Genomic DNA, 72,089 nt, shown 5'->3' with positions numbered 1-72,089 from the left:
GTTCGGAGGAGACGAATATTTTGTTTTGTACTCCTCCTTAAAACAATTAATCATTGCAGTTTTTGGACAGGATAATTAAAGGAAATATCCTGAACAAGAGAGGAGGAAGACCAAGAAAGAACAAATGGATGACATGAAATGTAGAATGGGTTTTGAGAAGTTACGAGGAAGTGAAGGGAACAGCCGGGAATATGAAAGAATGATCGCAGCGAAAAGGCGTAGACATTAGTTCATGATAATGATGATGCCTTTAACCGTATATATTATAACTAGCAAAACCCGACAGACGTTGTCCTGCCTGTGTACATTTATTTACTTCAGCATATACCACACTAATATCGGTAGTTTTCGATTACTTTTACATTTCATCCTCTCCCCTTCGGCTGGGAGTGGTGTCCTGCCCTCACAAAGCAGAAATAAGTTTTAAGGAACACATCATAATCTTCACATACTGTTGGGTAAGCAACCCGCTGATCGGGCTTGTCTTGCGGTTTGCTTATCTTCCCCTATTTTTATTTTTCACCCCTCAGTGCCGAACTACCAATCAGATTTCGTTCAAACCAATTCATAATCCCTCTCAGATGTAATAAGAACAAATTCTGATAATTTCAGAGAAATCGGTCCAGTAGTTTTTGAGTCTATTAGCTTCAAGCATACCAACATCCAATTTTATATATATATATATATAGAGAGAGAGAGAGAGATTATGATGATAAAAGCCATATTGCCTCTGCTTTAGTATTTATGTTTTTGGGAGATGCCATCGGATGAACTTTGTGTCAGTTTTGTCTGTTTCAACAGCGAAAAGATATACCTGATTACATCAACATAGAGCAAGAACACAAAAGCCAAAATCTTCACATATTGCCGTACGAGGTTGATGAAATCGCGAAAATAAGCTTTTAGATGTTGATAATGGATTGTTCCATAATATGAGAAGTAAGCTATCTATAGTTCTTTTTATCCAGGAATAGAAGTAATATCCTCTTTTAAATAATAATACCGGGCGAGTTGGCCGTGCGCGTAGAGACGCGCGGCTGTGAGCTTGCATCCGGGAGATAGTAGGTTCGAATCCCACTATCAGCAGCCCTGAAGATGGTTTTCCGTGGTTTCCCATTTTCACACCAGGCAAATGCTCGGGCTGTACCTTAATTAAGGCCACAGCCGCTTCCTTCCAACTCCTAGGCCTTTCCTATCCCCTCTTCGCCATAAGACCTATCTGTGTCGGTGCGACGTAAAGCCCCTAGCACACACACAAATACTGAGTGCCTTGTAATATATGTTTATATTAAATACAAAAATATGGACTGCTATATGATTTTCTATCATATTTTCTGTTTGCCTCCAAAATTCTTGTGCTTCTATGATAATTCCCTGAGAATTTTTAGTAATTTTGTAACCATATTTAATCCTATCTTATGACCATTAATAATGCATGCATGATGTGTCTATAAGTAATATATGATAACCTGGATTAATTTAGTCTGTGCATAAGTAAAAATTACTACAATTATTAAGGGTAAACAATTATTAAGGGTAAAGATCAGAAGCAGCCTAAAGGTACTAATCATTCATTTGCTTGCCAAACATATTATTTTGTTGGTCATTATGTAGTCCACAGCTACCTCAAACCTTGCTCCTCGTTAATATCCCTCAAATTATACCCTTAAACATTTCTGAATTTACATCCTTAAACATCAATAATTAAAAACCGAGCTCAAATATTTTCAGTTTCTCTGGGATATAGGTATTTCTCTGATAATCGTTGTCGCGGTCATCGGCTCCGTGCTCTTAGTGTATGTTTACAGTTCGATAACCTGTGTGGTTGTGTTGTCTGTACTAGCGAGTGATTTTGTTGAAATCCATAAAAGCTAGACTTGGAAGGCTGTCGTGGCCATTAGGTATGATCCTAACTCTCGCCTGGAGTTGAAATGGGAAACAGGGAGACGTGATAGCCCAGTGACATCGTCTTTCACTTCCCACCAAGGAGGCCGTGGTTCCAATCACGAACAATGCACATGGAATTTTTGAAATTAAAAGTCACGTCCCTGTAGGAGGTTACATGGCTATGCTCACAAAATCAACAGTCTCGTGAAATGCAAAGTTTGCTTTTGAAGTGGGGAACCAGGGAAGATATAATTGGGTGACCAAAAGTGGCATTTTAACACACTTCTCCTTTCGATTAAGTTACCTAAGAATAACCGATGTCCATTCTAGCCCTTAAACCTGTCTCGTATTATCATAGATGCAGGAACTGATAAAACATTTCCCGTATGTCGACATTAGAAACAAAGGGTATCTTCTTCCAATTGAACGAGCTGAATCCATAAGATCGGGGAGTGAACGGGAGATATTGGAGCAGTTGGTGACTCTGCCGCCAGACGCAGTGGTGATATGCGTAGGAACCATGGTCTGCGTGCAGTAGGCTTTGGTTAGCGAACTTACCGCTGCGCCATCTGTGAAGCACAATGAGCACTACTAAGCTTAACCCAGAAGAGACCGACATCTGAGCGAGTGCGCTGTGTACTAACACGAGCACAAGTACAGTAATAAAACATCGTATTCGTGTTTCATTCATCCTCCTGGGACGTCTTATGAATGGAGGTGCTGGGAGCTTCTAATTAGCGATTCAACCTCCTCACGGAGGCGATACATAGTTCACTTCTCTTCATTACAATTCATCTTCATCAAAGATAAGGAATTTGAAAGAGCGCATCCCAACAGTGATCGTAAGGGCCCTGTAGAGCAACAAGTTACGGTCGCACGAGAAATTAACTTCCTATCACCGAACAGTTACAGCCTGAAAGAGAATTCTGCATTCGGCTGATGGGGGGCTGGTCCCACTGCCGGCTGTCTTGAGAATGGTTTTTCGCGGTTTCCCATGCTCTTCACGGAATGAAAGAGGAAACTTTCTACTTACAATATTAGTCAATAATTCGTTTGATCACCCTACTTCTTTATTTGTTTACTTTCTTTTGTTAATGGTGTAACGTCGCACTTACTCAGATAGGTTTTCGGTGACGATTGGTTAGGAAACGGCTAGGACTAGGAAGGAAGCGGCCGTACCCTCAATTCTTCTTCCCTTCTTAATCTGTTTTCCCTCCAGGGTCGGTTTTTCCCTCGAACTCAGCGAGGGATCCTACCTCTACCGCATCAAGGGCAGTGTCCTAGAGCGTGAGACTTTGGGTCGGGACATACAACTGGGGAGGATGACCAGTACCTCGCCCAGGCGGCCTCACCTGCTGAACAGGGGCCTTGTGTAGGGATGGGAAGATTGGATGGGACAGGCAAGGAAGAGGGAAGGAAGCGGCTGTGGCCTTAAGTTAGGTACCATCCCAGCATTTGCCTGGAGGAGAAGTGGGAAACCACGGAAAACTACTTCCAGGATGGCCGAGGTGGAAATCGAACCCACCTCTACTCAGTTGACCTCCCGAGGCTGAGTGGACCCCGTTCCAGCCCTCGTACCACTTTTTAAATGTCATGGCAGAGCCGGGAATTGAACCCGGACCTCCCGGAGCTCCGGAGGTGGCAGCTAATCACACTAACCACTACACCACAGAGGAGGCCGTACCCTCAATTATGAAAGAAAAATTAAAGCCATTTTCAGGGCTGCTGATACAATGGTTCGGACCCTCTATGTCGTGAATGCAACCGCCCGAGCTACGCAGCCAACATTCACAGTATGCAAGGAAACATCCATCATACTCTTCTTTCTGTCAAATTCTTTACTAATTCATTTACCAATACAGATTGTTCTCCTCAGCTGAAAATTCCGATACTGTAGTGTGCCTTAAGGCTGATGACAACAATGAAATTATATTTTTGATGTATCCGTCGTTGACCTCGTACACCTCTTTCGATTTCGAATTACAGCAGTGATATTTAAGGGTGTTTGAATGCGACAACTTCATGCCGCTGCTTTTTGGCAAGTTATACGATATCCGAGGAAATATATTCCGACACTTCGGTGTCTTTGAAGTTCGTTTTTGTTATACATTGAATTATTATTATTATTATTATTATTATTATTATTATTATTATTATTATTATTATTGCACAACACGGTCCATATTTATTTTTCCTTTTTGCGTTCATTTATATCTACGTTTACGGTTCTCTCGCCTCACAGCATTGTTAATTATCGGTTTTTTACAGTTAAATCCTACAAACTTGATCACCGAAAGCAATCGTCTAACCCTCCATGTCAGTCAGTCAGTCAAATGCATCTCTAAGTTCACCGTAAAAGAGATGACGTAGGAAATAAGTTGGGGAGAAACTAGCCGCTTTAATATGGATCCTCCCTCTCACCATACTAAGCACACTTCAGTACGCGTTGCTGTGATTCTATAAGTTATTACACTTTCTTAAATTGTAATATATAAATTTTTGGCAGTTCTTGGCAGAATTATATTCAAGCCAGTTTACTTTTGTGCTAATAAATTAGTAGGCCCCTAATTACACTGACTGACAGAGCAAATGCAACACCAAGAAGGAGTGGTTCGAAAGGGATGAAAGTTGGGGAAAAAACAGAGACGGCACGGACGAATAATTGATGTTTATTTCAAACCGATATGCAGGTTACACAATGCGCACGGCATCGACTCAGTAGGATGTAGGACCACCGCGAGCGGCGATGCACGCAGAAACACGTCGAGGTACAGAGTCAATAAGAGTGCGGATGGTGTCCTGAGGGATGGTTCTCCATTCTCTGTCAACCATTTGCCACAGTTGGTCGTCCGTACGAGGCTGGGGCAGAGTTTGCAAACGGCGTCCAATGAGATCCCACACGTGTTCGATTGGTGAGAGATCCGGAGAGTACGCTGGCCACGGAAGCATCTGTACACCTCGTAGAGCCTGTTGGGAGATGCGAGCAGTGTGTGGGCGGGCATTATCCTGCTGAAACAGAGCATTGGGCAGCCCCTGAAGGTACGGGAGTGCCACCGGCCGCAGCACATGCTGCACGTAGCGGTGGGCATTTAACGTGCCTTGAACACGCACTAGAGGTGACGTGGAATCATACGCAATAGAGCCCCAAACCATGATGCCGCGTTGTCTAGCGGTAGGGCGCTCCACAGTTACTGCCGGATTTGACCTTTCTCCACGCCGACGCCACACTCGTCTGCGGTGACTATCACTGACAGAACAGAAGCGTGACTCATCGGAGAACACGACGTTCCGCCATTCCCTCATCCAAGTCGCTCTAGCCCGGCACCATGCCAGGCGTGCACGTCTATGCTGTGGAGTCAATGGTGGTCTTCTCAGCGGGCGCCGGGAGTGCAGGCCTCCTTCAACCAATCGACGGGAAATTGTTCTGGTCGATATTGGAACAGCCAGGGTGTCTTGCACATGCTGAAGAATGGCGGTTGACGTGGCGTGCGGGGCTGCCACCGCTTGGCGGCGGATGCGCCGATCCTCGCGTGCTGACGTCACTCGGGCTGCGCCTGGACCCCTCGCACGTGCCACATGTCCCTGCGCCAACCATCTTCGCCACAGGCGCTGCACCGTGGACACATCCCTATGGGTATCGGCTGCGATTTGACGAAGCGACCAACCTGCCCTTCTCAGCCCGATCACCATACCCCTCGTAAAGTCGTCTGTCTGCTGGAAATGCCTCCGTTGACGGCGGCCTAGCATTCTTAGCTATACACGTGTCCTGTGGCACACGACAACACGTTCTACAATGACTGTCGGCTGAGAAATCACGATACGAAGTGGGCCATTCGCCAACGCCGTGTCCCATTTATCGTTCGCTACGTGCGCAGCACAGCGGCGCATTTCACATCATGAGCATACCTCAGTGACGTCAGTCTACCCTGCAATTGGCATAAAGTTCTGACCACTCCTTCTTGGTGTTGCATTTGCTCTGTCAGTCAGTGTATATTGACTTTCTGCCAACACATGTTACCAATTCTTACTGCAGTCAATACATGGTAAGATTTCAAAGATTCCATTTTGCTGTCTTCAGGATGCCAATGTTTCTCTTAGTCACTTTCATGAATGACTATTCTTGTAGTATCATCAGAAGAATTGAATGCAAGTTTCTATATAGGAACTGTATTAGGAAGGAAACAATCATGAAAATTTCATGAAATGCTATTGAGAGGGATACAATTCTGGGGATACAACTAAGAGTACCATACATTCCTAATATTTTTCAGTTTTGCAGCAATATAGTATATTGAATAAAATTAAATATATTAGTCCTAAAGGACTATATGGCTAAAAATATGTTCGTTGACGTGCCACTTAATCTGTGGGTAAGGATATTTACTTTAAGCACCCTGAAAGACTAACCGACAATGCCAGGTTTCAATCTAGTAGCCTTCGGAATACGAGGCGAGAGTTAACTACTCCGCTGACCCATCTGGCCCGATAAGGCATTGTACTCCAGTTCCGTTATCGCAACAAGATATCATACTTTACATCAGTACACGGACCTGAGAGAACGTTATCACTAGCCCTTGCGCATAGTACTACTACTACTACTACTACTACTACTACTACTGTTACTCGTGACAATTAAGCGTAATAATTTACCTGGTCCGCCTCTGTGGTGTAGTGGTTAGTGTGATTAGCTGCCACCCCTGGAGGCCCGGGTTCGATTCCCGGCTCTGCCACGAAAATTTGAAAAGTGGTACGAGGGCTGGAACGGGGTCCACTCAACCTCGGGAGGTCAACTGAGTAGAGGTGGGTTCGATTCCCACCTCAGCCATCTTGGAAGTGGTTTTCCGTGGTTTCCCACTTCTCCTCCAGGCAAATGCCGGGATGGTACCTAACTTAAGGCCACGGCCGCTTCCTTCCCTTTTCCTTGTCTATCCCTTCCAATCATCCCATCCCCCACCAAGGTCCCTGTTCAGCATAGCAGGAGAGGAACCCCCTGGGCGAGGTACTGGTCCTCCTCCACAGTTGTATCCCCGATCCAGAGTCTGAAGCTCCAGGATACTGCCCTTGAGGCGGTAGAGGTGGGATCCCTCGCTGAGTCCGAGGGAAAAACCAACCCTGGAGGGTAAACAGATTAAGAAAGGAAAAAAGAATAATTTACCTGAATGAATGAATTAATTGATTAATCAAAGGAATACATTCCTCTCCCAATCACGAATGACTGTTCATTTTTGTAATAGGCCTACTAATATAAACAATCAGTTATACATAATACAAAATACTTAGTTTATTCCAACCAATGTTTAATACAAAAATAAAATGTATATATTTAATAATTAATCAAATCATACTTCTAATGTATTTCCTAGACTTAAATTCACAAATTTTAGGATTGCCATAATAATATTATTTGCTTTACGTCCGACTAACTACTTTTACGGTTTGGAGACGCCTAGGTGCCGGAATTTAGTCCCTCAGGTGTTCTTTTACGGGCCAGTAAATGAACCGACACGAGGCTGACGTATTTGAGCACCTTCAAATACCACCTGCCAAGTTAAGGTCCGAAGGTCAGCGCCCCAACCGTCTGAACCACTCAGCCCAGTCTCTAGGATTATCTCGTCATGCATGACCTGTCTACCAGCTACATATAACTTGTCTACTGTGCTTTCCTTTTTCTTTCCCTTACAACATTCCTGTGATAATATTACGTAGTTTTTCTGTTCTCCCTGGTTTCTTATATTCTCTGTTTAGTCAACAAGGGTACAAATTTGATTTTCAACTTACGTGTCTCATTTTCATCGGCATATTTCTGAGATAGTGGGTTCGAACCCTACTGTCGGCAGCCCTGAAGATGGTTTTCCGTGGTTTCCAATTTTCACACCAGGCAAATGATGGGGCTGTATCTTAATTAAGGCCACGGTCGCTCCCTTCCCACTCCTAGGCCTTTCCTATCGCATCGTCGCCATAAGACCTATCTGTGTCGATGCGACGTAAAGCAACTTTTTAAAAAAATATGTGATTATTTTTGTTTCTTTACGGTATTCTGGTAGGTGTATCACTTATACATCCCCATCGTATAAAATAGATTGATTCTCCTTATTTTCTTCTCATGGTTTTATTCTTATATACTTCCTCCAACCATCGAATCACCCCTCTCATTTCCCTTTTCGTTAACATTCAGGAAATTATTGCCACAGTTTTACTTACTTTACAGAAAACTAGTAATGTTCTCTTTCTGTTACATTCTGTTTTACTTGTATATCCTTCCAACATTCCTGTAATAATATTACGTAGTTTTTCTGTTCTCCTTGGTTTCTCCTCAAGATAGGTGTAAATTGTATATAGGACTCTCTCTTTGTAAATATATATTTGTGCCACAGACTTTCAGTCTATCATTTAATAACAGCATTAACTGCGTGCATTCAATCAAGCTTCAAGACAAGTTTCATTTTACTTCTTGTAAATACTGTATAAAACTATTGAAGGAATAAACTTTATGTTGTGTTACTGTATACCAAGTTCCTTGTATACAACAAATTTCTAATCAGTAGATTGCGTGCTAAAAACCAGGATTCAGTTTCAAATCTCTCAGTACTGCTCATAATCCGTAGCGAGAGCGTGGGACGCTCTTACTACAGATTTGTCCGTCCAATTGGGAACTTGAAAGCTTTGAGCAGAACATTTGGTGCGATTAGACACGGTTTCGCCGTCTAATTACCTTGTCATCATCGTCATCCCACACTCAGACGCGCAGGTCACCCATGGGTGTCAAACAGAAAGTCCTGCAGCAGGAGAGCCAAACATATCCTCGGACACTCCCGGCACCGAAAGCACTAAAATAACCAATACAATGTACTTTTTTATTTGTTTACTTTACATCGCACCGACACAGATATGTTTTATGGCGACGATGGGATAGGAAAGGGCTAGTAGTGAGTGTTAATTAAGGTACAGCACCGGCATTTGCCTGATGCGTAAATGAGAAACCACGGAGAACCATATTCAGGGTTGCCGATGGTGGTGTTCGAACCCATCATCTTCCGAATGCAAGCTTACAACTAAGTGGCCCGTAACACGCAGTATAAAAGGTGGCACAAGACTGCAAGATTGCTTGCTTGTAATGATGGTGGGACAAAAGGTAGAACAGACTTGGACCAAGAGGAATAAATACAAACAAACGAATAAAATATCAAGAAATGTATATCTTCCCTGTTTTAAAGCAGGCTTACAGTGGTGCCTCAACAGCGATTCACTCTGGGGTGAAACGCAGGTAAAGTCATGACTCAAAGAGCCTAGAGCAGGGCCTCTCAGAGTGCATGCGCCTGGTGCATGCACTGTGCACGGTGCAAAAGATGACTTCGCTTGGTTGACCAGAGTGCAGACCCCTACTCCTCGATTTGGAGCAATAGCGCTGTCTCTCTCTTTCCCCACGCCTGCCTCGCTAGCTCCCCCTGTCTCCCTCTTCCTCACTTACTCCGTAGCGGTCCAAATCCGATCCGAGTTTAGCCGAGCTTAGCCGAGTAGCCCAGAGACGAAGCGTTGGTCCGAGCCGAGCCGAGTGGAACCAATGCACTGTGCACAGGAACTCTGCGCCGCTGTTTGCACGCGTGAGATTTTGGGCGTTTGGGAGGCCCTGGTCTAGAGACTAGAATATTTATAAATGAAATACAGATGGCTTTCAAATTATTGAAAAGTGCACCGGGCAAGGTGTCCTTGAGAGTTACCAATACCTAAATTCACAACAAATAAGTAATAACAGCTATAGTAGTGTTTTACCATGTGGAATGATGTAGACCAGGCATTTCAAGGTCTCGCCCTGACTGACAACTCTGCATGCACGAGAAACAGCTGTTACGAGCGCTAGCCTAAGACATTATCAGATTAGCACAAGCCTGGAAAAAATGAAATGAAATGGGTTTTAGTGCCGGGGGTGTCCGAGGACAAGTTCGCCAGATTCAGGTATTTTTATTTGACACCCGTAGGCGACCTGTGCGTCGTGATGAGGATGAAATGATGATTATGACGACACATACACCCAGCCCCGTGCCAGCAAAATTAACCAATTATGGTTAAAATTTCGACCCTGCCGGAAATTGAACCCGGGCCCCTGCGACCAAAGGCCAGCACGCTAAACGTTTAGCCATGGAGCCGGACACAAGCCTAGAGGTGTGTACATACACGGTACTCCGTGAAATACATGTACCATCTATATATATGTAAAATAAGAGTTTTGTCTGTACATTGCTCAGAATTTGAAAAGAATGGTATTTCTGTATTGGTCATGTCCATAGTAACACGGAAATGCACTTTTACTTTCCCGTAATGTCTGTCTGTCTGTCTGTCTGTCTGTCTGTCTGTCTGTCTGTCTGTCTGTCTATCTGTCTGTCTGTCTGTCTGTCTGTCTGTCTGTCTGTCTGTCTGTCTGTCTGTCTGTCTGTCTGTCTGTCTGTCTGTCTGTCTGTCTATACACGCATCACGAGAAAACGGCTGAAGAGAATTTAATGATAATCAGTATGTTAAATCCGGGAATAACTCGCTACAATCTACAATCTAGGCCATAAATACTCTTTTGCACGCTGAGAGAAACGGTAGTTTAGGGGAAGGCCTAAAATTTAATTCTCAAATATTTATGTTAGTAGTGATCCTATCTTAATGAAAATCGGTATTTAAAGTCCGCGGATAAGTCGCTACAATCTAGCCCGAAAAATAATATTATTAACGCTAAGAGAAATGGTAGTTTAGGGGAAGTCCTAAAATGTAATTCTCAAATATTTATGTTATTGTTTGTCCTATGTTAATGAAAATCGGTATGCAAAGTCGACGAATAACTTGCTACAATCTAGGACATAAATAATTTTATTCACGCTGAGTGAAATGGCAGCTTAGGGGAAGGCCTAAAATGTAATAATCAAATATTTGTGTTAGTAGTGGTCCTATTGACAAATAGTATATAACCAAATTATATATTATTAAATTTACTATCATTTATGTCTTATACATTTTACTGTACCGGCTATGATAACGGAGATATTCATGAAATTGGAATTTTTTTCTAAGTCCATTTCAGCGCCGCCACAAGAAAATGGGTAAACGGAATTTAATGGAAATCGGTATGTAAAGTCGAGGAATAAGAAACCACAGTCTACGGTATAAATTTTATAAGACGCTCTAATATTACGGAGTCGAAAGGAAACTGAATGTGAAGACCTACAATACAGAAAGCTCATAACAATGATAACATTACATTGAACATTGTTTGTTGTGATGTGCGTTGTGTCTCTGTTGCCGCTCATCTCAGATAGATGGGATTACTGCTGTATACCAAGTTTGTTTTTGAATTTGCTTTACGTCGCGCCGACACAGATAGGACTCATGCGACGATGGGATAGGAAAGGGGTAGGAGTGAGAAAGAAGCGGCTCTGACCTTTATTACGTTACAGCTCCAGCATTTTCCTGGTGTGAAAATGGGAGACCACGGAAAACCATGTTCAGAGCTGTCGATAGTGGGGTTCGAACCCACTACCTCCCGGATACAAGCTAACAGCTGTGCGCCCCTAACCACACGGCCAACTCGCCCGATCGTACTGAAAATAACAGCCTGCGTGAATAATGGCGGAAAATAGCTGGGGAGTTACGTAACTTTCTTCTTTAGCACGCCATTCCTCTGGTTCATAAATTTTCTGATACTACTGATACGTAACAAACTGGTTCATCATAACATTCGAGCTATTCAATCCCTACTCTGAGGCACTCATTGGAATGAGCAGTGTGCATATTTAACGGAATAATGACAGAGGAGTATTCACGGCTGTCTGCGGTCTGGTCATTCCAGCACTGGAACTTTGGACTGTTAGATCAGCATCGTAGTACTATTCGCTAAAAGTGAGAAAATGTGCGGTTTTTCATTTGATCGAGTATTTTATATAATAACATTGCTTTTAATTGCAACATTCCTACTGACGACTTCAGGTAGGAAAGCCACAAAGACAGTCTTTCTGAGAATCCCGGAGCGAAGCACGGGTACATCAGCTAGTACATAATTAAGTGTGTTTAAGACGGCGTTTGCATAAAATGTGCCGAATGAGATGCTTTGTAATCATCGTAAAGCGGGAACATAAATAACTAATTTGAAGGTTGTCATAAGCAATGAAGTGCACAATGAAAGACATTTTTAGGGGCTTAACAAACTCTCCTATGAACATTTATGAAGCAGAATAATACCGAATGCTATGCCACTACCACATCGCTTGTGTAACAAAACGTTTTTTATTTATAAACTTAACCAAAAGAAAATAGGCTACGATAGCATCTCTCCAAGCAGCCATGTTAATACAGAAGTTCACAAACATACACTAACGAATTACTGTGTAAATCCTTATGCCACAGCCTATGAAGCTGCATGTTTCTACCATTACCTGTAGACTAAAACACCGAGCTCGATAGCTGCAGTCGCTTAAGTGTGGCCAGTATCCAGTATTCGGAAGATAGTGGGTTCGAACCCCACTGTCGGCAGCCCTGAAGATGGTCTTTGTGGCTTCCCCATTTTCACACCAGGCAAATGCTGGAGCTGTGCCTTAATTAAGGCCACGGCTGCTTCCTTCTCACCCCTAGCCCCTTTCTTATCCCATCGTCGCCCATAAGACCTATCTGTGTCGGTGCGACGTAAAGCAACTTGTAAATAATAATAATAATAATAATAATAATAATAATAATAATAATAATAATAAAGCCAGGTTCACACTAGATGTGCCGGGCCATTCCAATCAAGACTGATCAAAAATCGCTTATATTAAATTAAATGGAATCGTTCTCACTTCATATTCCGAGCCGTGCAAGGGAAGATCAACTGACCATCTCACCGATCTCCATCCGATCTGAGACCGGAACGGCTCGGCTGGGATCATCTATGACCGTCTAGTGGCGACGCGTGAAGGGCCGTGGGCGAATAATCAACATGATGCCGCTCCTCACTTTTACGATAACCATGGACGACGAAAGATTAATTTAGTGCGTGCGTGTCAAGAATCGTATGATTTATCGCACAAAAATACTGCAAGTTCTTCAGCCGGCGTGACGCATTCTCCGAACAAAGTATTAATCTGTTGAATATCTGCTTCAATGAACCCCAACAACCGCATAAAATCATAATGCGATATTGGGGAGTACTGCTGGAATTTTAATTCAGTCCGCCTCTGTGGTGTAGTGGTTAGTGTGATTACCTGCCACCCCCGGAGACCCGGGTTGGATTCCCGGCTCTGTCACAAAATTTGAAAAGTGGTACGTGGGCTGGAATGGGGTCCACTCAGCCTCGAGAGGTCAACTGAGTAGAGGTGGGTTCGATTCCCACCTCAGCCATCCTGGAAGTGGTTTTCCGTGGTTTCCCACTTCTCCTCCAGACAAATGCCGGGATGGTACCGAACTTAAGGCCAAGGCCGCTTCCTCCTCTCTTCCTTGGCTATCTCTTCCAATCTTCCCATCCCCCAATAAGGCCCCTGTTCAGCATAGCAGCTGAGGCCTCCTGGGCGAGGAACTGGTCATTCTCCCCAGTTGTATCCCCGACCCAATGTCTCACGCTCCAGGACACTGCCCTTAAGGCAGTAGAGGTGGGATCCCTCGCTGAGTCCGAGAGAAAAACCAACCCTGGAGCGTAAACAGATTAAGAAAGAAGTCAACTAACTCTCGAAATAAGGTGAAAATTTCTCCTTCTCTTTTTCGCTTTGTCAGCATTTGATGCACCCTGAACTTCCAAGTGGGCCTATTCTCCTCTTCTTCGTCCAAAATCAAGACAATTTTAATTAATGATTCGATTGGAAAAGGCATTTTAATTGGTGGCACTACTCTTTACTAGCGGACCTACTGGGATAGACTGAACAGGAAAAGGGGGATCGAGCGTAGATCGGCTCGAACGGGTCACGTATAGTGTGAATCGGTCTGATGGGTCCACGCCCGGATCGTGACCTGCTCAGAACGGCCCGGCACATCTAGTGTGAACCGGGCGTGCACAGCCCTGAGTCAGTAACGTGGGGAAGTACAAGCGGTTAGCGTCCTCATGCACAGGTATTGTATTTCTAGCACGGGCACTGCGCTTACGGCGGGCAAGCTTTGATACCCGTGATGTCGTCTGTCAGCATACGCCACTGTGGCAACAGGTATGAATACGACAGGATTATTCGATACCGGTCACAACAATGAATGGGGGCTACTTTTAAGGATCTGAGTAATGGCGGAAGAGCATCATCCTGCCCGTTATACTGAATGAAATCACATGAAACCGTGATTTATTTTCCACCATCGGTCGCAAGAAGACCAGATGTGGCAAAGTGTGTTTGCGAGGCAGGAAAAACCGAAGTATTGATTATCGGACAACGTTTAATTAACGCACTGGCGAATTAATAGCCAGACCAGTGGAAGGGCGTCTGACTTGGGTTATATTACATTACACCAGCCACATAAGACTTGTCGTACAATAATAACTGAATTTATTCCGCACCGCCCGAACTCAACATTAATATAATATCCGCATGTGGAGTCTAATGGTGGAGCTCATCCGTTGTCTACAATTTAAATGAAGAGTCAGGCTCACTGATATACTGCTCGACCTCACACACCACGCACGTCTGCCGGTTATTAGAGTCCACCAGCGTTGGAAACCACGTATTTAAAAAGTGAATCGTGGCTGCGACGGAGTCACGGCCGAAAGTTTTGACTTAGAATACGTACCGCAATATACGATATTGTTATAATAAAATATAAGAAGGAAGCCATACTTCCCAGTGTCGGCTTAGTTAATTGTAACTTCAAAGCTTTTCGGACTGTCAGACACACAAGTTCAATATACACTCATGCCCATAAAAACCAGAAGAGCTTCAAAGTCTAGAGATAGGAAGTTCATATGCACAGGACATGTGCGTTAGTATGTTTTGAAGCCCTCAGGTTCAAGGTCCACATCGATATCTCGGCGCACCACGAACGACTGGTAAAATGTGCCTACGGCTCTCGTTGTCGCTATAAAACGAAGGTAAAGGATCACTGTGACTTGAGCAGACCTGCAGGATGCCTCGCAGACGTATGCGAGAACCATACCGTGAAATGAGGGAGTTTGAAAGAGGGCGCATTATTGGCATGAGAGAACGCGATGCATCCATCCGGGAAATTGCTGCCTAGTGTGGTAGGAAGTGTGTCGGCAGTGCAACGGGTGTGTACAGAATGGTTTACAGAAGGCCGTAGAACACGACGAGATGGGTCTGGTCGTACCACCCAGACCACCCCCGAGAAGATCGACACCTCATCCAAATGGTATTGCAGGACAGATCTGCGTCCTCTTCGACTCTGGAAAAGTGGAACAGTGTAACACATCGTACACTACCAGAAGTGACAGTCCGTCACCGTTTATTACGGTCTGGGTTACCGGTGCGCCGTCCACTTCTCCGCCTACCTTTGACTAATGTGCATAAATATCCTAGACTGCACTGGTGCATGGAACGACGTCATTGGAGACAGGAATGGCAGCAGATAGTGTTTTCGGACTAATCCAAGTTTTGTTTCTATGAAAATGATGGCCACAGTTTGATTCCTCGCAGACAGGGGGAGAGTCATCACATTGACTGCATTCGCACAAGACATACAGTGCCAACTCAAGGCATTATGGTAAAAATGAAATGGCGTATGGCTTTTAGTGCCGGGAGTGTCCGAGGACAAGTTCGGCTCGCCAGATGCAGGTCTTTTGATTTGACACCCGTAGGCGACCTTCACGTCATGATGAGAATGAAATGATGATGAAGACGACACATACACCCAGCCCCCGTGTCAACGAAATTAACCAATTTTGGTTAAAATTCCCGACCCCGGCGGGAATCGAACCCGGGACTCCTATGGCCAAAGGCCAGCACACTAACCATTTAGCCATGGAGTCGGATAAGGCATTATGGTGTGGGGTGCTATTGGGTACAACCACAAATCACATTTGGTGCGTGTCCAGGGCACTGTGACCAGTTTGACCTACGTAAATAACATCCTGCGACCCGTAGCCATACCCTTTCTGCACGACACCCCAGACGAAATATTTCAGCAGGACAATGCGCGATCACATGTTGCTGCACGAACACGTGCTTCTTTCTTGTCACAGGATGCCAAACTGTTGTCCTGGCCTGCCTGATCACCGGACTTGTCGCCAACAGAAAATGTATGGGATATGATGAAACGACGGGTGCGGCGCTGTGACCAAATGCCAACCACCAAAGATGAACTGTGGAACCAGATGAATGCAGCATGGATGGCTATACCCCAGGACGCCATTCGCGCCTTATACACGTGGATGCCATCACGCATGGAACAAGTTATCAGTGCCCAAGGAGGACCCAGGCCTACTATGCAACAGGACACATGCTGAACCTAGGTGACTGAAATTCTAATCGTTTTTGCAGAACATACTAATGAACATGTCCTGTGAATATGATCTTCTTCTCTGTAGTTTTTCAAAGTGTTCTGTTTTTTATGAACATGAGTGTATTATATAACACTACAGTATAACGTACCTGTAAAACCCCAACGACGTGCCGTCACGCTATAGTCCAACGCTACAGCAAATGTTATCCACGCAGCATGGGGATTTCAGTGCCTCAGGATGACGGCGATATTCCATCACTCGATAACGTGCTGAGGTCAGACTCATGTGAGTACACTGGTCCTTTCTACTTACAATGAGATATTGAGCAATCCCATCCCACGAGTTGTCCAAAAACATGATTTTATGATTTCTAACAGTCACTGGTCCAAGTGCGCTTCCGGAAACTTTTAAGACATATTCTACCTTGAAATATGGGTTGCGACAAGTAAGGGACTGCCCTGTTGGGTTTTCGTGAACACGTCTCGTGGATAGTTTGTAATACGTTTCGTGACGCAAGATGAGATGAAAGACACGTTCAAATCTGACGGGTTGTCTAGCTAAAAGAGTGGCTAATGACATTCCTCGAGCATGCGCGAATTGTACCACTCCTTATCATTCCATAGAAGTCGGTGCATCAACTACTGTAATGCACGTTTTATGATTCCGTGATTTCTTAATTTGTGAAGTTGAAGTCTAAGAAGTGTTTTATTGCAAAATTCAATGACATTTTATTTTCAATAATAATAATGTTATTTGCTTTACGTCCCACTAACTACTTTTACCGTCTTCGGAGACGCCGAGGTGCCGGGATTTTGTCCCACAGGATATCTTTCACGTGCCAGTAAATCTACTGACACGAGGCTACGTATTTGAGCACCTTCAAATACCACCGGACTGAGCCAGGATCGAACCTACCAAGCTGGGGTCAGAAGGCCAGCGCCTCAACCGTCTGAGCCACTCAGCCCGGCATATTTTTTTTTTTCAATGATACCAAAGACGGTAACGTTTCTAAACATTCGGTAATGTTAAACTTTGTAACTTCTGCTCTAGTTGTCCTAACTCCTCAATGATACCGTTAGGTCAGGCGTCTTTATTCAAAGGCATACACATCGTGGGTCGGAATTTTCACTCACAACTCGATATGATACAAATGGAGAAATTCTCATATTTTTCGACCCCTACATAACCCGTTCCTTAATGGTCGTATGGAAACCACAATCTCGCACCAGGGAGTGTTTTCTAATGATTACATGCGAGGTCTAATTGATATTTAGACGGTCAAATAGCCGATTTTTCAAAACAAATTCAAGCTTCGAATTTTCGCCCCCTCCCTTGCCATGATACTCTTTTGAGATTCGGACCATTTGGTTGTGCGAATGTAGGGTATAGGGGCTCCCTGGCCGAAAAGTTAAAGGCGTGCTCGGTTCACCTGGAAGAACATCGGTTCGATTCCCCGTTAAGATGTCGAAACATTCCAGAAACGAGATTTACACTTCAAGAGGTGCATATGGCCCTGAGATTCCCTCGGCCTGCACAAAAAATGAGTACGAGGTTAGTTCCTTGGGGCAAAAGTGGCCAGGCGTAGAGCTAACCACTGCACCCAAACAAGTGCCGAACTTACGGATAGTATAAGTCTTTACCTTCCACCCCCCTCAGGGTCCTTCATGATCAGTGCGAAGATCTGTTTTCTTAACTTCCTTCGTATGTCTCTTGGTTTCCTAGTTACAAATCGCAAACGAAATCGTATCCTATACCTTAGAATACACCTTTTCAAAGCCATCCCCCGATTCGCATATTGAATTGAGGTCCACAGAGTGTCATATATTCTCGCCACAAATGTGAGTACATGATTTCATTACATAAGTTCCAAATGTATGTGGGCTGATTTTATATGCGTCACCCCGTCAAAAGTATCGTACCGAGTCTTCAGAACCATGGAATTTTATTAGTATTTTATTACTCACCATCAAATGGTGATTATTGTTTCATGGGGAATTCTCGCCATCAGGGTGATGAAGATTGCATTCAGTCAGCGAAAGTATGCAAGGAAAAAGAAATGAAATGGCGTATGGATTTTAATTCTGGGAGTGTCCGAGGACAAGTTCGGTTCGCCAGATGCAGGTCTTTCGATCTGACTCCCGTAGGTGACCTGCGCGTCGTGGTGGTGGTGGTGGTGGTGAAAGGATGATGAAGACGACACGTACACCCAACCCCAGTGCCAGCGAAATTAACCAATTAAGTTTAAAATTCCTGACTCTGCCGGGAATCGAACCCGGGGCCTCTGTGACCACAGACCAGCACGCTAACCATGTAGCCATGGAGCCGGACACTATGCAAGGAGCTAGGACCAGACTGTTATTGCCCGAATTTGCCTTACAAGGGGAAATTCCCTAACATGAAGCACAAGACTCTACAACTAACGCCTCCACGAGTTCGACTCGATTCTTCTGAAAGCTTCGGTATACTTCGGCAGTGTCATTCAGGGAGGGGTCAGAGGCTATCATTGCCGCCGCTGTGGATTGCTAGGGATAGGAACTACCTCACCATGGTTTCTGTTTACCGCATCAATATCACTATAATAATCAATTACCTAGCCATGCTAACGGTATAAACGAGAAAATCGCACAATGAGAATGCACAGGTTATAATATTATCAACGTTTTCCACAAGTATCGTTTGATATGCCAATATCGTAGAATATGTATGTTCAGTCATCAGCCCGAAGGCTGGTTGGATCCTCAACAGCTCTGCCATCAGCTGTCATAGATGGCCTAGGCATCATTGAAGAGGCGTACTAGGGAAATGAGGAGTGAGATAGTTTCCCGTTGCTTTTCTCACCGAGCCAGAAGTTGCTATTACATATCAGTCTGCCAAGCCCACTGAAATGCATGCACCAACCGACCCTATGAGCAACATTTTCACACCATTCACAGCAGAGACTGGCTGCATAAGGAATGGCATTACTAGCATCGCTCATTCCTCAGCTCTCAGAACTTGCCCGGCAGGTAAAGTCTTATCGGGCCCTCGAAGTGGCCGACAAATTACGCGCCGGGTAACGACTATTTATGCTGCCGATAGTGCTATATGGGAGTGGTCGAACGGAAACATCCTTTTTACGCGGAGGGCAAGTTACGCGCTACTTTACCAGTAGGTGGTAGAACCGGCCCTTAATCGTATATGGACTAACTACGAAGAAGGTGGGGACTTCCTGTACAAATGGAAGGAAATTTCTTCTCCACGGTGTAAATGTAGGGATGATAGACCATAAACTATTCAGCACACTACCCACGAATGTGTCTTGCATGCTTCCACAGGAGATCCGAAAAAATTCTGATTTTTATTAGTACTATATTTGATTTTGTATTCATTGAATTGAAAAGTAATACACTTAATAACAGGCTCATAATAATAATAATAATAATCATAATAATAATAATAATAATAATAATAATAATAATAATAATAAAATAATAGTAAGAAGAAGAATGTTGACGAAATAAAGGCATTGGCTTACGTCGCATTGTGATTTTAGATTTTAAGATTTTATGATTTTTAGAGACACTCGAAGGTCCGCAATTTGCCCCCGCAGAAATGATTTCGCATGCTCGTAAACCTACCGTCAAAAGGCTGGTGTATTTGACCGCCTTTAAATACCACCAGAGTGACTCAGGAGCGATCCCATCAACGTGGGATCCAAAAGAAAATACTGCAACTATCAGTGGTTTTTCATTTTCATTATTTTGAAACTACCGGTGTGATATGTTTCACTTACCAGCCTCCCAGCTAGTACAATTCACGAACAAATTCGATTTATTATTATTATTATTATTATTATTATTATTATTATTATTATTATTATTATTATTATTATTATTATTATTATTATTATTATTATTATTATTATTATTATGTCCGTCTCGTTGGCTGAATGGTCAGCGTACTGGCCTTCGGTTCAGAGGGTCCCGGGTTCGATTCCCGGCCGGGTCGGGGATTTTAAACTTCATTGGTTAATTCCATTGGCTCGGGGGCTGGGTATTTGTGCTGTCGCCAACATTTCTGCAAATCACACACCACACATAACACTATCCTCCAGCACAATAACACGCAGTTACCTACACATGGCAAATGCTGCCCACCCTCATCGGAGTGTCTGCCTTACAAGGACTGCACTCTACTATAAATAGCAACAGGAAATTAATTATTAATAATTATTATTTTTATTATTATTAAATAATAGGTTTGCACAGGCCACCCTGTGCAAACTCTTTGGACCTATGGTTAGCATGCTAACCAGTTAGTGTTTTCTTTTGTTTGGTTTTTACATAAAATCGACACAGAGAGGTCCTGTGGGATAGGGCAGGGCTAGGACTACGACTAGGGCTAGGAACGAAGCAACCATGGCCTTAATTAATGTACATTCCTAGCATTTGCCTGGTGTGAGAACGGGAAACCACGATAAGCCATTTTTTAGGGCTGCCGACAGTGAGGTTCGAACCCACCATCTCCAGAATGCCAGCCTCGAATCGCAAAGTCAACTAGTTCGGTTAGTGATGGAGCCGGGCTGAAATGGGATTAAGGGGGTAGAATGTGATCCAGTGGGTGCACTTCTTGGTGATGGCAGTGTACTATCAAACACAGGAAGTTTTATGTATTCCCTCCCACCAGGTCCGGTACAGTATATCCACGCCATGGTTCTTGGGCAACGTCTATACAGACGATTAAACAATACAATAGCATAAAAGCGACTTCCCGATGCTTTAAAATGGGGACCCACCTGCTACTGGGGACAACCCTACAGAAAACATCTGTCTTCCAGAATTGCTGGGAATTGGCGTTGGGCCGACGACCCAACCCGAAAAATATCTTGTTGCGAAATTTGATAAAGAATAAATTAGCCCAAAACATTTGATTACGAAATAAGAAGAAAACATGATGATGATGATGATGATGATGATGATGATGATGATGATGATGATGATGATGATGATGATGATGATGATGAATCGGTTGAATGGCTGAATTTTGATGTGAAAGGGGCTCGAGATGTGCCATTAAAACTTCTGACACCCATTTTCAACAACTGGCGATTAGACCCGCTCCACGACAGGACTAGAATCTTACAGTGTTCGAAAAACCTTATGATGGAAACCCGACGTTAGCACAAACTATATTCTTTCTGAACTAGTTTATTCTTCACCGTACTGCAGACCAATACCAGTGTTGTCAAATCATCTCCATCCTTCCCTAGCCCCGAGGTGGGTGTTCAAAATCACCGCTGCCCTCTCTCACTAAGTGAACGCCCATGGCATAAACCAATAACTGTTGGGAATGAATTAATGAAATGAAAAATCAATTAATAAAATTTACCATTACGACAAGAAATCATCACTCTGCGTAGAAGTGTTGTAGCGTGAAATGATACTACGGCTTATCCTCTGTAATTTGTATTTCGGTATTTCAAAATGTCACTGTCAATGACATATTTTTCAGCTCATCACAGTACGAAGGTTACTTTTGTGCACTTCGTCTTTTAGTTAAACAACCCCATAAATAAAAGTGAAATGTGTTAAATATGGTGAAAAGTTGGCCATAAATCTAATCTACTGTAGGCCTACGTATTCTGTGTCCGAAAACATGTCGCACTACATTCATTGAATTACACACTTGTATATGACGAAGCGCCGTCTTCTTATAAATATCCTAGGGCATTTTACTCTTCAGTAAATAACAGGAAAATATACTTGAGAATAAATTCAATGAATTATGATGTTGAAGAAACAACCCGAATAATGTTTGCTACTGCAACAGCGTACCAAACACAAATAATGGTCCAAAAACAGAGATTCCTGAATTCGTCTTGGAATCTCGCGTCACCAATGTGTTCGTGCATGTAAAGGAAATAACTCTTTAACAGTAAATTTACTAACTGAAGGAATAATTAGAAATAACGACTTGCAGCTGAATCTCCACTGTATTTTTCAAGTATTTTATAAGACTTAAATGTCTGTTCTTTTTTCTTGCCTTCTGTACAGGATATGAAACTTTAACTTGCTGAGCTTGATAGTTAACACTATCGATTGCTCTGCGACCTTATCATTTAGCACTGAACCCACAGATTTGAATACATCCACAATTTCTACAATTCCATCAGGCGATGTCAATCGTCGGCGAAGTTTTTACCCGAAATACACCGTACAAAAGCACTTACGAGGGATATTCCAATAATTTTTGGCAAGTTTTGTTTCCAATTTGCCTTCTAACTTAAATACCAACACCCATGCCAATCAGTCCAGTAGACATGGTATGTTACTTTCACAGGCAAAGAAAAATGACACCGAAGGTAGAATTAGACTAGTAATTATACACGCCGTCTCTGAGACAAAAATTTTATTATTATTATTATTGTTCGTGGCCTTTTACCCAGTTTATTGGATTTGGCCCACTTTTATGGACCGATATCCTTCCTGACGCCAATCCTATGTGGAGCGATATATTCACTATCGCGTATTTCTGTGACCGTTAGTAGTATGGGGTGAAGTATATAAATGAAGAGAAGTGTTTTAAAATGCACACAAACACACATAACCATAAACAGTTAAAATCCTCGACTCTGCCGGGAATCAAATCTTGGACCCTCAGAACCGAAGTTCAGAACGTTGATCATTCAACGAAGGAGCCGGTATAGGTAAAACTAAGCACTAGTCAAAAATTTGAAATGTATACAGGGTAATATGATAATTTTACACAAGAAATACATACACAAAGGAAAAAGATAACGTCGGACTTCTTGGCTGAAAAGTCAGCGCCGTTGCCTTCGGTTCACAGGGGTCCGGGGTTCGATTCCCGGCAAGGTCGGGAATTTTAACTATCATTGGTTAATGTGTAGTCTTCATCATAATTTCATCCTCACCATGACGCGCAGATCGCCTACGAAAGTCAAATCGAAAGATCTGCACCGGGTAAGCCGAACATGTCCTCGGACACTCCCGACGCTATAAGCCATTTCATTCCTCTGGCTCAGAGACTGGAACTTGTGTTTGTACCCGTTGATACCCCTTAACATGCATGAAACATGTCCCACTACCAACCAACACAGAAATACGGAATAGTGAACACATCTTTTCACATAGAGTCGAAGTCAAGAAGAGAATCGGGCCGTATATTCACTTGTACGACACACTTCGCATTCGCGGCCCGTTCAACGTGGGGGAAAAGCGGAGCAAGAAGAAAACAGATACACAGGAAGACAATATTTTTCAAGGATGAGCTCCAGATAATTAACAAACACACATTCACTCACATTTCCGCTCTCGATCTTATAAGTCTTCCCTGTGATGAGAACAATTGAAAGTGAGATGTGGCATGTAATTCATTCACAGAGAAAACTACCGCAGTTAACACTCTTGAACAATGTACAACACCTTTCACTCAACCTTACTTTTAGTTCCTCTAAAATTTCCTTCCTGACACTAAATTCATTCTACAAGACATTACGGTTTTCAATATCATCAATACCGGGCGAGTTGGCCGAGCGGTTAGGAACGCGCAGCTATGAGCTTGCATCCGAGAGATAGTGGGTTCGAACCCCACTGTCGGCAGCCCTGAAGATGGTTTTCCATGGTTTCCCATTTTCACACCAGGCAAATGCTGGGGCTGTACCTTAATTGAGGCAACGACTGCTTCCTTCCCACTCCTAAGCCTTTCCTATCCCATCGTCGCCATAAGACTTATCTGTGCCGATGCCACGTAAAGCAAATTGTAAAAAAATTCATCAATACAAGCCCTTGGCTACCGAGATGAAGACGCTTGGGATGTCAGCAGGGGTTTCGAAAAAGGATCGCATCTGAAATCAACGTATCAGAAACTCATGTAAAGGAGATTGTCTGCAGAAGGTTCGTCGCTAGATGGTAGCGAGAATTTTGCTCGAGAATTTGATTGAATGAAAGGAAGCCATGTTGCCAAAAGAGTCCGTACCTTCAGCTACCCGCCATACCAAGAAAAAAGAATAATAATAAGAAAACAAATTTTCGACCTCCTTAATGTTCAAAGACTGCAAGTTGCCAATAACAGAAAGCAACTATGTTCCACTAACTATAGAGAATCTGAAGCAGTGCCTGCAAAACCAACATGCCATTAGTGACAAATTCATCGATATCGAAGCGATAATAATAATAATTTCGTGTGGCTATTTCTAGCCGAGTGCAGCAATTGTAAGGCAACCCTCCGATGAGGTTGGGCAGCATCTGCTATGTGAGGTAACTGCGTGTAATTGTGGTGGAGGATAGTGGTGTGTGAGTTGCAGGGATGTTGGGGACAGCACAAACACCCAGCCCCCGGGCCATTGGAATTAACCAATGAAGGTTAAAATCCCCGACCCGGCCGGGAATCGGACCCGGGACCCTCTGAACCGAAGGCTAGTACGCTGACCATTCAGCCAACGAGTCGGACATCGAAGCGATGAAGAATACCTACTCATGAATATGGGTTATCAGACTTCACAGGTATTAAATTTCGAGTGATACTGAACAAAATATCCTAAATCATTTAATGGACTTTAACTGCAGAGTTGATTCGATTGTTGCAAAATCAAATCCCGGCACAGTAGGGATTTTAAACTTAACGCAAGAAGGCCCTTTAAATAGACTTACTGGCACCTTCGAGAATAATCGATTTCTATGATATGGCCGTCTATCCTATCTCTCTCTGTGGATCCGTAGTAGAATGTCGGTCTCCGAATTTCAAGATCACGGGTTCAAACTCGACAGAGGTAGTCAGATTTTTGAAAGGCGGAAAGAAGTCCATTCGGCACTGTACGTCACACGATGTCACGTAAAATATATTTGGTGACACACTTGGTGCTTACCGTCAAAATTAATTAGAACTCAGCCTTAGATCATCCAAGAGATATCCACTTTATTCTGCCATCGAATTGACACGCAGGCAGACCAAATAACGTACAATTAAAATACCTACACATGGTAGCTGAGGCCATACAATAATAATAATAATAATAATAATAATAATAATAATAATAATAATATAGACTAATGTGCCCTTCAGCGTGTAATGTGAAGCTCTGTGAATCAACTAATAATTGTTATTTGGCTTTACGTCCCACTAATTACTTTTACGGTTTTCGGAGACGCCAAGGTGCCGAAATTTAGCCCCGAAGGAGTTCTTTTACGTGAATCTACCGACACGAGGCTGACGTATTTGAGCATCTTCAAATACCATCGGACTGAGCCAGGATCGAATCTGCCAAGTTGGGGTCAGAAGGCTAGCGCCTTAACCGTCTGAGCCACTCACCCCGGAGTGAATCAACTAAGATCCTTCAAAATCCTTATACAGTATTGCATTTAGCAATGAGGCCTTATTTTCTTTTCCGAAGACGTCCAGTCTAACCATTGTTTTCAAGTTCTTAGAGCTTCCTGTATTATCATATCCTTCATGAAAGAAGCTCACTTCCTTACCCAAACCTGGACTTTGACGCAGGCAGAGTTACAGGAAGGCCAGGGGATTACAGATCAAGAATCTTGAGTCAGAGTTCACTTTTGGTAGAATGTGGGTTCCTTTCACTCCTCCAATCAAGAGCAGGTAGTTCATGCGAGCCCAAAGTTGTGTGATTGGAAGATACTGCGGGAACCAGTGATGTCACACCTTCCAGTCCGAGTCTATTATTATTATTATTATTATTATTATTATTATTATTATTATTATTATTATTATTATTAGTACTGATGGAGCAAAATTTAAGTCTAGTTTTGGATCAAAAATAGCCGTTTCCTTGGTGATGAAGCCTATATACTTTTAGGAATAGGAACACAGAAAAATGGCAATGGACGAATCTATCAGATCGAATTCCGTCTCTGAGAATAACTTCAAACAAATCAATCGATACTCATGAAGCCAATTGTCCGCTTTGTTACCGTATTTTACATCCCATTAGTACCATCAGCATTAGCGGCTAAACGATTTACGGTGTTGAATGCATTATCGCCATGATTAATTGATAATGGCCAATTCTATACAATTACATTTCGTTCCAAACGCGCTCCTCATTTCGATCACTAATGAAGAGAGTAGACGAGAAATACTGCAATCAATGAGAATAAAACTTATACCGTCCATACGAAAGTAACTTACCAAGTAACATAATAAGTTATGTTCAGAGACTTCATAATCATTATACGTGTATACTTACTGTGAGTGTGAAAATTGCCCAATACGCAGTCTGTGTTTAGTCTCTAATATCCTAGATGTGTTTATCCATAAGTTTTAATACAACTCGCAGGGAATAATGCATGTACGAGTATGATGAGATCTCATCTCGAAGGCTGTTTGGATTGCTAACCTCAGCTGTTCTGAAGAGACTGAGTGAACGCCATTCAAACCCGCAATTTAAATCCTCGGATGAACCAGGAATCAAACCCTAGGTCTCTGGAGAAGAGATAGACACGTAAACCTAAACCACTAGTATAAGACGAAGATTTTTAAAAATACATTATCTCCGTACAGGACGTGAAAGACACAGAAGGAGTGGTAGGTAAATGCTTTCTCATTTGAACCTCGGTACAAGTCCGGTCACCTTTGTCCCTACGTATTTACCTTGTACTCAGTTTTGGTGTAGACTGAGTGAATTTCAGTGCTATGTGAAAATCAAGAAGTAAAAGTTTAATTTCTATATGTTTCGTCTTTCGAACAGCGAGTCAAACACACGTCCTTTCGGATAAACGAAATGCGCCTTTACAATCTCGGCTAGATAGTGGTTTAACGTCGAGATAACACATAGAAGGTTATTAATGACGCATTAATTAGTGGCATTTGCACACCAGGCAAATGCTGGGGCTGTACCTTAATGAAGGCCACGGTCGCTTCTGTTCCACTCCTAGCCCTTTCGTGTCCCATCGTCGCCAAAAGACTTATCTGTGTCGGTGCAACGTTAATCCAACTGTAAAAAATGTACTTGGCTATTTTAATAATCATGAAAATTTTAAAATAGGTCAACTGCTTCAAAATCAAGATGAAGTAAATATGTTTTTCTAACTGTAACAGCGTTCACAGAAAAATAATTAAATTTATCATAAAATTTTAATATAATTTTTCGTGAATTCCGAGTCCTATATTTCAGTCATCCTTAGAAGTAGGAATTTGAATGACGTTTTTATTTTCAGACATGCAATATTAATGTTTTAAAGATATGTAAATAATGTGGGTTATTGAAAGTATTATAATCATTAAACTGTTAATACCATTTTTATTCTACAATGAAAAAATGTCTGAATACATCAATTATTTTAGTTTCGGCAGTTGGATAAATCTATGTATTCAGATTTGTAGGACATGAATGATGTACATGTAAATAAAACAGTACCATGGTGAGACTGAACTCCCGCAAGAAGCACGTAGCTACAAAGACACCGAGCGAGTTGGCCGTGCGGTTAGAGGGCGCATAGCGTTGAGCTTGCATTCTAGGGATAGTAGGATCTGACTCCACTGTCGGCAGACCTGAAGATAGGTTTACGTGGTTTCCCACTTTCACACCAGGCAAATGCTGGAGCTAGACCTTAATTAAGGCCACGGCCGCTTCCTTCCCATTCCTAGCTCTTTCTTATCCCATCGTCGCTAAAGTCGTATGTGTACCAATGCGACGTTAAGCAGATTGAAAAACACCTTCTCAACGAGGAGGTAACAATGCTGCGTGTATTCAGCTGAAGTGCACAGACTGCAGTTCATTCAGGGCTGCATAAAGTTAAGGCGCGAGTTTCGAAAACTCACAAACAAATTCACTATCATACAATTAGAGGAAGATCCCCAAAGTTTTGTAAATACGGTCGTTTCCTTCTTTTCAGAAATCTTAGTGGCATTGAAAAACTTTGTAATAGGTCTACGGGGAAGTCGATTAAACTAAATAGTTTTTAGAACATACTAATAAATAACTAAGTTCCTAAGACGGTTATTATTTTATCAAATATGAAGCTCCTATTTTGGTTCATAATATTTCTGTAAAGAATTTACTGTCATAAAAATATACTATATTGAAATGTAATATAATTAAAAAACCAAACCCCATTGCACTACAGCCCTTGAAGGGCCTTGGCCTACCAAGCGACCGCTGCTCGGCCCGAAGGCCTGCAGATTGTGAGATGTCGTGTGGTCAGCACGACGAATCCTCTCGGCCGTTATTCTTGGCTTTCGAGACAGGGGCCGCTATCTAACCGTCAGATAGCTCCTCAATTCTAATCACGTAGGCTGAGTGGACCTCGAATCAGCCCTCAGGTCTAGGTAAAAAAACTGACCTGGCCGGGAATCGAATCCGGGGCCTCCGGATAAGAGGCAGGCACGCTACCCCTACACCACGGGGCCGGCAATTTAATATAATTGAGGCTATATAATAGAGGAAGCTGATATTCAGCATAAATGAAAATCTCCAATCACTTCATTTGTTTAAATAGCTTCAAGATAAGAAATATATATTCTTTTGCTGTCCGATTTCACTTGGAATGTATTTACCGACCTATGTAAAGTAGACAAAATTTATATGGTTTCTCTACTTTAAAATCAGAGAAAAGGGCTCCTCTAAAGATCGGAGGTGGCGGCATGAACTGGTTCCCTGTTACTTTAAGACGGATCTCAATATCCACCATGTTGTTTTGATTCCATTATATTATTCCAATTTACTGTACTTGTGAGAACAACTTAAAACTTATGCGAATGATCTTATATTCAAGAATAATTACTACTCTACTTAAACTAATAGGTAATATTTTCTCAGCCAATACTGATACGAAAATTTCATAAGTTCCAATTTTAAATTGTACAGTTTCTTTCAGGAATGAGATTCTCGTATATTCTATGGTAAAGCAACCTATGCCCGCCTCTGTGGTGTAGTGGTTAGCGTGATTAGCTGCCACCCCCGGAGGTCCGGGTTCGATTCCCGGCTCTGCCACGAAATTTGAAAAGTGGTACGAGGGCTGGAACGGGGTCCACTCAGCCTCGGGAGGTCAACTGAGTAGAGGTGGGTTCGATTCCCACCTCAGCCATCCTGGAAGTGGTTTTCCGTGGTTTCCCACTTCTCCTCCAGGCGAATGCCGGGATGGTACCTAACTTAAGGCCACGGCCGCTTCCTTCCCTCTTCCTTGCCTATCCCTTCCAATCTTCCCATCCCTCCACAAGGCCCCTGTTCAGCATAGCAGGTGAGGCCGCCTGGGCGAGGTATTGGTCATACTCCCCAGTTGTATCCCCCGACCACGAGACTGAAGCTCCAGGACACTGCGGCGGTAGAGGTGGGATCCCTCGCTAAGTCCGAGGGAAAAACCGAACCTGGAGGGTAAACAGATGATGATGATGATGATGATGATGATGATGATGATGATGATGAAAGCAACCTATGGAAATGAATATTGAATTTTCACGACCGCATTGTAATCGAAACAGACTTAACATCTCTTCAACACGTACTACATGTACGTAACACGACCTAATACGTTGAAAGTCTGTTTCGATTACAACCAATGGAACTTTTGAATTAGAGGTCTGTTGAGGTCTCCTGTCATTTCTTGGTACATATATACGAATTGCCGATGCTCTCTTGGCCGAATTTGATATGAAAATGTAACTAAGTTATATTTTTAAAATTGTATATTTTATTTCAGGAATAATATACTTACGCAGTGTGTGGTAAATCAGTATTTTCTGTGAAAACAGCCCAATGCTTGGCATAGAGCCCTATTAAAGCCTCTTGCCATCTCTTAGGGCACAGAGAAGAATTTATCTTAGAAGGAAACTGCTTAGGGTTTGAATAAACAGAATTCTATGAAGTCTGGGTGAATAACCATGTAACACAGCCTAAAGTTACTGATAGTAGCTATTTTGCGGTGAATTCAATGGTAGTGTTATAATAAATTACTGAATAATGCTGGGTGATTCGGAGCAGTTATCTGACGCAGAAAGCCGTCGATTGTTCTATTTTGAAGTTAAATGAAACACGTTATACTGAAGATGAAGTTTTGACAAAACGAACAGAATTCCACGCTCTACAAACGTATTTACTAACATGTACAGCATACGAATACATGAAAAGATCATGGTTTTAATACTTCACATCGTTAATAACAGAAGCTAAAATATTAGTATAAAATATACGTCACCTATATAGAGTGTCCTTGAAAAAGGTTCCTATACTTACAGAGGAGTCAGCACACAACAAATCAAGGAAAAAAAGGCCATCTAAACATTGGTCGCAAACTCAATATCTTCGGAGTTACGGTCTGCTACCACTATCATCAGTGATCACCAACCGAGCTTGATAGCTGCAGTCGCTTAAACGCGGCCAGTATCCAGTATTCGGGAGATAGTGGGTTCGAAACCCAATTTCGGCAGCCCTGAAGATGGTTTTCCGTGGTTTTCCATTTTGACAACAGGCAAATGCTGGGGCAGTACCTTAATTAAGGCCATGGCCGTTTCCTTCCCTCTCGTAGCTTTTTCCTGTCCAATCGTCGCCAGAAGACCTATCTGTGTTGGTGCGAGGAAAAACAACTTGTCAAAAAAGTGATCACCATGTCTTTGATCTACTCTGCACAACATGTGCTCGATGTGACCGCCAACCATTGCAATGCAGCCTTCCATCGTACGTCGCATGGAATCACGCATTCGTTGGAACACCCCTGGTTGTTGCCGGATTGCATCACAGCCACTGTACACGCGTTATCGTGGTGTGTCCATATAATTTATGGCGACCGCATACACCATGAACTGTGCATGTCCCCAGAGCCAAAAATCCAAAGTCCTAAGTTCAGGCAAACGGACAGGCCAACATGTTGGCCATCTCCGAACAATCCATCGCTCACCGAAGACCCGTGATAGGTGTTGTCTAACACTACGATGAAAATGGGCCGTTGTCACCACGTTTGCGGTCGTTTACGACCAATGTTTAGATAGGAAAGTATTTCCGTGTTTCGTTGCATACGATCCTCCGTAAATTATTGGAACATCGTGATCAATGATGGAAGTGATAACGGACCATATCTCCGAAGATAATGGGTTTGCGACCAATGTTTATAGAACCTTTTTTCCCTTTGTTTGTTGCGTGCTGTCTCCTCTGTAAGTATTTGGAGGCTTTTTCGAGGACACTCTGTATATAAATGTGCATGCTATTAATATATTTTATTATTACAAACGAGGATGTTATCGGAATCCTTTTCAGAGTAACCCATTTTGGCCTGCTACGGACAGCCTATGTAACAACAGCAGGCATCCAGCGATGTTCTCATGTCTTAATTTATCATTCTAACAATATTCATTGCAATTGATGACTTCGACTCTCCCGTTCCATTTAAACTGCAGCACAATATTACTACTTCTTAAGTATGTAAATATTAATTTACGGCAGAGTGACTACTACTGTTAACACCGTGGTATTTTAATTGCTAATCCTACTAAGTTCCATTGCTAACTGTCTGGTCTAAACCAAACAATTTCCTTGTTAGTATTCCAGACCTTTCCATTTCACAAACATGTTGAAGCGAGTTCTGTTATGCGGCAACTCGTCGTTTGTTCTCTTCTAATAATCCGTGCTTCGGTGCCCTACGTGAGAATTAGTCTCAGCATTCAATATTGGGAAAGTAGGCTATTTCGGCCACATCTTCAGAAATGACGATAATAGCCGGATACAACTGATTATAGCAGGTACGATAGAAGGAAAACTTGAGCACGAGTGGCAAAGATTAACCTGGACGTGGAACGTCTGACAGTGGTTTAACATCCAAGATACATAAAACACAAAAAAAGAACAATTACTCCCAGATGGTCACCAGCCTCTGTGAGGTGACGACACCAGGAGAAGAATTATTCAGTATTGTACGTCCTTACATTTCTATAAGTTTCACTTGCCCTCAGTGCTCGATCTTTTCCTTTTAACGACGTATTATCTATTTATTTATTTATTTGTTTACCAAAAATTATGAATCATTTGCGAGTAGAAGATAAATGTAAAAGAAAGCAAGCAAACTAGTAGTTTTACGAGACGGTCGGTATCATGATCATAGCCAGAGGACCTTAGTTTTATATGGAATCCAAACCATAGAAACGTGGCATAATTTCAAAACTGCCACATACACTGATCGGGATTTGAACCAAGGCCACTTCGGTAAGAATCCAGTGGCAATATCACTTGGTAATCAAGTCCCCACCCACCCCAATTTAATAGAGTGGTTCTGGAAGAATTTTCTCGTGCCTGATTAAATCTATCAACAGGAGGGTATTACATTTAAGGATTCGTTAATCTGACCCACTGGACCAGGATCATTTGCTCTGTTGATTGGTCATATGCGTCACTTACGGCAGCGTATAAATGAAAATACAACTGTAATCTCGTTTGTGTTTGAAACCAAAGAGAAATGTATACATTTAATAAGCATGATTGTGCATACAAATTAAAGAGAAAGAGTCCAGTCAGGCTTTCCTGCAATTCTACTAACACTGCTCGTGTATGTGCTTAACAAGTACTATTCTCTAATATCAATAAAGTTATTATCAATTATGAAACTCGCCGCTAGACATTGATTACATCAAATAATCGGCACTTTGTGAAGTTAGCGGTCCAATTACAGCCAAATGGTCGAGGTACACGAGCATAAATGAAATGTTGTTACCAATCGTATTATTGCAATAACAGTCCGTGCCATAAGAAATGGTTTTAAAATATCAATAAAAATTGCAATATAAAAAAAGGTTTTATTTTACAGCAACAGTTCTTGAATTTCGTTGTTTAAAGAATTTTTCCATCATACATTAAAATTGCGTTCCATAAGAAAAGTTATCTATTATCACAATATTCGTCGGTATATCTAAAGAATACATTGAAAACATTAACAAAATAACTGTTATTTACACTGACTGTGACAATGCAACACCAAGGAGGAGTGGTTCGAAAGGGATGAAAGTTGGGGAAAAAACAGAGACGGCACGGACGAATAATTGATGTTTATTTCAAACCGATATGCAGGTTACACAATGCGCACGGCATCGACTCAGTACGATGTAGGACCACCGCGAGCGGCGATGCACGCAGAAACACGTCGAGGTACAGAGTCAATAAGAGTGCGGATGGTGTCCTGAGGGATGGTTCTCCATTCTCTGTCAACCATTTGCCACAGTTGGTCGTCCGTACGAGGCTGGGGCAGAGTTTGCAAACGGCGTCCAATGAGATCCCACACGTGTTCGATTGGTGAGAGATCCGGAGAGTACGCTAGCCACGGAAGCATCTGTACACCTCGTAGAGCCTGTTGGGAGATGCGAGCAGTGTGTGGGCGGGCATTATCCTGCTGAAACAGAGCATTGGGCAGCCCCTGAAGGTACGGGAGTGCCACCGGCCGCAGCACATGCTGCACGTAGCGGTGGGCATTTAACGTGCCTTGAATACGCACTAGAGGTGACGTGGAATCATACGCAATAGCGCCCCAAACCATGATGCCGCGTTGTCTAGCGGTAGGGCGCTCCACAGTTACTGCCGGATTTGACCTTTCTCCACGCCGACGCCACACTCGTCTGCGGTGACTATCACTGACAGAACAGAAGCGTGACTCATCGGAGAACACGACGTTCCGCCATTCCCTCATCCAAGTCGCTCTAGCCCGGCACCATGCCAGGCGTGCACGTCTATGCTGTGGAGTCAATGGTAGTCTTCTGAGCGGACGCAGGCCCGGAGTGCAGGCCTCCTTCAACCAATCGACGGGAAATTGTTCTGGTCGATATTGGAACAGCCAGGGTGTCTTGCACTTGCTGAAGAATGGCGGTTGACGTGGCGTGCGGGGCTGCCACCGCTTGGCGGCGGATGCGCCGATCCTCGCGTGCTGACGTCACTCGGGCTGCGCCTGGACCCCTCGCACGTGCCACATGTCCCTGCGCCAACCATCTTCGCCACAGGCGCTGCACCGTGGACACATCCCTATGGGTATCGGCTGCGATTTGACGAAGCGACCAACCTGCCCTTCTCAGCCCGATCACCATACCCATCGTAAAGTCGTCTGTCTGCTGGAAATGCCTCCGTTGACGGCGGCCTGGCATTCTTAGCTATACACGTGTCCTGTGGCACACGACGACACGTTCTACAATGACTGTCGGCTGAGAAATCACGGTACGAAGTGGGCCATTCGCCAACGCCGTGTCCCATTTATCGTTCGCTACGTGCGCAGCACAGCGGCGCATTTCACATCATGAGCATACCTCAGTGACGTCAGTCTACCCTGCAATTGGCATAAAGTTCTGACCACTCCTTCTTGGTGTTGCATTTGCTCTGTCAGTCAGTGTATTAAATGTATTCCTTCACAGATCAAGATCGAGGTTCATGAAATTGTCTGATAATGATTTACTTTCACAAACAGCATGTAGTTTTAATGATGTAGAAACACGCATAATTCTTCAGAAATGACAGTCTGAGTGTTTTATAATCTTTGTTTTTCTTGTTAAAATCTTCAGGAGGTATTGTTCACATTTGCACCCGCAGAAGGAACAGGAACAATCTTCCACTACTCTGCAAAAAACTGATATCATTTTATGGTGAAAGCCATGCACGAATAAACCAGTCTCTGTAGTTGTTCAGAGTTCCCCCAGTTTCGACTGAGCATTGTTTCTGTGGCGTAGAAGTTAAATTCCCCCTCACTGCGCTTCGTTTTTCTCCCTGCCAGACGTTCGTCGTAACTAAGTGTTGCCAATGGGTAAAGCGATAGTATCTGCTTTACAATAAGAAAAGGCTCCCTCGCTAATTCTTACATCAGTAGAGGGGAGTCATTTTTAACACACGTCGACGTGTTTTCAGCATCTACTTTTCACGATACATATATTTTCCTTACAGTTCAGCTTATACATCCCTGCCCTTAACAATGGTATCCTCACTTCTTCTGTCTATGAAATTTAATCAAACCGTTAGTGTTAAAAATAATCTATAAGTTTAAACGAGGACTAGCACCGTGTTTAATGGACATTGTGGTCAGGTAGCCTCGGACCTAATGTTGAAGTATGTTTTCATTTTATAGGGAGGATGTGAAAAGGTTTTGAACAATGTATTATAATGTTAAGACATAAAATATGAAACCAACTTCAGATTTTCCATACCACATAAAAACTCATGCCGGAAAAAGTTTATGCAAGTGTTGTATACAGATATGTTTACGGACTGTTAAGTTATTATTGTGCTGGGGAAGAAGAGAGTACGAATATGCTTGTCTTTGCCCTATGTTGTTGGAATACTTCCTTTATTCTGCTCTTCTGCCATTGTGTCCTCGCATCGTGCTCCTAGCATAACTAGTTTGAAGTATCTAAAGTGTCCTGAGTCGACGAGACGTGTAATTCTGTGTTTAATGTTTCTTATTTCGGCTTTTATTTCTTGAACGTTTTTTTCATTTATAAATTGATTTCGACAAGCTAGAAATGACACTTGTGCCATGGAAAAGGGGTAAATACCTTGTGGGACTTCACCTGTGCCGACACGTTCGTCCTGTCCAATCTTCCCCTTTCGTTACTGAGTGCTGTAGGTCCAGCAGCGAATAGAGAAAATGATAAAAGAAAAAAATAAAGCAATTTGTTGGACAAATTCTTCTAGGGATTTTGCTGAAATTTTTCTACATAATTCTTCTTCATCTTCTACCTCTTTCCCCACCCATGTGCGGTCGCGAGTGCGAACTGTGTTGCACATGTGGATTTGGCCCTGTTTTATGTCCGGATGCCCTTCCTGACGCAACCATATATGGAAGGATGTAATCACTATTGCGTGTTTCTGTGGTGGTTGGTAGTGTAGTGTGTTGTCTGAATATGAAGGGAAAAATGTTGTAACAAACACAAACACCCAGTCCCCAATCCAGAAGAATTAATGAAACACGATTAAAATACCCGAAACGGCCAGGAATCGAACCCGGAACCCTCTGAACCGAAGGCCTCAACGCTGACCATTCAGCCAATGAGTCGGACAAATGTTTTCTACCCTAATCTCACAAGCGTATTACTAACAGATATGGCAGTGTGGGGGCGGGCGTTATGAAATGTATAATTCCATTCGTAGCATGAACGGAAATTTTGACTTTATGGCGCACCTCAGTTTCTGCCATCTGTATTCAGGACGAGAATACGATTCCCCATATCAGAAAGTCGGAAATTTAGGAATGAGAGTTCCACTTCCTACCAGAAACATTTCACGTTGTCATTCAGCCAACAAAGAAGATGAAAAACAGGTTAATTCCTGAAGGCAAAGGCAATGGGCATAGATTTAACCATAGTGTCGAGATTGAGAAGAGGAAGAGATGTGCCAACAACTGACATACTGGGGAGAAAGGAATGGAGTTTTGGATTGATACACTTGTATTACTGGTATTTAATATGAATCTTTATCACATTCTCATTGTGAACACGTCGACACTGAAATGCATGGGTTCTAACCAATCATATCCAAATAATAACATCAAATATAGTACTCGTTAAGCTATTAACATCATTCATACCGAAGATGAAGACTTAATCCTCCATATTCTTCAGCTCAAATTATGCTCTAATTCCATGTCCTTATAAATACTTCACATCACGCTTACATTCTTCTTCAAGCTCCGTAACGACCATGGAGCATCATTCGTTCCCATGAATACTGACAACTTCGCTTCCAATATGAGAAAATCTGAGGGAGTGTAACTGTCGATTAGCAAGTGGTTTTACAATGACTCATTAAGAAGCTGAGAAGTCATACCCTGCAGCATAAATCGTTACAGCTCTGAGACACAAGAGTTCCTTTGTGTTGCTCAAAATAGAGAATCATTTGGGAGCCGGAGATATAAACAGAAAGTAATGAAACTTTCTGGGCTCTCTGAAGTCATAAACAGAATTACGTCGTAACTGTTTACTCATATTTCCGTCATCTCTTCTCGTTTCTAAGCGACTGCTAAAACCTAACAGCAGGAGACATGCTTTGTTAGGAGAAACATTAAGGTATTCTCTTTCTAATTAGGTAGATTCCTGCATTTTAACAGAAAACGTCAAATATATTTGAAGTGAAAATCATGATAAAAACACAACAAGAATAGAGTAAACTTGTCGTTTGTTGTCTTGCATCGTTTATTCTCTATAGCAGCCAGTATATGGTCTGCATCAGACGTTGGTCCATACCTTTACAAAAGGTTTGTTAGATGTACAATTGTACTGCAAAGTCACCATTATTGATTGTTGTTAAAAGATGAGAACAACCTGATTAGTTGTGGTAATGATTGTAATTCGTAGGTGTAGTACAACGCGATAATTATCTAATTTTTTCTAATTGCACCGACGCAGATAGGTCTTATGGCGACGATGGGATAGAAAAGGCGTAGGAGGGGGAAGGAAGCGGCCGTGTCCTTAATTAAGGTACATCCCCAGCATTTGCCTGGTGTGAAAATGGGAAACCACGGAAAACCATCTTCAGGGCTGCCGACAGTGGGGGTTTGAACACACTATATTCCGAATACTGGATACTGGCCGCAATTAAGTGACTGCAGCAATCCAGCTCGGTAATTATCCAAATAACACGTGATAAACATCCTTTCTCAACTCTACTCACAGGAGGAAAGGAAAACAGCAGACTGACCTCTTTCCTCCTATTCTATGTCTTTTACTCGTAGAAGGTTGGCGACCAGCATGGTGGAGAACAGTGGAGAATTTAGAACTGTAATCATCGACAGAAATGAAAAGAGAGGAAAGAAAGGAACTTTGAATGACTCAACATAGAGGGAGAGCATGCTGCTTCTCATTCTTAGCATAATTAGGAACTCCGTTGGCATGTTCGGTGTCCATCGGAGTTCCACTGGACTAAATTAGCAAGCAGACCTAGCATTAACACTCTAGAACTATAATTATGAAATATTTACACACATTATCCCAGAGTACGAACGTTATCAATAAACAGATACAATTTAAATCTAATGTATTCTACGGCCACATCATATCAAAATGCCTTTCAAGCCATAATATTTTTGTAACGGGCAAATGATAACTTACGAAGTGTTCCTGTACGTGGAGTCACTCGCTGAAGTCGGCCAAATATAGATAGTTGGAAGTACTCCAACACGGTAATGTAGTTACCATTACGAATATAATGAAGCCTTTTATTTTAATTTTGGAATTGAGCCTTTATGGACAGCGTGTTAAAAACCAACCTCACTTTCACTGTCTAGCAGATTTTGTTCGTCTGCCGGCTTTGACGTCCTGCTAGTATCTCTTGAGCCCATCAATTAGCGCTTACTTTCACTCGTTATTTATACGGAAGATGTGTCCATAGAACAGCTGTCTTCTCTTTTTAATTGTTGTTGTCATTGGTTCTATCTTGCTATATACTTCTTCATTGGACCTTAATCGAACCTGCGCGTCAACCCATCGGTTGCCCAAGATCTTTCGTAGTAGCCTGCGTTCTCTTTGGTAACTGGTCGACAGGTCTTTTCGAGTGTTCGAAGCATTCAAACCTTCTGGCCTAACAACCGTGCTGTAATGTTTTAATTTGGCTTTTATACTCAGCATTAGCCTTTACATTTCATAATTAATTAATGTTATTGATTTTCTAACTACTTTTACAATCGTCAGAGACGGCGAGTTGCCGTAATGTTGTCCCAAAGGAGTTGCTTTACGTGTCAGCAAATGTACTGACATAAGGCTGATGAATTTAAGCGCCTTCAAATACCATCGGACTGAGGCAAGAATTGAGCCCGCCAACTTGGGTTAAGAAAGCCAGTGCTCTTCCATTATTTATTATTATTATTATTATTATTATTATTATTATTATTATTATTATTAAATATTTCAATATTAAGGGGAATTGTTTGGAGGTGCTTCACCATATCAACAGCCGAGAATTGATTTGGCAGAGGCTTTCAGATGCTAGTTTATCACGTTTTTTTATATTCCTAACGGAGGGCAGAAGACGAAAAAATCCTCACAAACTCATGGAGTCTTGAGAACAAAAGAACGCTTAAAGCAATCTCTCGACGCGCTCAATACAAGGAAGCGCAGCAGACGTCTGAATCCACCTCGGGTGTAGTTCTGGACCTCACAATATTTACAATGTTTACAAGAATTGGCTGGGTGACGTCAAAGAGCAAGTGGGCAGGCGAGACAACAGACTCTTTGTGCTACGAGTTCGCCAAGCACAAGGATCACTGCTTCAGAGCCTGGCTCTCGGCTTATGCCTCCTTCTAAAAGAACCTTACATAAGAATGATGATAACAAAATCGGCGGTTGAACTCGTGTGATAAATGGCGCTACTGCTAACTTTATTGTGACGATGAGTGTTGCCTTGGGCCGCAGTCTGAGTGACATTTCTAGGGATGCAGAAAGAGTACTGTAAATAAAAGCTCTCTCTGTGGAGGCCATGAAGGCTCGTGGAGGAGTGAATTGTTAACGTTTCTACTAAACTTAAACTCGGCACTAAGTGGGATCATGTGGTTATTACGCGCCTCATGAGTGATTTCTGGTGACAGCGAACGGAATTACTTACTATAGCCTAAACAAGGTGACGCAGTCTGTCACCTCAGCGCTGGCGGTACAGTTACGTCTCTGAGGAACATATGATGATGATGATGATGATGATGATAGTTGTTTAAAGGGTGTAACGTCTAGGTCATCGTCCCTTAAAGGTAATAGATGAAACTAAATGATGACTAAAATTTACCTTCTGACGAGAGTTTAAAATATTAGTTGTTTTATAGATTAATTATGATAATAATGATTATGAATTTAAAAATAGTCAGTGGGTCTAATTTACAGTGTTTTATTTTCTATAAAATGATGAAAACATAAATTAAAATGCAACGAAATAAGGCACTAGCATCAAGGAAATCATATATATTATTTAGTTTAAAATCTAAAATCATATGAAAACAAGCATAGTTAAAAGAATAAAGTGTAGTACACAAAAAAAGGAAAGTCAGAAACTACATAATTAATGTTATTTCAATTAAGTAAAACTTTCCTATTCATCAAATTTTAAATTGATACCTTCAAAATAATTCGAATCGCACGGAGATAATGCATGTTTGTATAATAATAATAAGGGTCATAGCAAGGGGATGATTAGCTTGTATAAAAATTATACTATTAAGATGATTGAAGACAAGAATTCTTGAATTTAATAAAATAAATAAAACCTCCACTTCTAATAATGGCAAAACAGGCGACTATCTGTCAAGAAACCGAAAGCGAGGTCTGAGGTCTACTGACTGCTCATCATCTCGCAGAATGAGTGAAATGGTACTCTGAAGTTTTACACTACAGTCAGTTCCGCGCATTTCGTAAGGATTTGTACTACGGTCAGATGGCCGCCGCTCTGTAAGGAACACTAATGAATTATCTTAGTAGTAAAAATGTTAACAATTATTCACGAGTAGTGATCTGCAGTCAGATATCAGTACTGTTTTCTGTTTAGTGTTACTGCTGTGCTGGTTAACGGAAATGAAGCTCTTCATAGAAAGGAAGCAAAGAAATAAAGCGATCCATTCTTAGAGCTAAAAAGTAAACCACTTTTCCCTTTGAGAAAAAATAAATGATCATAAATATGTATCTCGGTCATGGATATTCATCAACGGCTGCTAATTTCAGATAACCACCAGCACGGTTTCTAGGGTTTCACGCAAATTTCCACATGATCCCCAGCAATAAAACATTATTTATATAAAAAATTTGAACAGTAGTGTGTCAGGGTCATGGGTACAAAACGTTCCCGATAAGCCTTTTCACGCTCGGCATTGGTGAGGCGGCCTTTTTGGAATTGTGACAAGCCGATCTATACTCTCGAATGCGTTACTTATGAAGCCATGTATTGCCAATATGCCGCGATACATAAACGAAAAAATACATTTTTAGCACTTCTTCGCATCGCAATGTTCTCAGATGTTCAGTATTTCGCTTTATTGGCCGTAAACTTGTAGAATTCACCGACAACAATCAAATTACAGCTCACACGGTGTGCTACAGCGCTGAAATCCCGAGATACGCTGATTCATAGTCGCGCGGCAAAGTGATTTTAGATCTTAAAATTGCGGCATTCTTGCATCATTCTATGACGTCATATTGACGTACAGCTCTTATTGTTAGGTATATTCGTCCTTCTTCTTTAAAGCAAGATATTGAGCACTGTCGATGCATGTGCTCTCTAGATGTTATTTTCATTTTAAAACTAGCTTTTCTAATGCTCATTGGTCCAAGTACGGTTCAATATGGTCATATATGACGTTTCAAAACTCTGCAAAGGAGAAAAGAAGAAAGGTCTCTAGAGCTGAAAAGGACTGCTCAGGTTACAGGCAGATGTAGGTAGACAATGTGGAACACATTTGGACAGTTTAAAAAATCGGACAAGGACAGGAGTCAAATGCTCACTTCAGGAAAATTTCGATCACATCCGAAAAATTCAGAACTCGATATGCTTATAAAATTTTGCTCGCCTAACTTTCTTGGATTGTTATAAAGAACGGAATGAAATTCCTACTAACTCCGTAACATATAAATGGAGCAAGAACGGAAGGATTGGGAGAGATGTTGCTTGGAAAGCAGTGATCAAAGTGATGAGGAAACTAACATTTTGGAGAGGTATTCAGTCATTTGGGCGGTAGTTTGACGGAAATAAACGATAAGTTAATCGATACAGAGGATGGAGATTTTGACGTCGGATGTTCTACTTCCGATGCTGAACGTTAGTGGATTACCATAGCGTATGAACTTGCATATTCAAATGGATTATAATATTGATATCAGTATAATAGCATGTCATCTACATTCTGCACTTCCAGAGTGCTAAAAGTTGCTAAAATTGCTTTCAAATGTGGAGGAAGTGTCCGTGGTCTTTAATAAGGTGCAACCCCAGCATTCACCTGGTATGAAAATGTGAAACCATGCAAAACCATCACCAGCGCTGCCGACGGTGGGGTTCAAACCAATTATCTCCCGATTAATAATAATAATAATAATAATAATAATAATAATAATAATAATAATAATAATAGCCTGTTTCCAGTCATTCGACCGGGTGAGGAATGGAATGAATGAAGCCCCCATCTAGCGGCGAGGATTGGAATTGTGCCGGCTGCCGAAGCCTGTCGCACTCCTCTGGGGCAATAACTAATGAATGACAGATGGAATGAAATGATATTGAATAGTGTTGCTGGAATGAAAGAAGACAGGGAAATCCTGAGTAGGCTACCCGGAGAAAAACCTGTCGCGCCTCCGCTTTGTCCAGCACAAATCTCACATGGAGTGAGACCGGGATTTGAACCACGGAACCCAGCGGTGAGAGGCCGGCGCACTGCCTTCTGAGCCACGGAGGCTATAATAATAATAATAATAATAATAATATAATAACGCAGTGTGACATCCGGAGAGGCCTGGTGCAAGTTTTACGATTTGACGCCGTATAGGTGACCTGCGCGTCTACGAGGATAAGGCCCTACCTAAGATGAATATTCTGATGCTGAAGATGTCACAACACCCAGTCCCCGAACCAAAGGAATTAACTAATTGAAGTTAAAATCCCTGGATCGACCTAGAATTGAACCCGGGAACCCTTGGACCAAAGACCAGCATGATAATCATTTAGCCACGGAGCCGAATGAAAGCTCACAGTTATGTGACACGAACCGTCTCGTAGTGTGACGCAGTATGTCTTGGAAATAGAACACCGCAGCATTATGTCTCTCTATCACGAGGTAGCATATTACTGTGTTATGAGAAATGTTATATTACATTGTCTGCAGTGTGTTGTACCCTTTTATTTTATCGGTCACATTCTGGTTTTATCGCGGCAGCATGCATACTCTAGATTCATGCAGGATGGGAAAGGAATGCCAAGTGACAGGGTGGGAGAATGAATGCGTCACCCAATGGCTCAGATACTGAGCACAGTAGCACATGACTTGGGTATCGTTTTGTTGAATGTGCTCATCACTTCTATATGTTGCGCTTCACATGATCGTGAATCGATCCAGATCTTGTGTTACGGCATTAGAGTAAGTAGGTGAATTAGTGTTTGAATGTGTAGGCAACTGTAGAATTTTGAATACTGTGTTCCCTGAGATTCCGTGTTGCTTTCAAATTCTAGAACATATGTGGTCATTGCTGCCTTAAAGGGAGAAACAACTAAATTATCCTCCTACCGCATGTTTCCGAATGTGGTTGTTTCGGGTATGTAAGACCTCAGGAGAGATCTGGTACAAGAGGTAGTGACACGATCTTGAAGATTGACAATGGCAGGGACAGGGTTCTGCAAATTGACTGTGTGACGTCCAACACTTCCTCAAGGATGGGAGATGTCGGTTAGTAGACTGTACGAAAGAGTATGGCTCACGGCTTTTAAGTAATGTCCTACTTATTACTTCTAGAGTTTACGGTGACGCTTCTACACTACAGAGACGTGACATTAATATACTCACTGTGTGAATGCCGTCCTTTATTATACCGGTACTTATGATAAATTAGAGGTTTTCTTTTGTTCTGTTTTTTTTAATTATTATTATTTGCCTTACGTCGCACCGATCCAGATAGGAAAGGGCTAATAGCGGGAAGGAAGAGATCGTGGCCTTAGTTAAGGTACAACCCCACCTTTTGTTCGTTCTTCCTTCCTTCCTTTCTTTCTTTGTAGGCTACATTACGTTCAGACAAAATGAAAACCCTTAAAGTAATTTAAGAAATGTGAACACGAGAGCGGTCGCCACTTCTATACCTATTTGTTTTTTGTTGCTGTTGTAATACTAGAACTCAGTAGATAGTTAAAACCGAACAAGTGGCCGTACTGTTAGGGGCGCGCAGCTGTGAGCTTGCATTGGGGAGATAGAGGGTTCAAACTCCACCATCGGCAGCCCTGAAGATGGTTTTCCGTGGTTTCCCATTTTCATACCAGACAAATGCTGGGGCAGTACCTTAATTAAGTCCATGGCAGCTTCCTTCCGACTCTTAGCCCTTTCATATTCCACAGTCGCCATACGACCTGTGTCGGTACTGCGCAAAGCAGATTATAAAGGTATTTAAACTGTAAGAACAAATGGATACAAATAGCTTAATTAACCTTAAGAGATAAGTATATTAAACAACGAAAAAGTGAAAGTGATTTCTACTTTTTCACTAACTGTGAAAATAATCAAAATAATAACTACCTAATTCATAAATAAATTCCCTTCATATAGTTGGTGATTGATTATGGTGTCGTGTTCTCTACTCATTTACAACCCAATATCAAAATATAACCCAATAATTTTTTAAGTTATGGAGAGTAAAGTACGCAAAACCAGTTGAAGTATCTGGTAAGTGTATAGGTATATTAATTCGACCAACTTCCCGTAGCAATTTGTGGGGAAGGAAAGGCTGAATACATATCTTCGTTCAGAATGAGGATAAAATTTCAAATGTAATAATCTTTCAGCTGCGGTTTCTGTGCCTTTCGTGAAGCCTTACTCAGTACCTACTCTTAACAAAGTCGGTGGAAATACCCTTAGGTAATTACGCGATACATCTACCGGTCCGTTTCATCTGCTTGAATAGACTTCTCATAGACATTTCCTGATAGTCATGAGATATTCGTCATGAAATCATAATCTGGCTTTCAGTGGAGCTACTTGACGATTTATTCTAGTTTCTTCTTGCTTTTAGTATCTACATGTGTATAACAATTTAATGTGTATTTATATTTTAATCTGCCTGTTACTATTTCTTGATGGGTGTAGTACTTATGCATCCGTCTCTCGGTACAGGCTAGAGCAAAGTGTAGCTTGCACTTAAGTCCCAGTCTCGTTCAAGGCTGTGATATTGTGGAAGCTGCTGAGCTCTGGGTGGCGCTGAATAATGACATTCGTAGCACGAATAGTGCGTCGGAGTGTTATGAAAGGTATTCCTCCTAGGATCAATAGTGCTGCAATAGCACTTTCTGGCCCAGAGAAGAAAGAAATGTCAAATTTTTGCTAGTGGCTTTACGTCGCACCGATACACCGATACACCGATGGCGACGATGGGATAGGAAAGGCCTAGGAGTTGGAAGGAAGCAGCCGTGGCCTTAATTAAGGTACAATCCCAGCATTTGCCTTGTGTGAAAATGGGAAACCACGGAAAACCAGCCTACGGGCTGCCGACAGTGGGATTCGAACAGACTATCTCCTGGATGCAAGCTAACAGCCGCGCGCCCCTAAACGCATGGCCAACTACCCCGGTCAATGTCAAATTATCTCACTCCTCATCTTGTCTAGTACGCCTCATTTTGACACTGCCATTAGTATATGCGGTTTCCCTATAACCACATAACCTTTGGTGTTACTATTTGAGGATCCACCTAACACACATATTTCAGTCAAGCCATACGATTATTTTAAAATGTCATTAGTTTTGTCGTTTATTTTTATACGAGACCAGCATCGAATTTGCGACTCTCCCGTAGCCGTCCTATTCGTGTTCTCATGCGCTGAACTCACGCCTGTATACGTCTACAATACTGGTTGGGCAAAACTACACCGCGCATTGGCTACTTCTCATATGCCGTTAATGTTTGCATTTTGTATAGTACAACCTACTACGTTTTTATGCAGTCTTTTCGTAAGTCCGTTAGAAGAAACTACTACGAATAATAATAATAATAATAATAATAATAATAATAATAATAATAATAATAATAATAATAATAATAATAATAAACGCGTTGTTTCAGCTACTGTGTACAAACATTGTTATCTGACGTGATATAGGCTGCCTGCGGGCAATTGCAGCATTCCATTTTACTCTACGAAAAACCGAAGCTCTGTTGTTTAAAGTTATCTCTGAGTTTTAATTAATTTTGTCGGGTAAATACTGAAAGTGCACAAGCTGACATTGTGTGACATGTAGGACTAAGGGTTGTAAAAATTCCCTTCCTTCAAAGCTCTGACCATATACTTTGTGTATGGACCCACAATCTGTGGTAAAATAAACGATTCAAGACCTCGAAAAAAATAATACAGGTCTGCGAATGACCACCGACAGTTTCTAAATGCACTTCAGGCAGCAAATGATCATAATAATTGTGGCTCGGGTAGTAACTACACCTCTGATAAGAGGTATGGATTGGGGAGTCGTTACCTATACAATTCTTAACTCATAGGTTGAAACATAAATGTTGGATTTCCGACTGTGTTCAGTATAGGAACTTACGTTATTTACAATTCGCACTCGTGAGGGTAATTTTAAACGGAAACATAAAGAGATTACCCTTCTTTATTAGTCTGTATAAACCTATCGAGAGTCTAAAGCTGCTGCCTACAGAAAGTCCTAGAGCTCATTTCGTTTAGTTTAGTTCCGTACTTAAAGGCATGTAGTGTACTGTATTTCTGATCTTATGACGCACCGCCAGCAGTTGGCGTGCTCCAGAAGAATGAATTATTCATCATATGTAGCTGGCCAGTAACAGACAAAGTCACATTATCGGAACATCGAGAGGTTGAAGGGTCAAACCACAAGCGACGGATGCCATACGTGGGAACTACTTCCCATAATAGCATCGACAGGAAACATTCGTTACAAGAAAGGGCTATACAGCGTTCACAATCTGGATATATTTCTTAAGTAAAAAATGAAATGGCGTATGGCTTTTAGTGCCGGGAGTATCCGAGGACATGTTCGGCTCGCCAGGTGCAGGTCCTTCGATTTGACTCCCGTAGGCGACCTGCGCGTCAGGATGAGGATGAAATGATTATGAAGACGACACATACACCCAGCCCCTGTGCCAGCGAAAGTAAACAATGATGGTTAAAATTTCAGACCCTGCCGGGAATCGAACCCGGGACCCCTGTGACGAAAGGCTAGCAAGCTAACGATTCGGACATTCGGACATTTCTTAAGTTATCACCCCAGACTGCGGTCAGATTCTCAAAGAACATTATCATTTTAGTTATATAGTTATAGGGAAACCATCCTTGTGGTTGTTTGATATGACAGGCAGTGGACTCGGTCTCAAAAGCTTAAGACGTTGTTACGCTGACCACGTGCATTCAAATAGTTACAGGTCATATGGATGGACAACAGTCGCCTTGACTGCGTGAGCCACAGCTTTGTTTGTGTTTAGTTATAGTGAGACGGTTTAGTCAACAAACAACCTATAACGAGCCATTTTAACAAAGTGAGGAGTAAAGTAGTTTGCTTTATTCTCTGAGTTTTAGATTGCTATTGCACCACCACTAACCTTAGGAGTATTACACAAAATGTCCGCAAATACCATCCTAGTTTCTTTTCCTTTTTTATGGCGTGTGGCCTCCGGAGGCGCCTGGTTCACGTCTTTCGAATTGACGTCTTATAGGCGACCTGCGCGTCTGTGAGGATTGGGCCTACCGAGGATGATTTCTAATGCTTAAAATAGCACATACACCCATCCCCCGAGCCACCGGAATTAACCAGCTAAGGTTAAAATAGCCTACCCTGCCAGAAATCGAACCCAGGCCCCCGAGGACGGCAGCTAATAACACTAACCGTTAGGGTACGGAGGCGGACACCAGCCTAGTGAACACCACGTCATCCATACTGACAGCTATATATGAAAAAAAATGAAAAATCAATAAAAGCTACATTTTGTTATAGGCCATGTAATATTAATGCGAAGAGACGATAATATGAAGCATTCGAATCTTGAACTTCTGTTTAATTTGCTCTCTGTTCGGTATCACCTTTACCTATAGCATACACGGGCTTATGATGGTACAGGAAAGAGTTAGGACTGGAGAGAATAACAGTCGTAATCTTAATTAGAGAACATCCCTCGTCTTTGTGGTTTGATAAATGGGCAACACTTGTTCCGTGATTTCACATTTATTTCAGAGGTCGGCGCATTCTGACACTTTCGGATATTCTTGGAATGGTTTTCCATGATTCCCCTTTTTTTTTCATACAAAGCCTAGCCCTTTCCCACCTCACCGTTGCCGTAAATCTGTACGAGTTAGTGTGAATGAAAATGAAAATCCTCATCCTGTTTCCACTTATTCGACCGGATCAGGAATGTTATAATGTTAAAAACATCGCGAAACACACTTTTCTTAATTGGAGTCATTTGCTATTATTGTTGGGTTTACAAATTTTTTCCTCACCTGATTGGTTAGATTCCATGCTCTTGCCTGTCGACTTGTTATCAGTGACTATTTAAAAATATCTTCAGTATACCGAACACAAATTGTAATATAAACAAAACGTTAAGACTTGTTTAATGACATCTTTATTTCAACTTCTACGTTTGAACTTTCCATTTATAAATAAATTATGTTATGTAGGACATGCCAGGATGTCGAAGTTTTGCTTGTTGTTGTTGCTGTTGTTGATTTGAATTTAATCTACTTACTACATTTGCCACTGATGCCAATTTGCCCTTTTATGTAGCGTATACATTGACTATATACAATTATTACCGAACAAAGGGAAAGCTAAAACAACATTTTAAATATTTGCTAACTTGATATAAGAACATACTATATTTAATTAGAATAGAAATGTCAATACAAATTTGAGGTAAATAAATTGCATAAAGAATCGCAAATAGTTAACTTCAGTTATTACAGATATTTAAAGGGGACCGTTTGTTTGCAATAAAGACTTATGCTGATGATGGACAAGGAGGAGTAATTTTAACAACTTATGCTGAAAAATTAAGGAATCTATGTACAAGTAAAGGAAATTACTGATATGTTTTGGCTTATAGAAAACCAAGTGTTACAGGGAATGCAGTATGTACAAGAATACTTAACTGAAATGAAATGGCGTATGGCTTTTAGTGCCGGGAGTGTCCGAGGACATGATCGGCTCGCCAGGTGCAGGTCATTCGATTTGACACCCGTAGGTAACCTGCGCGTCGTGATGAGGATGAAATGATGATGAAGACAACACATACACCCAGCCCCAGTGCCAGTGAAATTAACCAATGATGATTAAAATTCCCGACCCTGCCGGGAATCAAACCCGGGACCCCTGTGACCAAAGGCCAGCACGCTAACCATTTAGCCATGGAGCCGGACAATACTTAACTAATTAATGCCAGTTGTATTCGTCCAGGAAGCAGGTTGTTATGTAATTCCTGATGGTCATGGTGTTATCAGAATTCGTAAATCGGTTAGGAATAAAATATTAAAAAGCCATGATGCTGAGCATAGGAAAGATTTGTTGAATTTAACAGTGCGATATGTGGGAATCTGAAGTGTAGAGATTGCGTATCGTTTATTTCTATTATTTTCTTAATCGGAGTATGTTATGGAGATAACACAGGGAAGATTAAATGTAGATTTTTTTCTCTATGCTCTGTCTGTTTTTCTATGTATTAACGACTGTGTTATCGTATTTGCTGGCAATTCACTATTAATTTAATTTCGTGTGACTATTTCTAGCCGAGTGCAGCCCTTGTAAGGCAGACCCTCCGATGAGGGTGGGCGGCATCTGCCATGTGTAGGTAACTGCGTGTATTGTGGTGGAGGATAGTGTTATGTGTGGTGTGTGAGTTGCAGGGATGTTGGGGACAGCACAAACACCCAGCCCCCGGGCCACTGGAATTAACCAATGAAGGTTATATTCCCCGACCCGGCCGGGAATCGAATCCGGGACCCTCTGAACCGAAGGCAAGTACGCTGACCATTCAGCCAACGAGGCGAACCAATTCACTACTTAAAACTGTTAAATAATGTTATAAAGTGGAACAGCTGTAATAAATCGTGGACGGAAGTGTTTCTCACCAAGTAGGTGTTATCGATCTTGAACACACGTACAAAACTGCTGGTGGAAGGAAGGACTAGACATGCTCTTCCGTTCAGCAAGCCTCCAGTACGCTTCCTGCATCCGCCTCGTGTGCACACCGTAGACAGAAGCCGTTTCCACGCGACCATGTGTTGAGGAAGTCCTACACTTCATAAATTTCAACCAACACCGTCTCATGTCGCATTAAGAAAGAAAGTGTAAATCTGAAAGCTCGTTAAGAACTGTCCTATCTATACAGTTTATAGAAATAATGGTATTTCTTATCGCGATAACCAAGGCTAGGACCAGGAGGATGACGTTGGGAGGTCCTCTCCGAGCCCTGGGTACTTTGGCTGGCATGGGGGTGTCTCCAATAAATGCAGGATAATTCGATGACGGTAGCCTATTTTAAGTTCTGGAACAGTTATTCCAAAACTTGTCTGAATAAGTATATACTGCACAATGATAAAAGAGAGATGTTTGGCTCCTAACTTCAAACGGATTTCTTTGATTACATTATTTGGTGTTGCTAACAACAGGAAAGTTCCCAACGAACAGTGACAATGCACCCGTAGAACGCAGAAGTAAGAGACAGAAAAGGATGAAGAAACAACTTATACCCTGACATTCTATGACAGGATTTTGTCACTGGTGACGTTGACGATGGCTGTGCTACGTCTAGCGTAAGGTCCTCGCGCATTACATTACGGAAGAATTATTTGCACCGCGCTTTTCTTTCTTGGCCGTCATACGTACATAAACGCTTATTTTCCTCACCACATGCTCAATCGGTTACTCTTTATCCTTCTATTCCTGGTTCGATCCTATTGGCATTTAAATAATTAATTAATAAATCGGTTATAAGGATTTCTGCGTCTCCCACAAGTAGATGCAAGTGAATAAAGCCTGCATGAAAAGCAACGTCATCCGCCTACCTTATAAGAGTGCAAGATATAGGCTATCCGTAACCTTTTGTGCCCAGAAAATTTAATCCGGAACTCATCTCTGGTGTAGGCTTAGTCAATCCCAGGACTATGGCCTATCCTGAAAGTTTCGTTTCTCAGATTTCGTCTTCCTGACGGAGAATCGAACTTACGTCATTCTGGCTGAAACGAGCACTCCTTTACCGCTACGGCTACGCATCCTCAATATTTAGGCTGCTTCGTCACTAAAACTCCAAAAGCGGAAATTTTTATAGTTATATTTTTTCAAGTTGTTTTACGTTGCACCGACACAGATAGGTCTTATGGCGACGATGGGACAGGAAAGGGCTAGGAGTGGGAAGGAAACGGCCGTGGCCTTAATTAAAGTACATCCCCAGCATTTGCCTGGTGTGAAAGTGGGAAACCACGGAAAACCATCTTCAGGGCTGCCGACAGTGGGGTTCGAACCCACTATCTCCCGAATACTGGATACTGGGCACACTTAAGCGACTGCAGCTATCGAGCTCGGTTATAGTTACATCATCGAATGTAAAATAAAACAATATTGTATAGTTATGTCATCGAATGTAAAATAAAATGTTACCTACATGGATAAGAAATAACTATTCAATATTATTCCACTCTAAAGAACCAGAGAAACAAGGAAATGCCATTTGGTCCTTGTTTCAGTGACGGTGAAATCCTGACATTCACCTCCCCGCGGTAGAGAGGGGGCAACGACTGCATATAAAAATGTTCTATATGCAGGCGGCTAACGAATGAAGGAACCGATTATCTCCCGGTATAAGGAGATCCCCTATACCAAGTGCCAACAGTCTCTTAGAGAGTGGATGAGCGGGTATGGGTAAGGGCTCTCTATTGTCCTGGAGACAAGAAATTGTTCCCAAAGGTGGAGGAACCAGTTTGGTCAACGGCATTATGATGCAGAAGGCAACGGGAAACCACTGCATTAAAGATCCTGAGAGATATTCCAATAAATACACATGGCATGACTGCAACGTCAAGATCAGAGCTGGCCCTGTGGATCTCTACCTCCGTTTGGAGATGACGTCTTAAGAAGAAGAATTCAATATTATTATTAAAATTTAAAATTTCAGGTACTTTTCTACTTACCAGGTCTATTACAACTGTATACTTCACATCATCCCATTACACGAACCGAGAGCAGTACGTACCTGAAATAGTACAGGAAATATATTACATCTACAAGAGTAAAACACAATGATTTACACTAAAGACTTTACAAGAAATGAATAAGAACAAGTTCGATGACACATCTGCGAAAGAGATACAACGGTTTAAAGATAATCGAATAGAATAAGAGGAATGGTATATGAAGTGGAGGATTCTTAAGTGTTAGAGCTGTAGAACAAGGCAATAAAGAATGCAGCTCGTTACATCTGGCGTGAGAATATCATTACGACATTATCTTCATCAGCAGTACAAAGATCGCAGTTTATTCAGAGGTATGGTGTACTATTCTCCACTTTTAAATATATCATCAATTTGAAAAAATCAAACAGAACTATTCTATTTTCCAAGAAGACAAAAACACCTACATAAACAAAATGCAGCGTATCAGAATAACTTTTAACGTATGTCACAATGAGTATCCCTGAGGGATGTAAAGACGGACTAATTTTTTGTACCAGTGCAAAGAGACTTCTCGTTGCCGTGAAAATGAGACAACAGGTCGTCGGATCCATTACTTTAGAACATGCTTCAAAATTGCAGAAATGTGTTCTGTGAATGAATATGAAGAATAAATACTGTATTACATGTGTAACTCCAACAAGGATTTGGAAATCGTGAAAATACTGAAAGGATCGTAATGTGGTAATCAATCAATCACTACTGATCTGCATTTAGGGCAATCGCCCAGGTGGCAGATTCCCTATCTGTTGTTTCCTAGCCTTTTGTTAAATGATTGCAAAGAAATTGGAAATGTATTGAACATCTCCATTGGTAAGTTATTCCAATTCCTAACTCCCCTTCCTATAAACGAATATATACCCCAATTTGTCCTCTTGAATTCCAACTTATCTTCATATTGCGATCTTTCCTACTTTTAAAGACACCACTCAAACTTATTCGTCTACTGTTGTCATTCCACGACATCTCTCCACTGACAGCTCGGAACATACCACTTAGTCGAGCAGCTCGTCTCCTTTCTCCCAAGTCTTCCCAGCCCAAACTTTGCAACATTTTTGTAACGCTACTCTTTTGTCGGAAATTACCCAGAAAAAATCGAGCTGCTTTTCTTTGGATTTTTTCCCGTTACTGAATCAAGTAATCCTGGTAAGGGTCCCATACACTGGAACCATACTCTAGTTGGGGTCTCATCAGAGACAAATATGCTCTCTCCTTTACATCCTTACTACAACCTCTAAATACTCTCATAGCACGTGATGTGACTGGTTCTCTGCAAACCAAACGTCGGGTAAGAATGAGTCAGAAGTTACGAACTGCTATAAACGAAGCAGTGAAACCGTGGACTGAAATGTCGTATGGTTTTTAGTGCCGGGATATCCCAGGACGGGTTCGGCTCGCCAGGTGCAGGTCTTTCTATTTGACTCCCGTAGGCGACCTGCGCGTCGTCGTGGTGGTGGTGGTGGTGGTGGTGGTGGTGGTGATGATGATGATGATGAAATGATGATGAAGACAACACATACACCCAGTCCCCGTGCCATTGGAATTAACCAATTAAGGTTAAAATTCCCGACCCGGCCGAGAATCGAACCCGGGACCCTCTGATCCGAAGGCCAATGAGTCGGACACCGTGGACTGTGGTAAGATATACGTATTGCTCTTTGCCATGATGTATTCTGCCTGTGCAGCGAATGGTTTATATTGTCTTAGTCAAAATGAGCATTTACCGCATACGCCTGTTTTGTCACAGTCAGTGAATGTTCCCCCTACCGCCGCCTATTCCGCTCCCAAACTTTCAGAAACATTGCCCTAAGATAATAAGGAACTTGAGTCCAGCCAGCCTCTTAAAATGCTGCCTTAACCATTCTCTTTTCAATGCAGAGTATATCTGAAATACTTTTAACAAATAGAAAAGGAGACGTGCAGCGGCCGTCATCCCTTCCAGGCAGCACAGTACACGTGCATTTGAAAGCAGCGTGAATCTTGAATAACAAAACAGCTAAGCTGTTTGAATAACAGGAAACTGAATAATAATGACTTTTTTCTGTTACACACATTAGACTCTTTTCTCTTGTCAGAAAGGCTCATCAGTAATGTGTCTAGTCTAAGAACCATGCCTGACGGAAATGATTATTAACAGTATGTAAGGAACCACGTAGTATTGACAATGTTGAGCGTCTCAGTTGGTTGAAAAATGACTCCAGGAAGTCTTGATTATTGATTTATTTCTAGGTCAGGAGTGATTAAAATGAACAGCATCGTATCGATTGAAATACCACGCCAAAACATAATTCAGGCGTGATTGAATTTTGACCCCTTCCCGTCTTTGAAGGTTGTATGTTTTACCAAGACGAATATTCTTTTCAGTATCAAATACTGTGTTGATAAAAAAAATACCTTACGAGGATCACTGTAAGTACTTGTGTGTTAATAAAATGAAGGACTTGCATTGCAATAATTACATAATGAGACTGTAAACAAACGTTACAGATCTCTTCGTGTGGTTATGAGAATATTTACGGGATGTAGTAAGGATGTAAAAGAGAAGCCAAGACCTCTGGTGATACCCCAATTACAGTATGGTTCTAGTGTATGACACCCACACCAGGATTAGTTGATACGAGAATTGAAAAAGATCCAAAATAAAACAGCACGATTTGTTTTGCGGGTTATCCGACAAAAGAGCAATGTTACGAAAATTTTGTAAATTTTGAGCCGGAAAGATTTGGGAGTAAGGAAACAGGCTGCCTGACTAAGCGCGATGTTTCGAACTGCCAGTGGAAAAATGGCTTGGAATGACATTAGGAGCCCCAGCATTTGCTCTGCGTGAAAATGGGAAACCACGGAAAACCATCTTCAGGGCTGCGACAGTGGGGTTCAAACCCACTATCTCCCGAATACTGGATACTGGCCACACTTAAGCGACTGCAGCTATCAAGCTCAGTAAGTTAGGTTATAGGGACAGTTCAATGCTATTTCATGCAACTGAATTTCTGCAATTAAGTAATTTCTACAGCAGTAATACTGTGTTAATTATCCCATTAAGAATAGGATCATTGCCTTCACAAGGGATTAAATTAAGAAAATGAGGTCAGAAGCTCCAAATAAAATACAAGTTCCACGTTAAAATAAAATTGTCGGAAAAATCGAGATGATGATTATAATGCTGATGATAAATAATATTATGATGTTGTTTAAAGTGGCCTAACATCTCGGTCATGGGCCCCTAATTATACTAACATTTTAATACCCCTTCATTTGTTATAGGGTTTAGAAAACAACCAGGTGTCGGAATATCCCACATGAGTTCTTTAACAATGGCGATACTTAATTATTATGAGGGGTAAAACAGCGTGATTATTATTTTATGTAACATAGCTTAACAGAGTGGTGGTGGTGGTGGTGGTGGTTGTGGTATTGATTATTACTGTTTTAAGAGGAAGTTCAACTGGGTAACTATCCTCTAGTCAACCGCATGGTGTTAGCACTTTTGAACACCCTCACGTCAGTGACCTCAGTCGGAATCGAACCCGCTATCTTGAGAACAGAAGAACACCGACTAAGGCAATGTGCCAGTGAGGTCATCCCGATAAGATATAAAGCTATAAAATTATGTATGTGGAAAGGCGCCTTTCAAACGAGTTGAACAGCTAGAAATACAAAGGAGTAGCGGTCTAAAAGTTCAAGGAAAAGTTAGTGAAAAACTGAAGTTGTACTGTATACGTAAAACTTAAAATCACCTCCGATTCTGTTACAAAAAATAAAATAAATCAGGGAGTGACTACAAAGAATAGAGTTTGGCAGTTACGAAGAACAGAGTAAGTCTTTATCAGTGTTGCAACGCAGTTTCCATTATAAGCAGCTACGCGTATTCATGAGCCTTTATCTGAAACACCGAGGAGCAATAAGTCATAAACTAGAGCTCTGCTCGTGAGGTTGGTATTGGGAAGACTGTAGCACGAATAAAATCATAGAGCTTGGACGAGGTCAGGCTGATATTCACGCACGTTTGTTGGATATAAGTCCGGTTAATCAGAAGTGATACCTACATTTTTCATTATTTTCTAGATTAGTTTGATAGTCAGTTGACATCGTTTCTAGCTTGTCAACTCGGCGTCCGCGGTTCGACCTCTGCAAAGGCGTTTAGAACTTTTGAAATGAATGATCGCATCCTCGTGGTTTACATTGCACAAAAAACTGGATTGAACTAAAATTAAACGTTGCTTTATTATCCACATCAATCTGTATGTGTTTTAACACAACAGAAGTAAATTTATAATTATTATCATTATTATTATTAATTAGTCTATTATTATTTATTACTTTTTTAACACTGACAGGTATACAGTGACGCTGAGAAACGGCTAGGACTGGGAAGGCTGTGGCCATGACACTAATTAAGGTACAGCCCTGGTAGGCTCTATTTACCTGGAGTGAAAATCAGAAACCATGAAACACCATCTCAAATCTGTCGACAACGGTTGGAAACCATCAATCCGAGGTCGTACAGCCGTGGTCGGTTCAATCCGAAGGACGTAGGGCGAATCCCCATCAGGAAGTCAAGAAATGCGGAATGAGTCTTCCCCTTTTAGAGAGGTTCACTCAGAATCAGCCAAAACCAGAAATGAGTATAAGATTAATTTCTGGAGCAAAGATAACCGGGCATAGAACTAACCACTTTTTGGTTACAGTTAATGGAAGTCTTTACTTTCACTCCTCCAAGAACGTACGCTTGCAGCCTCCGTAGTAGCAGAAGTAGCATATAGCTGCTTAGATGGACCAGAAGTGGTGTGTCCTTGTCATAATATCTAGCTTTCTGCTTAAGTAAATGAATTTTGAAGGACGAACAGAATTATTATCTCTCCATGTCTGAAAGAAATCTGAAGATAAACACTACGTTCACCCCACAAAAGTAATTCAGGCTTCTTCTTATTGTTTTTCTCCAAAAATAATGACAAATTCCCTTAACGTTTAACGAATGTCTTTCTCTAATGCAGTTTGGTTACACCCAAAAACCACAAACGAACTGCTGTCATTTCGAGTGAGAGGTCAGTAGCCAGTGCACCTTCCAACACGTAGAATCCACTCTTGGCACGCCAAGTACGGATGTCCGTGATATGAATCCTGGCGATCACAGTGCACCAGCACGTAATAGCAAGAGTACATGATTGGCATCAGATAAAACTTTCGTTCAGATACGCGATAGCCGAGTAATACCGCCGCCGGCTTCTCATCAAGGTGGTCACGGCTGAAAGAACCCGGCCAATGTATGGCGGAAATTTGAAATGAAAAATCACGCCCATGAAATAATCAACAGTCAAGTAAAACTACTAGGCACATGGCATGCTTTCAATTTTAGTTCCAAGAAAATTGTTTGTACGATAATCTAACAGGATCTGGTGCGAACTGGCGCAGTCATGTAATCATATAATTTTCGACCCGAGTGTCCCGAGTTTAATAATAATAATAATAATAATGGTAATGATAATGATAATAATAATAATAATAATAATAATAATAATAATAATAATAATAATAATTGTACCGGAAGGTACACCTCTACGCCGCACATTTACATCTTGCGCCTAAAAGAACTCCTCTTCTGGAGAAATAGTGAACTTGAAACTACACCTACTTCAACCATTACTCTGAAGATGTCACTACAGTAATTGGACGTAATTTTCTTATTTGAAGTTTCATGTACTGTATGAAATTCTACGTGTTTTGTTTACCAGTCATCAAGAAGTTTAGACTTTCTTCAACAGATGTCTCTGCTAAAAACTATGATCATGCACTCTGGTGCGAAGTGAAAGAACTTTTTTGAAGAAGTTTTGTATTCATAAGTTTTATCTTTACTAAATTTCGTTCATTCATTTTTGGGTTGGCAATATTTATCCTTTCTTTCCGCCAGTTTTGAATTTAGCCAATCACGAATTTCTGTAATTAATTTTTCGCCTATCACAGGCTTCTTCTTCGATTTTGTGTCTAACATTAAGGTAACCAATAAAGTGAGAGGGTGTGGCTTGATTATTCATGAAAGCTCTCGAACTTTCCCCGAGGGTTTATAAACTGCGGATTTTCACGTCTCTTGGCCAATTGATCGTCATCTAACTTAGTGTGTGTGTCAAGCAGGAGGCGGGAGGTGCCTCTTTCATCAGGCAGCAGTACTCCGACAAGGTATGGCCACTTAGCATCTTTATTTCTTGCTATCTCTGCAGTTTAACCGGAGGGGGAGGTCCGAAACCTTAACTATGTAACCTAACTTTCTGATAATGTAACTTCTGCCGGCTTATGTAACAACTTCATAAAATATTTGACTGTAAATCGGGGATAGAGAGTGAAGTACCCTCTCGAGCTCCCCTTCATATTGGTTTGAGGTGACTACGTTTTGTAACTGGTTTTCTTCCTTTCCGTAATGTCTTAAATTCTCTCTTATACGAGTCACCTCCATAGTTTGGGAACAGCCCCTGTTTCATCGGCGTAGTGCCCTTTAGGTTTTAGAATTCACATCTAGGAGTGCAAGTATTCGCCTCCTTTCATTTTGTGTTCGGGCCATTTATTTAACTGTTATTTCTTTTACACGAAGGCCATATAGGTTGGGTAAGAGATACCCCTGTTTCAGTTTGTAAGCTGGGCCATGGAAGGCCAAAAAGGTGTAAGATATTTTTGGTGTTGCCTTGAATTGGCTTGAAAACTGAGAGCCTGTTAACTCTTTTTCAAAGTAATATTTCTGAATGCCTTTTGAAGGCTTGATATTGTGAGTTGGGAGCCAGCGCTCCATGTATTAGGGAATTTCTGCCCTTTTGTAAAATTGTACTCTTTTGTAAAGTTGAGCTGAGAGCTCAGGAAATGTAAAGCGATGGGCTGAAAGCCCTGATTATCAAACAGTCACTAAAGTTTGGTATTTCTTGCTTTGTTTAAACTTTGTCATGGTACCTGTTATCTCACTAAGTGAGAATTTTGTTAACTTGTTGCTTTTTGAAAATGTAACCTTCCATTTCAGCTTAAATACTTTCTTGACATAGTAGTTAGACCCATTCACAATAATAATAATAATAATAATAATAATAATAATAATAATAATAATAATATCCCTCTCCTTCCAAGTAATTGTAATTTATATATATGTATATGGCTAACTATATGTCCCCAAAAGCAGCATATTTGTCTTTTTCCTTCTTATGCTTCTTGCGAACTTTTCATAAAAACGCAAAAACAGTTCCTCAAATGCCTGACGACTCATTGTTGTATGAAACACTGGTGATCCATACTGCTCGCTCCATAACATACTGATGTTAGTTTTGATTTCATCTCCTAGTGGTTTAACGTCACACTAACACATCGAAGTTCGCGGCGATGCAAAGATGGGAAGATAGCGACCGTAATCTTAATTAAGGTACAGCATTTGCCTGCTGTGAAAATGGGAAACCACGAAAAACCATCTTCAGGGTTGACGACGGTGGTATTCATACCCACCGTCTACCGAATGCAAGCTCACAGGTACGCAAATCTAACTGCGCGGTCAACTCGCTGGGTAGTCTAATGTTAGACAGGGTGATTTCCAATTGCCTGCCGTAATGAGAAGTACAATCAGTGTTCTAAGTGGGACTTAAACTTCTAGATGATCAACCAAGGTGGTTCTCTACTGTAGGCAGGATAAGGTTTCGAACGTCGAGCCGAAGATCTCATACGGTAAAGCGCTAGATTTCTGACCAGGTTCGATCCTGGCTCAGTTCAGTGGTATTTCAAGGTGCTCAAATACGTCAGCGTGCTGTCGGTAGATTTATTGGCACATAAAATAACTCCTGCGGGACACAATTTCGGCAATTCAGCGTCTCCAAAAACCGCACAAATTAGTGGGACAGAGGTATTATTATTATTATTATTATTATTATTATTATTAACAAACAAGCTAGGTTTCCAAAGACCGCTTTTGCAGACAGAGTCTTGTCAAACAGTAATAATGTCGTTTGGTATCCGCGGTCTCCTAATGCAGGGTGCAGGGTGACCAACGAGTCGATGTAGATGAGACCCTTCGTAGGATAAAGTGTTATGTTTGAGATGACACACATACCAATCCCCCATCCGGAGGAATTAAGCAGTTAATGTTTAAAATGAGACCCAACCAGGAATCGAAACCAGGACCTCTTGGACGAAATGCCAGCATGCGAAGCAGTTAGCCACGGAACCGGACTTTTCAAACAGTGATTTATAGTAATGCGGTAACGACGAAACCAATAATCACATTAACCGTATAAATAATGGTCAATAGTACCGCCACCGAAAATGAATTGCTCATAAACCACGGGGCTCGCTTTCAACCATTTCGCAGGCAATCCCTAAGAGAGCGACATTTCTGTAACGTGGGATTATGTTCATAAATAGGTATTTGGTTCCCATGTGAATCCATGCCCTGGACACTCCAGATAAAATTGAATAGGAAATTCAAACTCTAGTGGGGTGAAATTGAATTCTATGTTAAATCTGTTATAGAACTCAAAATGTTGGCAAAATTTGTAGGCCTAGTTAATATCTGCGGAAACTAAGGCATATCGTACAGGATGCACGAAAAATACCGTTCCATAATCACAGACCGTGACACAGTGGATCAGGTTGATTTTTTTCGATTAGTTTAATGTCGCACTAACACATCGAAGGTCTTTGACGCCGCAAGCATGTGAAAGGGATGCGAATGGGAAGGTAGCGTCCGTGGCTTTAATTATAATAAAGCTTACAGCTCCAGCATTTTCCTGGTGTAAAAATGGGAAATCATGAAAACCATCTTCAGGGTGGGATTCGAACCCATTATCTCCCGACTGCAAGCTCATAGGTTCGAAATCTTAACCGCTCGGCAAACTCTCCCAGAAAAGCTTTCCAGTCCCTTGAACACACAAGTAAAATGTTAGGATTACACTATAACATACCTGTAAACAAACAAGGAATAAAAATATACATTATTCCTTGTTTAGTAATGTGTTTTTTACTTGTTATAGTGTAATGGTTATATTTTACTTGTGTGTTCAAGGGACTGCAAACAATTTAAGTTACATTTAACTCAGTCGACATAGGTAAGTATGGCTTCCTCCTTTAAAGAAAACAGTCTGTGAGTACAGTGGATCAGGACAATTAAAACTATGTAGTATAGAAACCAACTCTCTATCTTCCATTTTTTTATCCGGTGTCAACAGGAGTATGCAACGTCATTTTGCAACTAGAGAGTCACCCCGGTCGATCTGCTGTGTTTCAGTTCGGTTTTCTATTATCGAAGGATGATAGGAGTGAAGGACTTGTTGTATTCCTGCAATAATTCGACCTCCGATTCTTGACAGGTCTTGAAGTTTCACGAACTCCAGACACCGATAAAGAGGGTCTTGAAACGTGGGGGTATGGGGGTTATTTTGACCCATTTGGCATTTGGGTCGCAGAATTTGATTAAAATGAAAGTGGAATCAGGGATAAAGCTTTTTGCAGACGATGTTATTCTGTACAGAGTAATAAATAAGTTATAAGATTGTGAGCAACTGCAAAATGACCTCGTTAATGTTGTGAGATGGACAGTAGCAATGGTATGATGATAAACGGAGTTAAAAGTCACGTTGCGAGTTTCACAAATAGGAAAAGTCCTCGAGTTTTAATTACTGCGTTGATGGGGTGGAAGTTCCTTTTGGGGATCATTGTAAGCACCTAGGTATTAATATAAGGAAAGATCTTCATTGGTGTAATCACATAAATATGATTGTAAATAAAGGGTACAGATCTCTGCACATGGTTATGAGAGTATTTAGGGGTTGTAGTAAGGATATAAAGGAGAAAGCATGTAAGTCTCGGCTGAGACCCCAACTAGAGTATGGTTCCAGCGTATGGGACCCTCACTAGGATTACTTTCCGACAAAAGAGTAGCGTTACAAAAATGTTGCAAAGTTTGAGCTGGGAAGACTTGGGAGAAAGGAGACGAGCTGCTCGACTAAGTGGTATGTTCCGAGCTGTCAGTGGAGAGATGTCGTGGAATGACAACAGTAGACGAATAAGTTTGAGTGGTGTCTTTAAAAGTAGGAAAGATCACAATATGAAGATAAGTTTGAATTCAAGAGGAAAAATTGGGGTAAATATTCGTTTATAGGAAGGGAAGTTAGGGATTGGAATAACTTACAAATGGAGATGTTCAATACATTTCCAATTTCTTTGCAATCATTTAACAAAAGGCTAGGAAAACAACAGACAGGGAATCTGCCACCTGGGCGACTGCCCTAAATGCAGATCAGTATTGATTGATTGATTGATTGATTGATTGATTGATTGATTGATTGACGTAAACAACCTTCACCACTGTTGATTCAAATAGGAGATGCACGTCTGTCTATGTCGCTTTATTTCCATTGTTTTCTTCCAGATTAATAATAGAATCGAAGGTAGCATTTGTCTGCTTACAGGCCGCGTTAAGGCCATTTCTCTCGTGTGCGCTGATTCTTAATCATCTTGCTTATGGAATGAATATTATTAGGTGAAATGTCCTGTACACACAGTAAGCAAATGAGAGAAATAAGTTCTTCTTCAAATGAGATAATGAGGGTCATGAGACACGGGAGAATATATGGGTACTGCTGTTAGTTCTTGATGGATACAGTACTTTTGCTTCCATCTCTTGGCACAGGCCAGAGCAAAGTGTAGTTTCCACTGAAGTCCCAGTCTCATCCATGGCTGTGACAATATGGAAGCTCCTGGGGTATGGGTGGTGCTGAGTAATGACATTCAGAGCACAACCAGTGCGTCTGAGTGTCATAAAAGGTATTTCTCATAGGGTTAGTTATGCTACAATAGCACTGTCTAGCCCAGTGAGGAAAGCAATGGCAAACTACCTCACTCCTCGTCTTGCCTAATACGCCTCATTTTGGTACTACCATTGGTTTTTGTGGTTTTCCTATAACTACATAGCCTTTGGTGGTGCTATTTGAGGATCCAACCAGCCTCTGGGCTGATGACCTAACAGACACAGACAATCTTGTTGAATGGTTTGCCACCTAAGAAGGAAGAGCGGTCATCCTTCTCCTAGCTTAACCCATGTACGTAACTTCATCGTACACTGAAATACTCTAGTTAATGGTAGAAATTATTATTATTATTATTATTATTATTATTATTATTATTATTATTATTATTATTATTATTATAAAGTTTGGAAGGGAATTGCACAGGGTAGTATAATCCGCCCATTACTTTTCTTAATATACGCAAACGATTCAGGGAACACTATAACATCATAAAAAGATTGTATGCATATGACATAATTGTTTATAAGGAAATAAATAACATTGAGGATTGTTCAGAATTACAAAGGGACCTTGAAAGTATCCTGCAATGGATTGAAGAGCATAATATGAAGGTTAATGGAGGCAAATCAACTGTTACAACATTTACAAAGTGGAGCTGAATTTAAATATACTTTGGTTAAGGTAATTGTCCCAAAAGATGACAAGTGCAAATACTTAGGTGTGAGATTTGAAAGTAATTTGCACTGGAAGGTCATGTTGATGGCATTTTTGGGAAAGCATACAGATCGTTACATGTCATAATGAGGCTACTTTAAGGATCCAACAAAGAATTAAAAGAGAAAAGCTATTTAAGTATGGTTCGTCCATTATTGGAACATGCAAACAGTGTTTGGGATCCTCACCAGGAATACCTAATAAAAAATAGATGGCGTGCAGAGGAAAGCCGCAAGATTTGTAACAGGGGATTTCAGGAGAAAAAGTAGTGTAACAGAAATGTTAGAGAAACTTGGGTGTGGAAACTAAGAGAAGGGAGAAAACTAGAGGTATAGGATTATATAGAGCCAATACAGGAGATGAAGCATGGGGAGAAATCCGTGAGAGGCTTCAGTTGGAAAATAATTATATCGGCAGGGCTGACCATGAGACGTATAAAATTAGAAGGAATTTTATCAGAAGCGATTGGGGTAAATTTTCATTCATTGGGAAGGGCGTGAAGGAGTGGAACAGTTCACCAGGGCCAAAATCTGTACAGATTTTCAAGAACAGAATAAACAGCAACACAGAAAATAAATTAAATGTTAGACGGCATTCGATCTTTGCACGTTATTATAAATTTTAAAAAATTGTAAATAAATTAATTCCATCCCCTTGTCTATGGATACTGAACAGCCGAAGTAGAGGACTGCCTGTAGGAGTGAAGTACACTGGGGACTTCCAGAGCCCTGGGACCACTACGGTAGCTGTGAAGGCCCTTCAGGAACTCTGAAAAGCGATGGCAAAAGGGGCTCTGGTTAAGATGCAGCAGGTCGTTATGCTAGTTAAGTTTAAAAATGGGTAAAACAAATTTTAAATAAACGCAATGTAAATTTTAATCTTATAGCAGTTGTATAGTATTATTTGAAGTAATTCCACATGCTGTACACGAGTTGACTACGTTTGTAAGTACAGAAGATATTATAAGCAGAATTCTGTAAACAATATAAATTTATTAAGGATGAGCTGTGTGTTTAATAGAAAAACTGTTAGTGTAAACTGTAATATACTGTATTCTAGGAAAATGTCTTCTCTTGTTAATTTAAAATTCAGTGCTCGATAATAATGTATTTTAGTGTACCATTTGCCACCGAGGTAGACATCATATTTTCAAATAAAGTGATTTTGATTTGATTTATTATTATTATTGATAATACCTTCGTTTGGACATTGTTAGACTGGTGCACAGCCCCCCGAGGCGGTGGGCTGCATCTGCCATGTATAGGAAATTGCGAGTTATTGTGGTGGAGGACAGAGTTGTGTGTGAGTTGCAAGGATGTTGCTGACAGCACAAACACTCGGTCCTTGAATCAAGGGAATTAATCACTTAAAATCCACAACCTGGTCGGGAATCCAACCCGGGGCCTTATGGAATGAAGTCATTACACTGACCATTCAGCCAAGGATCCGGACAAAAATTAATTCGCGTCCTCGTATCGAAATGGCGCAGCTCTTTACACGCCTAATGGAAGTACGAGGTAAGTTGCATGTACGATTTTAACCATATACGAACCCTCCTGCCATTCTTAAATTTCTAGAAGTACCAGGAATAAAACCCGGGCCCCCGAGGACTGCAGCTGATAACACTAACAGTTACAGTGTGAACATGGTAGGAAATTCTCAAGGAGTTGTTCGTCTGCAACGCGGTTTTCAAAGGTTTATGCAGAATTCGTAATTCTATTCTTCTTCTTGATGGACTTTTACCCTATTGGAGTCGACACCTGATTAAATGACAGATTTTTCTCTGTCTGGCACCCATCCGAAACTAGCATGAATATTAATACAATTTCTTGTCGGTAGACTTACTGAGACGTAAAAGAATTGCGGGAAAATGTTCCGGTACCTCGGAGTCTACGAAAACCATCGAAGCAGTTAGTGACACATATTATTATTATTATTATTATTATTATTATTATTATTATTATTATTATTATTATTATTATTATTATTATTAAAGAAAAGAGGTATAGAAATAAACGAGGCCACAGAACTAGTTATAAATAGAGGATTGTGGCGGCGGTTAGTAAATTCACAGTGGCTTGCAGACTGAGCGCTGAAAGGCATAACAGTCTATGCTGAAGATGTATTATTATTATTATTATTATTATTATTATTATTATTATTATTATTATTATTATTAACACACTTCGCAAGTTGGCCGTGCGGTTAGGGGCGCGCAACTGTGAGCTTGCATCCGGGATATAATGGGTTTCAACCGCACTGTCCGCAGTCTTGAAGCTTGTTTTCCGTGGTTTCCTATCTTCACACCAGGCAAATGCTGGGGCTGTATCTTAATTAAGGCCACGGCCGCTTCCTTCCAACTCTTAGCCCATTCCTCTCCATCGTCGCCATAAGACCTATCTGTACCGTTGCGACGTAAAACAGATTGTAAATTATTAACACATGTGCATTAGTACAAGTAATATTATTATATATTTATTTTATTTAGTATTCCAGTCTCTAACTTATTAATATTCTATCCACGGTCAATGCCGAACTGAGGGACAATTCTTAGCGTTTATGCCGTTATTAATCATTTATAAATACATTATTTATTCAGATGAATCAATGACAGCGCGAGGAATCGAACCTGGAATGTGCTCTCGTCAATCCACACATTTCCGCTCCGGTGTTGACATATTGAGGTCACGGTATGGGCTAGTCTTGTCGTGACTCCGTTTGTGGAGCAGAATGGTGCTCGCGACAAATTATGTGAGGAATTGTAAATATTAATGAAGCGTGCAGTCAAGTGGACAAGGGAAGACCGGTTCTGTGCTGGCACGATGACCCTGATGAGTGGGGCCCGTTCTGCCTTCGAAACGGGAAGAGTCCAGAGTTCGAGAGCTGTAGTACCCTAATTGAGGCGTTCGAAGGAAAGGGGAGGCATGCGGCAATAAGAAGTTTTTTTTTTTGCTTTACGTCGCACCGACACAGTTAGGTCTTATGGCTACGATAGGACAGCAAAGGCCTGGGAATTGGAAGGAAGCGGCCGTGGCCTTAATTAAGGTACAGCCCCAGCATTTGCCTGGTGTAAAAATGGGAAACCACGGAAAACCATCTTCAGGGCTGCCAACGGTGGGGTTCGAACCCACCAACTCCCGGATGCGAGCTCACAGCTGCGCACTCCTAACCGCACGGCCAACTCGCCCGGAAGTATGAAGTTTCAATACATCAACATAATACCAGATTCATATCACTTAAATATATAATGGTCCACTGACCTAGCTAGGTATTAGTTTCTTAAAACATGGGCTATCGTCAAGGCGGCCGCGGTTCAAATACCAGCCAATGCACAAGTGATTTTTGAACTTGGTTGTTTGCATTTTTTTCTCCTTTTAAAACAACTACCATGGTCAGGAAACATGTGTAGGATGAATAGAGTAAGCCGAGCAAATTCATCAAGACGTTTAAAACTTGCATCAGTATTCCAAATCAATAAGGTAGATCGACCAAAGGTGGCTCTGAGCAAGTTTACATATTAACACTGCCACTAGACGCTCGATGTCACAAGCATATTGGATAGTGTCTACAACTGGTGCAGTCAACGGGAACTCAACGTCTCGAAACACAGGAAACAGTTTTGAGAGCCACTGTTTGTGAAGTAAAGTGCTTATAATTTTCTGAGTGAACAGAAATTAAGAATTGGTTATAGAGATTATGTGTCGTGTTATATATTTTCAAAAATGATTATTTAATGTTAGTTTCCTTATTTTTAATATTGTTTACGTCGCATCGATACAGTTTGGCGAAGATGGGATAGGAAAGGCCTAGAAGCGGGAAGGAAGTGGCCATGGCCCTAATTAAGGTACAGCCCCAGCATTTGTCTGGTGTGAAAATGGGAAACCACGGAAAACCATCTTCAGGGCTTCGGAAAGTGGAGTTTGAACCCACTATCTCCCGCAGGCAAGCTCACAGCTGCACGCCCCTAACCACACGGCCAACTCACCCGGTAATGCTTGTTTTACGCGTGAGGTTACGATTATTCATATGTTTTAAATGCATACCGAAAACGTGTGAAAAGTGTAGGCTTCCATGGTGGCCATGGTGGGCCACCCTAGGAAACGAATCCGAATAATATCTCATGTTGCTACTTATGATTTTAGGGCACTATGGGAGGAGTAGTAGATGACCTCGCAAAGGCAATAGACAGTCTTTTGGGGAATAAAATGTCTCCTAGAAATGCTTCCGTCACCTTCCGTACTTCCAAGGAGAAAATGGGAGATCATTTACTATCTGGTAGTGGAGAAACGAAGTTACAGGGAGGAAACCTGGTATTTTTGCTGCTGAAGAGCTTGAGCTCCAAGCGCGTTTCCACAGATTAAGCTGTTGTAAGTATAGCTCTTACTTCCAAGAGGCTGAAACTCACTGTGTATACTTTCTGCGAGAAGAAAGGAACAAATATTATGTTGACCTTCAAAATGCATTGGCTGGCAAGAAGTGGCTCGAGTTGTATCTACGGAGACATCCAGTTATACCACGATATATCATTAAATATGCAGTTTTTCATTATCTTCACCCTTAATAGGAGAGATGATGTTCTAGTAGTTCACAACTCGAGGTGGTGTGTAACGACCAGGGAAACCCAGCACAGCTTAACGAGTACTCCCATTGATATTTCCAAAGGCTTCTCCTTCAACCAAAGTACAAGTACAATTCTAGAACTCCTAAAGACAAATAAAGCACTTAGCCAAGAGGTCAAGAATCCCTTCCCTCCTTCTCCTTCGCCGTGTCACATCACACTCCCCTTCGCCCTATATCTTCACTACACTTCAACAAGCCAAATCTCCTGCCAGAGAGAAGGCGTTACCTTCTAGGTGGCCCGCCCCTCTTCCTCAGGGAGGAGATTGAAAACTGTAGCTTAGTTTCTCCTTTAAATTTGTGATCGAACCTCTTTCAGTCAACCCCTGATCGAGCCCAATAGTATATTAGGGTTGAGTGAGACCGACAGAGTATCTCATTACTCAAGTCTTTCCTTTGTATATAACCATTCTTCGCAATTCAAATCTCTTCCTAGTCGCAATAATCACTTTCAGATGTTGAAATTATTCTCATTGCTTTTCTTCAACCACACCGCGTACGTAGACTTCATATGCTTGAATTAATTTAATTTCATTCATTCATTCATTCATTCACATACTCTTCTCTCCCAATCACGTAAGACCAGCAACTTGGGTGGGGGTGGGGGGATGTATTCATATATCACCATACCGAGTGAGATAGATGCACAGTACGGTTCACGTAACTGTGAGCTTTCACTTGGGAGATAGTGGGTTCGAACCTCATTGTCGGCAGCCCTGGAAATGGTTTTCCGTGGTTTCCCATTTTCATATTCAAAGTCATGGTCGCTTCATTCCCACATCGTTATCGTATGACTTGAGTGATTTGGTGCGACGTAAAACCAATAGCAATAAATAAAGTTGTTCTTTTCTTGTGGTGCTCTCTCCTCACAGAAGGTTGGTGCTCATCATGGAGTAATTTTTCCTATTGTGTGCTTCCTGTACCATGCTCTATCACGGATGTCGAACCATAGTCGGAGGTTCCGCGCGCAGGATTGTCCTCTCCTATCATGCTCACGTTTTCCTTATATCCTGTTTTCTAAGATCAGATGTGGCCCTTTATTGTAATCACTAATAAATGCCAGTTACTTGTCTATAATACAAAATACTAAAGATATTCCAATTTGCTTACCGAGCAAGTAGCCGCGCGGTTTGGGTCACGTAGCTATCAGCTTGTATTCAGGAGATAGTGGGTTCGAACCCCACTGTCGGCAGCGCTGAATATGGTTTTCCGTAGTTTCCCATTTTCACACCGGAAGAATGCTGAGACTGTACTTTAATTAAGGGCACGGACGCTTTCTTCTCACTCCTAATCCTTTCCAATCCCATCGTAATCAAAAATACCTATCTGTGTCCGTGCGATGTAAAGCAATGTTGTGTATTCCAGCTTACAACATGTTACAGAAAATAATACCAAAATATTTACTTTACTTGTTGATGCATAGTTTTCGATAGTACGTGCTTGTCTCGCGTAATACAAATTAAATAGGAAAGTAATCGCGATAGACGTCCTGTGACTTTATAGAGCGTAATTTCCTAATATTAATCTGCAATGAGGATAAAAATGTACAGGTGCAGATGATGGTGATTGTTAACACTCAGTTCCATATTGCTATAATTACAATCCCCTCAGTTGTACGTATTCCCTGCCATAAAGCAGCTAACTGTATTTCAACAGAGCTCATACGGCTTCTTTTGTCTGCATCCAAGCCAAACCCATGCCACTTCACACTGCCTCTGTAGATCAAACAAGTCTCTTCGTATCTTATATGAGTACTAATCTGCAGTCTTAAACGATTTACTTGTAATTAACTAAGCCTAGAGTCTGGAAATGTGTCTGTGGACTTAAAATGCGGTGCCACCTCAAGATGTAAGAAATTACTTTTCAGATGACCGTCCATACTACACCGACACCAGGAATCTAATTTCTCGACTTCATCCTCTCATAATGTTTCTCTGAGCACACAAGGCTTTAGTAGTGCGTGGACATGGAAGCCAAATAATGATGTATTTGTTCTCTCTCTCATTTTTCCCTTTCCTGTCCCATCATCGCGATAATACCTACCTGAATTGGTGCGACGTAAAGCAAAATTGAAATAAATAAATAAATAAATAAATAAATAAATAAATAAATAAATAAATAAATAAATAAATAAATAAATAAATAAATAAATAAATGAATAAATAAGCAGGTTTAATAATTAAGACTGGTATTGTCATTAGTAATTAATATTATTGTATAAGCCAACCCCCGGATTCGATTCCTGGCTAATCCAGGGATTACCGAGCTCGATAGGTGCAGTCGCCTAAGTGCGGCCAGTATCCAGTAATCGGGAGATAGTGGGTTCGAATCCCAGAGTCGGCAGCCCTGAAGATGGTTATCCGTGGTTTCCTATTTTCACACCAGGCAAATGCTGGGGCTGTACTTTAAAGGCAACGGCCGCTTCCTTCCCATTCCTAGGCCTTTCCCATCCCATCGTCGCCATAAAACATATCTGTGTCGCTGCGACGTAAAGCAAATTGCAAAAAAAAAATCAGAGATTTTAGTATTGGACTGAGAACAGAAACGTTGGTCACGAAAGCCAAGCACGTCGTCACGCCTGACCACGTGGCACTCCAGTATACGACGGCCATTTACTGAGTAGCAGTCGTCTTGGAAGTACAAGGCCATAATAGGCTGTTGAGCCACGGGTTTTATATACATTGCCTTTAATTTTAAGAGGTGCTAGGATGACGGAATATTGTCTCTAATGCTTTCTTTAACGTGCAGGAAGGTGACAAGGAGTTGCCGCACTTAAATACCTTCTGATGTGATTAATTTCAGCCACAATCGAACTTGCTGTCTTCGGAATTCAAGGAAAATTACTTACCGACTATATCAGTAGGTCACAAATTTCGTAAGGCACGGTACTAAAAACGTTGTAGTCAACAGCCCTAAAAACACTAATATGTGAAAACTGTATCTGTGATCGCAACGTCCCGTACTGGAGCTTGCATTTGTAATTATTAGAGTTTGCGTCAAGAAAGGAAGTGGCGTTGGACTGTAAGTTAGGCACAATCTCGGTATTCGCTTTCCTTTTAGAGAAAATGTCTCGGAAAATTACGGATGGATTTTACCCCCGCACCCCCCCCCCTCTTTGTGATCGTTTGTCGATATTCCGGTGCGTTAAAGGGCATCTTCTGAGACCAAAATTCAGAAACTCCATAGTGTCTTGGAATTGACAGGTACTGAATGGGCATTAAGCATGTTTTCTTTTCTTTCTTTTTTTTTTTGTTTTTTTTTTTTTGTTTTTGCTACTTGCTTAACGTCGCACCGACACGATAGGTCTTTTTGCGACGATGGGATAGGAAAGGCCTAGGAATTGGAGGGAAGCGGCCGTGGCTTTAAGTTACAGCCCCGGCATTTGCCTGGTGTGTAAATGGGAAACCACGGAATACCATCTTCAGGGCTGCCGACAGTGGAGCTCGAACCCACTATCTCCCGATTACTGGATACTGGCCGCACTTAAGCGACTGCAGCTATCGAGCTCGGTAAGCATGTAATTATAATAATTATTATTATTAATAACAGCAATCATGGCATACAAGTTACTGGAAAACTGTACAGTACCATACGATTTGCTGATGATAAAGCACTGATAACTGAACATGAAAATGATATGGAAAAGCAGATGAACGAATTGTTAAACGAGAGATGTGGTAAGAGAATGAAGAAAAGGAAGACCAAGATAATAATCTGTACAAGGAATAATGGGCAAAAAGCTAATGTGTTGATGGATGGAGGAAAAATAAATCAAGTAAAGGAACTCAGATATCTAAGAAGTCTGATAACATCTGACGGAAAAAGTACGAGAGAAGTAAAAGCCCGGATTTTACTGACGAAGGAAGCTTTCTCGAAAAAAAAAAAAAAGTCTACTAACATCTAAGACAATAGCATGGAAGTACG

This window comes from Anabrus simplex, chromosome 1 (genome assembly GCF_040414725.1).
Source record: "Anabrus simplex isolate iqAnaSimp1 chromosome 1, ASM4041472v1, whole genome shotgun sequence".
Lineage (NCBI taxonomy): Eukaryota > Metazoa > Arthropoda > Insecta > Orthoptera > Tettigoniidae > Anabrus > Anabrus simplex.
The sequence above is the reverse complement of the archived record's forward strand: the minus strand, read 5'-3'. Positions refer to the sequence as shown.